This window comes from Solea solea, chromosome 13 (genome assembly GCF_958295425.1).
Source record: "Solea solea chromosome 13, fSolSol10.1, whole genome shotgun sequence".
NCBI lineage: Eukaryota > Metazoa > Chordata > Actinopteri > Pleuronectiformes > Soleidae > Solea > Solea solea.
Window position 1 is genome coordinate 13,102,105 of NC_081146.1, and position 72,089 is coordinate 13,174,193.

At 40.8% G+C, this 72,089-nt stretch overlaps 1 protein-coding gene across 1 annotated transcript; it reads right to left on the bottom strand.

Moving 5' to 3' along the window:
• Positions 1–24,863: 24,863 nt before the first annotated feature.
• irx1a (iroquois homeobox 1a) lies at positions 24,864–29,875 on the bottom strand. Its single transcript, XM_058648816.1, has 4 exons — positions 29,269–29,875; positions 26,697–27,780; positions 26,447–26,522; positions 24,864–25,455 (listed from the first exon to the last, which is right to left on the bottom strand). The coding sequence occupies exons 1-4, from the start codon at positions 29,509–29,511 to the stop codon at positions 25,380–25,382; spliced, it is 1,479 nt and encodes a 492-aa protein (XP_058504799.1). The 5' UTR covers positions 29,512–29,875; the 3' UTR covers positions 24,864–25,379.
• Between the last annotated feature and the right edge of the window lie 42,214 nt (positions 29,876–72,089).

A 72,089-nucleotide genomic window follows, 5' to 3' on the forward strand; every position in this document is an offset into this window, starting at 1 on the left:
TGGTATTTTCATTGTGTCTACAAATATTAGTGGAGTGATTTTCTTTTCTTTTTTCTATGGTTATTTTTCTGTCTATGACCATAGAGCTGATGTGACGATGCTAAATTGCCCCAGTTTTGTCTGATCAGTCTACATAATATTCTCCTCGAAGCTTTGGAGATTGTCCAGACGCATTTTTAGCTTATTAAAATCTGACGTTATCATGTTTTTCTTTCTGTATTGGCGTCGTCCTTGGAATTTAACAGAGATGTAAAGTCACTTGAGCTTGGAGTTCAGGGTAAATGTCTTTGGATGTTGTCCTTGGCTCTTTGTCTACATACTGCACTAGTCTCCTGATCAACTTGGGGTTGCATTTTCTCTCTTGGCCATATCCTAGGAGGTTGGCAACTGTCCCATGGACTTATATATAATATTTGCCACTGTAGTCACAGGAACATGAAGCTCTTACAGCCTCATCTGTTGACAAGGTTGTCTCTATATTTCTTTCTGAGCTCCTAGTCTAATTTAGAATATCTTCCTCAAGTAAACAGTAATTCATTCATTTCCCCACTTTTTATTGTTTGCTGTATAACATGCTCAACGAATGCTAATGACGTGTACATGAGACAATTGCTTTGCATTTTAAAAACTTTTTCTTTTCACAAAGACTGACACATTGCTTCTGTGTGCTGCACATGTTTTCCACGTCTGCATGTACTAACCCTGACCAGGATGGACCTCTGCTAACACTTAATACACCCTATCTCCAAATGTGAAAGAAAATGGAAAAAAAGGGGGGAAACAAAACTGTATTCCAAATTGCATGATTTCTCTGTGCATGATGTCCCATCCCATCATGGAGTTTTGTGCGAATTGGCTCACTATTAAATTTAAATTTCCATAAGTTGTTTGTATTGTGACTGTCACTAATATGCTGTTGGATTTGTAAGGGTTTATAGGAGATGGATGCAGCTGCCTTTCTATTTTACATTTATTAGTTTTCATAGAGCAGTTGACACTTGCAAAATGCCAAGCCTCTGGACACCGACATTATTCTCGTCAAAGCTTCTGAAGAATGCAGCTATCGTAGATCAAAAAGGAAGTGGGGACATGCAAATAGCAAAATGAAAGGTATGTGATATTTGGAGTGGAATCAGTCTTTGCTCCGGAAATAAGTGAAGATCTAAAATTTGAAATCCAACACAAGACGAATTCTTGAACCCAGAAGGGCCAAACATGTGTTCACAATGTGTTGGACACTATTGGACACCGACCTGTCACACCACTGCTGCCTTCATGACCAAAATGACTTTTTTTCCCCTCAAAAAAGCACTGTTTAGATGCAGTGCAGGCTTTTTAAAGTGTGACAAATATATTTGTATAAATATTTACCTGTCTTATGGCAACCCCCGAACAACTTAATCTGACACTCGTATGCCGTCACTGATATTTGACATTTGATAATTAGTTATTTCCTAGGTCGCGCGATGTGAATGTGGTTATGCTAAAATCTAAAAAGAGAGGCGCACGTCATTTGCACGACTCTAACCAAATAAGAATCTGTAGTTCCATTCGCAGCTGTGAAACTTGAGTAAAACATGAACGTTTTAATATGTGCACCTAAAAATAATCTGTAGCTCCATAACACCCAGGAAATGTGACGCTGGCCAACCCTCGTACTGAACAAACTATGTGTCTTAGCCACCGCTCTGTTTGTAAAACACTGTTGATGGCAGTGTACAGCATCAAGAGCTTGAAACTGAAAATTGGTTGTGCTTTAGAGAGATTTAGTTTAGCTTTCACGAGGAGGGTTCAAATGCCATGTTGCTCACTATTAATCCCAAAAAAAAACAGATTTACTAGTTGTAAGATATTTGCAAAGTGCGGCCAGTTAAGAAGGGAATGTGTTAACGGCAAGGGGCAACGGTGTCACAGAGTCGTCGCCTGAGAGCCTGAAGTGAAACTTCGGTCACAGCAGAGTGCAGTGTGTTAAAGTGAGGAGCCAAGAATGTGTGTGATAAATCTCAGTCAACCCAGTGCTAAGTGTCAAATTGTGTTTATGGTGTGCAGATTGCATACAGCTTGTTTTCTCCAAGGCTTGGGCCAGGACAGGCTGCTTTGGCTGTCAGACATACTGACAGCCGAGGCGAGCTTGACTCTAGCTAGCATTGTTAAACAGATTTAGTTGTTTTGAATGGCTATCTAGCTGGCTGAATGACTAACTGGATGCCTAACTGAGTATCTGCTTTAGCGTCTGATTATTGGTTGGCTTGATGCCTCAGTGCCTGGTTGGTAGAATGATTGGTTGGCTGGCTGGCTGTCTGAGTGAGGCTGTGTGATATATGATGTGGTTCAGTGTGGTTGCGATTAACAGATTGGCAGAATAGTTGCATCCATTAATAACTCCACCCTACAGGGCTGGAGCAGTCCCAAACTACATGCTGTTACTGCACTCGCATCACATTTTTTGGAAAATTAATAAACCTAGTTATGTAGATTGTGATTTCTGAAATGTGTTCACTCTTCCATTTGCAAGTAAATACAATATTGAGTACTGCTGTGAAACAAAAATGCATCAGAGTTGTCATCATCACTATGCCTGGCTGTCATGGTGGTGGTGGGGGGGGGGGGGGTTCACTGTTCCCTGCACTGCACATAGATCTTCTTTAAATCTCACCCACTCATTGCTGCAGGGATTGAAGAATTTAAGTTAATAAACTGGCTCATAAGGCAAGATTAAAGATGCCGTGTAATTTGATTAACTGACTGAAAACGAGGGAGGCCACAGATGGGAAAATAAGCTTTTCCAGGGCCTCATTAAAGGGAACAATCCTGTAAAACCTCATGGGTGAAATTCTACTATGAAGAAGCTCCTTCAAAAAAATAAATAAATAAATAAATAAAATGTTTTACTTTTGCAAAAGTGGCTGCAGATGAACATTTTGTAATAATTTACATGCTCGATGAAATAAAAAAAAAAAAGAAAATGTTTCCACTTGCTCGGTGGTCGTTTAGAAGGAAAACATTCTGTACCTGATCCCTCAGTATCGTGTTATTTTAATAACAAAGTTATATTAGCTTCATGGTTCAAACGTGATAAATTCACTTCTTTGTACAAAGTGCAGAAAACAAAACAAATACGTAGTGTTAATGTAGAAGTGTGACTAATTCTTTAGTAAGCACCAACTCTGTTTTGTTTTCATACTCAGGACACGGTCGGAGAGTCTCTCTACATTTAGAGCCCAGAAAATATACTGTCAGGGTCACATGCAAACTAGATTCCCTTGTTTTACTTTACAGGTCTTAAATACTGGACACTGTGTGAAAATAAAGCCAAGTGACTGTAAAAAACTGTTTGCTTTTTCGGGCATAGTGAGGATGCATTTGAAGAGCTATAAATAAATGTAGAAATCTGGATGAAATGTGGTATTCCCCCTAACAGGCACCATGTGTGTATACAAGCTTGTATTTCAAATATTACTCATTCTGCACACTTATCTGCACAGGTAAAACATTTTTTTTTGTCATTAGGAGATGTTCATCTGAGACGTTTATTTTCTGGGGGGGGGAGAAAAAAAAGAGAAGAAAAAAAAAACCACATGCCAAGTTCCTTCTAATTCTTTTCAAATACTGTCACATTTTCAGTGCTGTCTGACTTCATTCCCTCATCCACATGTGCAGGGAGATCAAGATTAGCTGTCTGCAGAATGAAAACCCAGGAAGTTCACCTGCTTGCCCTTGATATTAGGCTGAAAATATGAAATCCATTTCCAGATTTAGACATCTCTCGCCACCAAAAATTTTTTCTATTCTGTCTGGAGCCACAGCCTGCCTGTCTGCTGCGTTGTTCCTTTATGGCTCAAACTAGATGTCTCAGTTATTGGGATGAAGAAATCCCTGTCAGTGGACATTCTAGGGAGAAGCAACCCCCCTTTTCTCACTCTCAGCGAGGTGAGGTTAATTTATATTTCTCTAACCCGTTCCTTTCTCCTTAGAAATGGATTCAGTTGAAGTGTTGGAGCCGGATCGTTATCAGCGTGCTATCATTCCACCGGGGACAGCCCAGCCATCATCACAAATGGCCGTTTTTCAGCAGAATAAAACATATGAATTAAACTTCATAAGCTTATCTGGTCTTTGATATGTAGAAAGCCCAAGGTTTATTTCCACATTAATCCCCACACCCGTCTATTGCTTTGGCTCTTTGATGCATGAAGGTGGGTTTAGAAACTGGAATCTGCCAGGTGTATATAACTCCATGTTTTACCCATCGCTTGAGCTTCGGGCCCTCTCTTCGTTCCTTCTCTCTTTCTCACTGTCTCTCTCACTCAGACACACGTACACACACACAGGTTTTTCCGAAGAATTTCCTTACAAAAGGCAGCCATATGCATTGAAATACTGCCGGCAAGCAGGGGTCATGTAGCCTGATACTGAATTTCCCTTGCCTTTGTGCAGTCTTAATTGTCTGTCATTTCTGTCTGCAGCCCCGTCTGTGCATGCTCCAAATAAAACCTATGGAAACATGAAAGGTGGAGCACTGCCCTCACTTTCATCAAGGGATCGCTTACTGGGCCTTGCCGAGGCTACCCCAGGCTTGTGTTACGTACCTCATAAAAGTAGCTCTTGTTTCACCGATGCACTGCCCCATCTGGGCACTGGGCTAATCTGTCAAGCCGAGCTCCCAGGCAAATTCTTCTGCAGCGTAATAGACACTGTAACAAACTCTGCTTCTTTTCTCCTGCGCTCATTTCTCCCCTCATTTCTGCAGAGGGCTCCCCTGATGCCCTCAGATGCTGCTGACAGTTGGAGCTGAGGCTAGATGCCACGGTGAATTTATATTGTGCTTCTGCATCTGTCATTGTTTTTCCGCGAGGTGTTGACCTCCATGCGTCCTCATCAGAATGTTGCCTCAGTTCTGCAACTCCAAGCAAAATAGATACCTACAACTTGGGTATTTGCACTGCAGAAACCCTTCTCCGTTTTGATAGTTGGTGCAAAACTTTGACAGGCAGGTGGAAACCTCGGGGGAATGGGGTTGCATAGGGATGGGAGATAGACAGAGGGCTCAGGGGAGTTGGGTTATTTATAAAGCTTAGGCAATAACGGCATACATTCAAGCATGGTAAATACTGTTCAAATTGTTACCTAACTAATGTCCATCATACTTTACATGCACATCATACAACATACTTTTGATCCCCGGAACCTTCATCTTCTTATTTTCAGTTTGCCCTCTGCTGCCAACATTCATAAAATGTCTTTTTTATACAAACATATATGAAAAGCGCTCCATGTAGTCACACGTTCACTTTGTAAGGGAACTTTGATGTATTTCTCAGAACATATTCAATGTATTGATTGCTTACTTACTCGGGTCAGCCGATGGTTGAGCAGAAGGGAATTGGGCTTGCAACTGGACGGTTTACAGTTCGAATCCTCGCCCGGTCAAGGGCTGGTGTACCCCTGAGCAAAGTACCCGATCCTCATTGTTAGTTGGACACTTTTAAAGTGACCCCAGCCATTAAGGACACATCCAGTGTGTACTCCTAGTGCCGGTGCAAAGCCAGGATAAATGGGAGAGTTGCATCAGGAAGAGCATCTGGCGTCAAAATCTCTGCCAAATCGAATATGCAGATCATCCACTGTGGTGACCCCTGGAGAAGGAGAAGCCACTGATACTGTATACCGCTATAGCAGCTATTTTGCAATGACTCATATTCCTCCTAATCTAGGATTAGGGCATCAAGGCAGGGATGAGTGTGGCAACAACAGACCGTGACAAACTTGTTTCTGGAAGTAAGTTGTACCAATTGGGCAGCAAATGAGTGGCTCTTAGTAGCAAGCAGTGATCACACCCTCTGTAAACCATACACACAACGGTTATGGTATTTTAAGCAGGGTTATTCTTAAAGGAGAGGGGTAGCTGATGTGTTCACTTCTCTTATCACTCTTTCTGTTGACTAACTGGAAAGTGTGACAGCTACGGCCTGCTGAGGCACCAAGTGGCCTCGCTGTGTTTTCTACTGTTGGGGACAGCCATGCAACTCAGCTATTCTTCTCTCCATTGCCTTCTTAGTTATGGACGTAATGCCCTTTTCTGCAACTGGAAAAACCTTGATATGTTTACGGGCACGACGATGAAGGAACTCCACAGTGCATTATACATGTGCAATATTTTCCCACATGAACGAAGAATCTTGTCCCACCACAGCTCAATATAAACTTGTAGCCACTTTGTGGTGTGACTGTCTTATTGTCCATCCCATAGCATGGGGTTGAGGTCAGGTTTGTTACTGATTAAAGCATGAAATCATGCTGTAGGACAGGTTTTTACCAAGTTTGATCGATGGTGGCCATCGTTTTAAATCACAAGTAAACCAGAGAAACAACATCCTCTTTGTCATTATGCTAATTCCGCGCTGTTTCGTTATTAATTTATTAATGTATAAGTGAATTCTCTTCTCAGCGAGGGCTCAGTGTTCAGTCAAAGGCCTCTGCCATGTGTAGTAAAGTAAACTAAGCTTTGACAATGTATATAAAGGGGCCTGTAATGTTCATTACGCTTAACAACACACTGGGTTGAGAGTTAAGCTCTCCTCACATTCCAGGCCAGTTATTAGTCAGCATTATAGTTTATTTGTCTAGAGGTAAGATAAACCAGAATGCTCTTGGCCCCCTGCCCCAGACCTGCAACACTGACTGGTTTGTTTGAACAAAAGGAAGTGCTCTCTTGTGAGAAATAGTCCAATAAGAGAAGATAATGCATGCACGGTCTCAAAACAAGATAAAGCCTCTGTCCAGCTGTGTCTGGGGAGACTTCTATCACCTTTTTAGCAGGGGAACTAAAGATGCAAACACAAGAGTGGCTTTTGTTTTGCCATGGAAATATTTGAAATGCAATTGAATACATTTCCTGAGTAAACCTATTCTAATTCGGATACAGCGTACTCGCGATCCTCAACTCCCTTGTTGGCAGTCGCTGGATCTACTATCCGAACAGTGTTTTCTTCGATTAAACAACATGTGTTTTTCACCCAAAAGCAAACCGCACGTGACGATCTCACCCATAACTTAGCTCTTTCCCTTGCCACATGTATTCTCTTAGCGAATCGGGGCGCGCAAGCACGGTCACATTATGTGCATGTATCCTCCCTTGATTACATCTGAAATTAAATGTATACTCTATGGTGTAACAGCATGTGAGTGTTTTGAAGACTTTTATAAAGTAACATAGATATTATCGTGCTTTCTTTTTTTTTTTAAAACTTCAGATAACTTGTCAGACAACTCACATCGTGGTTTCCACTTTCCAATTTGGTATGAAAATCCTTTGTATCAGACTTATGAGAACATGACTATGACCATTCCTAATTTACTCTTGTTAAGTGGATAGCTGACAGTCATTAGATGTGTGGAGATAATGTTCTGTTAAATGTTTTGCCATCTCGGTGGGTTGGCCTTTGTACACTGGTATGAATGACATTACCGGTGTCATGCACACCATTATGTATATGAGTAAAGGGAATTGTTATGGATCCTTATATATATTTGAATATCAATCCAAATTCTTCTCCGAGGCCTGATTACACGGAGAAACACAGGAACCCGCCACGAGCAGTTTTACACACAACCCCGCGATTATCATAGAAAATAAACAAGTTAAATGTAAGGTGTGACACAAATATACATAATACCACATGGCGCGTCAAGCAAACCAAACCACCCGTGATTCCACCCATGTGGAAACGGTGTCTCGATGTTTTTAATTAGGGAGAGGCTGTGATGTTCCTTCTGTGACTGCAAACGGCCTGCCCATCACGCTCACTTCCTGATGTGTCCTGAGAATGAACTTTGAGAAAAACATGGATTGAAAAAAAAAAAAAAAAAAAATTGCATCTTCTTCTCTTTAACCAAAACCAGCCCACAGTGGCAGCCTGTGAGCTTGCTGCTGCTGCTGCTGCACAGAACATTCCCATCACACTCATGTTCAATTGTCCCTTAATTGTCGTCTCCTCTCTCCCCAGAAAAAAAAAAAAAAGTTGCTGACATGAGAAATTAGGCAATCAGGATGGCATTAGTGCACAAGTGGAGGACCGAGGCATGGTTATACTATAACGTATAGGCCCCATTGGGGTGCAAATAAGCAGGGAAATACTCACATCTTCCTTTGAAGTGATGGCCGCTCCCAAATTAAACTCTTAGTCACACTGCTATCAAAAGGATATGGTTGTTAGCAGTGCCCTGCTCTGATCTGAGCACACTTCTGGATCTTATTACAATGTGGCTTTTGATTGATGCCCTTTAGGGTGGATCATTGTGCGTAAACATCCATATTCCTGTCCTTTTCATGAGTCTATCGCAGAGGGATTGTGAAATGATGGGTTATTATTCCAAATTTATCCCGGTTGGAGAAGAGAATTGAAAGTGTAATTTAGTCATGACAAAATCAAAGTGTGTGCTTGTTATATTTTGATGTAAATGTGTAGGCGAGGGCGCCGATAAGAGTTTTTTTTTTCTTAAGATCATAATCTGTTCATGAATTAGTGACTTTCAAGTGAAATTATTATTGAGTTAGCATTTCTACAGATATTTCTGCTACTGATATCATTTGTTAAAGGGGAGCTGAAGTAGCACTTATTTAATACTGAATTTACCTCCTGGAATTATAGAACATTACAAAATACAAAGGGAAAAAAACCAACATTATAGGAAGTAAGCTGTTTTCATATAAACTGGGTCAGGTTAAGTACTAAGAGGAGAAAAAAAGGGAGAAAAGTTCCCCCAAAACTGCTCGGGGGATTCAATTAGATTACCCCCAAAAAGATTGAATTAGTTTAGCCAACAGAAGGAAGAAATGCTAGAAACTAATGGCAAATAACAAGCTTGTGACAATTCATCAGAGAACTTCACAGAGGGGAGGGTTCAGTGGAATGCTTGAGAAGGGACCTTTCCCCTGCGCTGTGTTATTCTAACAAACAATGTCAATGAGATGGCATCCTACCTCTCACCAATTTGCATGGTTGTCAGTGGAGTGAAAGCCAGTTTTAAGGTACATCCTTTATGTGCCGGAGAAAGGATTAGGGCCAACCCCACAAAGGGGCTTTGATTTTCTTGCAAATATGTATAAGAAGTTTGGCTGAGAAAAGTGAGTTTTCAAAGCTGCAACTTTTCCAAAGCTCTCTCACTTTCTCTCTCGCCCTCTTTTTCTCCACTAAAGAAGGAACACAAGTGATGAAAGTTCTCCCTTTTGTACGAGTGTCGATATTAATTCAATAGTAGACGATGTTCGGATTTGACTGCTCATGTACACTTAAACTCGAAGAAAAAAAATAACAAACGGCAAAAACAAATTGTCTTAATTTGTACGAGCGTTGTGGTGAATCCTATCCTTCACTTTGAGGAAGCGTAGCCCTATTTCTTAGCTGTAATTCACCCTGTGATGCATTCCAGCCCACTCTTTTTTTTTTTTTTGTTTTGCTTTGTGTTACTTCAGCGTCTCTGACTGAAAGCTCCTCGCCACTTGGTTCAATGATCGACCTGTTGATCCCCCGTAAACACAAGGAGCATGCCATATGCACTTAGGGACGAGGTGAGAGTGCAGACCTCATTAGCATGTATAAACTCCCCCCGAGTCAAGAGGTCGCCTTTGACCCGAACACACAAACTCTCAAAACCTGGCCGACACAGACGTGGTCAAGGGATGTGCACTGTGCACTTCTGCTCGTGGCTGTGTCTTTTTGTTCATACTCCGCGCTGTAAAAGTAGAATGAAACGGTAATTATCCATAATGTCCAAATAATACTTGTGGAGCAAAAACGTATCCCAAACTGCCAGCTGCATGACAAAAAGTATACAGCCATTTCAAATTATATCACTGTACAGGTTAAATACATACAATTAAATGAATGGTAAGCAAAATATGGGCAAACAGACCGTGGGACTGCATTGCTGAATATATATGTATATGTGTATATATATATATATATATATATATATATACACATATAAGCTCTATATATAAACAGGATTTGTGTGACCACTTAAGGGTGCACTGACACTTGCTAACAGCAGACTTACAGAAATCCCCCACTGTCCAAGGGCTGCTTCACAACTTTAAGTCACTAATCGATTGATGGCAACATGCTATCAGGATTTCCAACTCTTCCAGTTAAATAAATAAATAAAAAAATAATAATAAAAAAATGCTTCATGCTTAAAAAAAGATCACCGGAGAGGCGATGTCCCTTCGGTGACAGTCCAGCACAATGTGTTCCAGTTCACTTTCATCATGTTGTACCAGCTGAACATGGTGTAGCTTTCAGCCCTGCCCTGTGGGAAACCAGCCTGCCTTTTCTCTCACTGTGTGACTGTGTGTGTGTGTGTGTGTGTGTGTGTGTGAGTGATGCTGTTGAGCTTAGTTGTCCCAAGCTCTCAGCGGCACAAACTCTCTGTCCTAGGGCCTCTAGCGCGGATTGGCCACCAAGACTCTGTGTGGTATGCTCGGATGAATGCTACACTGATTCCCTACCAGAATGCGACCAGTGCAACCCCCTAAGGATGTCTGTTGGACCTCGCTGTGCTGCCAAGAGAGGGGCACTTTCAACATTTCTTGTTGTATTTCGCCATCTTTCTTCCTGTCTTTTTAAAGTCAAACAAAGCAAGTATCAGCCTGAAAGCCATGTGATGTGGGCACACCACCCCCACACCCATTATTTGTCAGTGAGAAAATTCGGCTTCCTTCCCTCCATTTTCTTTCCCTTTTCTTTCCTTATTCGCGGGCAGAATTGCACAACAGATGCAGACATATACTGTATAGTGACAAAGATTTAAAAATAAAATGACGCCACTTGGCCTCACACGGAGTACGTCCTCTGTATCTCTTACCGCCCATCAGTTAATGAGCTTCGTGGCCTATACATGAGAACCTTCCGCTTGAAAAGAGCTTGTTAAAATGCTCCCCCTCATATGCTTGTTTATAGGTCAAACCGTGAAACATGATCGTATCCACTAATAATGGTAATTCTTCTGTTTATATCACATGACAGAGTCAGCATTGACACTACAGCTGACTGGAACAGTAGTCAAGCCGTAAATTGCTCCGCTGTAATTGTTAGATTACAGTAAACTGCCTGAGACACTTGATAATGTAATCATACTTCAATGAGGTCTTGCAAATTAATTTCTGTTTTTTTTTTTTTTTTTTCCTTTCCCATCTTTACCCCCTGAGTTCTTGTCGAAACAGCTGCCTGGCATATAATACGGTCCTCAGTGACTTGTGTCAACAGGTTTTTCGAAAATAACAATGTTCTCATTGTTTAGATAGGCCGCCGCTCCAGACGGCCCAAATCTTGAGTTGTTGATGTTCTTGAATACTTTATGATATGAATTCTCTCCCCCAAGGTGACTCAACGTGACCTAATAACAAGTGCCCTTCTCTTTTTTGTAAATATGAATGACAAAATTCAAACGTTCAACTTCATCCCGCTCTCTGTGCGTTTTTTTTGCTATAGCACAATAAATCAGAGCCCGAAATAATATAAATGGAAACAGGAATAATACACACAAGAGTATGTTCTGTTTCATGTGTAAACGGTGTAATCTAATTACATTTATTTATTTTTTTTAATGTAAGTATCAATCCTTGTCTACAAAATTATTTATACAAAACTACAGTATATTTGTGGTTTAAGTTTAGTCTTAAATAAAAAACTAAAACCACTGCCTGCATTACTAAATTACATATTTTGTTTACTTTTAGCATTTGTGTATTTCTACGGAGACCATAAGCAGCTGTGGTCATTCTGCCACTTCACCAGTTATTACGTACGGGCCAAATGTTATCAAGCCCAGGGGACTCAAATTTAAACAAATGCCAGGTTTCCATTCCAAGCAGCCTAAAAAAAAACAGGAGGATGTGAAAGTCAGAATTAAATATCTCCTTTCAGATGTCTGGTTTGTTTACATTGCGTTTCCTAGTGTATTCCTTTGGGGAAGCTTGGAAATGGTAATAATGTCAAGAAGTGCTATGTCTTTAGTGGCTCAGGCAAGAAAGAGCCTGCTCTCCAAATGTCCATGTAAAACCCAACAACTGTGCTGCGGGTGTTTGTACGCAAAGCCTAATCACTTCTGAAGCTGATACGTAGGTAAAATAAATGAGACTTCAAACAAAGTAAAATAGTACTTGAGGGATGAAAAAAAGACACAAATGGAGTGTGACACATGCAATGTTTCACCTGTGAGAAACACCAGAGATTTGCCGCCTGTTTAACGTAAACTCGCAGAGGTTGGATGGTTTGGTGTCAACTCTCGTAAGTTATTAGCTGATTCAGAGCAATGTGGAGTTCTTCTGAAACCTAAACTCAGTGCTACAATAACCTGACAGATATAAACACCTATGGCAGTGGATGAAAGTATAGAATGTGCTGGTTGCCAGGTTTCTACATGTTTTCCTTTTCTTTTAAAAATCTTTATTCCTTATTCTTTCCCGTTTATATTTTTATTCGAGTACATTTGTTTTTTTTTTGTTGTTGTTGAAAATCCAAGTTATGTATATATGTATGTATGTATATGTATATATATGTGTATATATGTATATATATATATGTGTGTATATGTATATGTATATATGTATATGTGTATATATATATATATATATATATATATATATATATATATATATATATATATATATATATATATATATATATATATATATATATATATATATGTGTATATGTATATATGTATAGATATATATGTATATGTATATGTATATTAAGGGACTCTGTTTCTAACCTTTATGGTATAGAATAATTGATAAAGTTAATATAAAGACATCTGCAACAAATGATCCCATGGGCTTGTATATCAATTTTTGTTCTCCCATTCAAATCGCATGGGCCTTTTTTTGAGCCGTAAATGTGGTTCAGTACTTAAACTGACCATTGTCCCCACGATAAGTGACTGGACTCAGCTTGAAGTGGTGTGGTGCGAAGCGACAAGCATGAAAAAGCCAACAATAGCACAGGTGCTGCACAGCGAAAGCAAGTGAGAGCTTTTTTTTTTCTCTCTCTCTCTTTTGTCAAAGCAAGTCGAGTTGCTGCCTTTATTAGCAGTGAAATCAGTCCTCAGAAATGTCTGCATGAGCCGAACATTATCTGTTGGTGATTATCTAGCACCACTGCTGAGGTAGTGTGATCCAGTGTGCAGAATTGGCCCCAGGAGTCCTCCCTTTCTTTAAGAACTAATGTTTACAATCATTTAAGGGCGTCCGTGGAACGCATACAGGAGACACCGGCGTATGTTTGTCCCCATTTGAGGATTGTGGTTAAGCTGAAGCTCATCTGGCAGCCTTATGGGCTGCTCATCCACTCTGAAGCTCCTGTTGTTCTTTCCTCTCATGTCCTCTCATGTCCTCTCCCACTATCACTTTGTCTTCTGCTCCATTCTTTTTTTTTTGGTTGTTTCCCCCCTGTCTTAATCATCATCTGATTACGCTGAGGATTGTTTTCTTTTTTGTCTTTTTCATATCGCCGTGTTTGTTTCTTTGTACAACTTGCCCCCTATGCTGTGTTCTCAACACATCCGCTCCCCTTTTTTGTGAAGCCACTCGTCAAATCAGTTGTCTCTAGTCGTACATGTCATCCGCTGGTATGTGCTGATGGCTGGGTTTTAGTGGGCCTTTCATGTGTGCATCATGTGTAGCACTGGCTGGAATGGGACGTAGCTGGAGTAAATCAATTTGTCATATGAGTTAAATCTGCTGAGTGCATAGGTTCATGAACAGGTTTTGTGGCTCATCTTCTGTCTCTCTCGCACATCATTGTTTCATTTGTTCCCAGCGGACCCAAAAATCCACTGCTGTAACACATTAAGCGAGAGCAGGAATATCAACATTGCTAATATCTCGCTTTTGAACTGGTCCTGTTGTGCATTTATACAAGTCCAGCTCAGTTCCTGAGCTACTTGTTTAATGACAGACAGACACAATGGTCTGAAGTCACTTATACATGTGAAATATTGTACATGAGGGAAGTCATATCATGTATTTCTCTCTGAATTGATACGTTTGGGTTAAAAAGAGAGCGGGAGAGAGAGAGAGTTACTGCTCATATCACTGCAGCGTATGCAAAAAACCGAGGAGAGTGCTATAAAGATGGTGATTGGAAATGTTTGTTGCTGAGACTCCGGCTTCCTGGAAATATATATCTGTCAGGCCCCCGCAAATTAGTGAAATTTATGTTCGTTTATGCATGTGAATGCAATGAAACAGGACAAGCAGTGTAATAAAGTGAAGGACACAGAAGTAGAAGCACTATGACAATGAAAGAATGCATTGGAAAGTGAGGGTGCTGTGGTTTGGATAGTGGGAAGGCATCTACATCTGTTTTCAACTTCACAGAACTCTGATTTAGTTTCAGCTCATGCAAAGATGTTTTTCAGTAACTTATCTTTTTTTTTCTTCTTCTTCTTCTTCTTTTTTGCAAGAGTCTCTCTTACTTAACCATAACAGAAACTTTGGGTTAGCGTTGGCCAAAATAATTTTTGTCACTTGTTTGCAACCCTAAACTTAGCTGTTCCTACTTTTGCGCTTCTAACAGAATTTCAAACAGGTGATGAACTGTTGGAGTTTCCTTTTAAGTTCATTCGTTTGCATCACGAGTCACAGATGCCGCAGTCAAACAAAAAAAGTATATGAAGTATATGAGTTTGCAGCTGAATAGCAATATCCTTACTGATCAATTGGCAACAATGGTGAACTATTACAAACAGTTAAGAAGCATCTTATATCGCATTCATTATTTAAGATTAAGAGAGTTTCAGAGCTTGGGCAGATCCAAAATCACTTCAGTGATGTTCAGGTCTATAGGGGGGGAAAAAAATAAATCTGTGCAACATTTTAAACTTTTTTGCCTGGATGAATATACATATAAAAGTGCTGTTTCACATTTAACTTAAGGACTGGAGGAATAATATCTTGTTTCTAAAGGTTGTCTGAAAAAGCTAATTATCGTGACACAGCACTGTTTGATCTCACAGCAGGGCTTAGCAAACGCTGCTAATACCAGCACCAGGTAAGACAGTGACACACACACACACACACACACACACACACAAACACACAAGAGAAAACACAGCTGAGGAGGAAATAGTGTCCTGGGGTTTTTAGTTGGACCAATGTGTTTATTTTCCTCCCATGGTGCACCAGGGGCAAAGCAGCTTAACAGAGGGCCGGGGTTCCTGTGGGGCGGTGTGTAATGTAGTGTATGTGTGTGTAATTGTTTGCAGCCATGTGTGCATATGTGGTTAGTAACATTATTACGTCTCTAATGTGTTGGCAAATTGTGAGCGCATTACTACGCACAGAGTTTTTTGGGGTGTTAGGTTATCAATGCCCAAATCCCGTTGTTTTCCCCGTTTTAGTAAAAGGTTGTATTTGGTTATGTCTACAATATGAGGCCTATAGACAATACAAATACATTTTAGAAAGGGACCAAGAGTAAACTTGGGACCCGAGTGTTGGATAAATGTTTTGGTTTCCCCCACTGTCTCTGCCTGCATCTGGATTATGAAGGGTAGATATACAGCTCTTCAGAGTGTGCCAATTAACAGCCACAGCAGCGGTCGGCTCACAGGAGGGCCCCTCATAAAGACTCACCCTATGGTGTAAGCCCTACCACTTCCAAGTGCTTTATCCGGGGCCGAGCCCATACACACAGCTGTTAAACTGGCAGGTTTTTAAGCAGCCCCAGCATCGCCAAAAGGGCCCAGGAGTTCATAAAGATTTTCTCAGCAAGTGCTTTCCCAAGGAAACAGAGAGTGTGAGAGATGAGAGGAAGGAGGCAGAGAGAGAGAGAGAGAGAGGGAGGGAGGGAGGGAGGGTGAGCACGGAAGCCAAGCAATCAAGGGGCAGACCTTGCTCAGAGACAAGATACAGCGAACACACTTTCTGCCTTCATCCCCCTCTATCCCCCTCTGTCCCTCTATCTATCCATCTCTTCTTCCTTTCTTAACTGCACTCATCTCTCCTTTTTTTTTTTTTTCCATGTGAAGAACCAGTGATTGGGATGGCGAGCAAGCCAATAACAAGCAGGGGGTATCCTGCTGAGTACTTGGAAGTTGGGTTAACTCCAATCGTCCAAGCCACTGCCACTCCTGCCTGTGCCACATACCAAGTGCTGGCATTTGAACAGCTTTGATACATATTTTAAAGGATGCAGTGCATCACAACTGTTCTAATCTTAGTTAAAAGGCAAGGCACCATATACCTTTTTTTTTTTTTTTTTTTTTTTTTTTTCCCTGGCACAGGGTCTGCAAATTACCGTGGAGGAAGGACACACAAGCTGTGCATGGATCAACAGGCTTATGCAATTTTAAACACAGGCAAACATGTATGTACTCATTAGTCAGAATATACAGATTAATCCAACATAGAGGTCTTATACTTTAGGCACATCATCTTAATGCAAACATGTTATGTTTGTTGGCACATTGTTGCTTGGGGAACGTCAGTGTTCCGACTGGGTATCAAAGTTCCTGTGTGTCACGTAATAACGGAAATGTGATATTAAAGTTCTGTATCTAAGGAGTTAATGCCATCAGCGTCAGTAAGCCAATAAGCCTGCAGCATGCTGTTGGACCAAGATCTAACGGTGCTTGTGATTGGCTGTCTTGACGTGTGCAGGAAGTTACTACCGGAGAGAAAACAGCCTTAAATATTTGTTTTACCGTGAATTGTAATGTGTATTTGTATTTAGAAATAGGTATTAAAGTCCAGATATCAATGTCAACGCTTTATCAAAAATGTATTGATACGCAGCCATAGTTGAGAATATTATTGCGTACGTACGTATTTCATCAATGGCCTGAAAAGACGACGTTCTCATTTATTTGACAATAATTGATAATAACTCGCCAGATAAGGACTCGCCAATAAGCCCGTTTTTGCCACAGAGCCACATGCTTCTAGTATGAGTATAATATGCAGGTTTCTGAGTGCATCCAGTGTGTGTGTATACCATAATGATTACATGCATTTGTGCGTGTGTATGTGTGCCCATGCAGCCTAGGGTCCAGTGCCATTGTTCCTGCCGACTGAAGCCGAGATAAAGTAGTAGACACTGAGCTAACCACATGTTAGAGTGTATTGGCCACAGATGTGCCCACACAGATCACAGAGAAAAACGTGATGGCATTTCCTCAAGATGTGGATGTGTATTTTTAAACTTTGATGTGAACATGATTTGCCATGAAAAATGCTTTGTTCATATGATTCACATGGTCTCAATAACAGTACTCATACATATTGTACGTCTATCCAGAAGTCCTTCTCTTTTGTGTCTCAGTAGTAGTGTGTTCATCTCGGGACATTTAGTCGAATGAGTTTTCTTCTAAAGAAAATTATGTATGTGGTCGAACATTACTTTGGCGGCAGGGATAACATGTCAGTGGCTGCGACAGTTGGTATCACAGCTACAACAACACAATGAGATACTTTTCGTTTTGAGGTCAGGCCTTGTGGCTCAGACTCCTCTTAAACTAACACGACGTTGGCCTCGCTCTCGGGGTCCCCCCGCAGTTGGGGAACGGTATTGTTTGTTACAACTGTCGTAAAATATATGCCGTGGTAACATTCTAATTTACAACCATGTCTTCAGACCTGGTACAATATGACTACATTATTTTCTTTTTTACAAGATATTAGAAATGAAAACTAACCTCCGGGAAAAAAACAAAAGAATGGCGGTGTTCTAGTTTGCGTAGGTTTCACTTTCAGCCCGGCTTATATAACCTCTGGCTCGTTGTATATGCACATCGTTTGAATTACTTGATTTATGGATGGATGAGAGGACGAGATGAGTTCAATAACACGGCCTATTATAACAGTAACAGGACCAGGAGCGAACAACCAATATTCTCCCTCGTCCAGCGTCTTCGTATATCTCTCGACTTAACCCTCTTAAGTTTTTGTGCTGCCTCTGCCACGATATTCACTCAATGAATAGTCCTACCTGTGTAACTTTGTCGCTTTGTTTGCGTCCTTGTTCGAGTTAGAATGTTGTAGTTCCTTTTGTGGCATGGCGATGCGGACCTGTTCAGGCTTTGACTCGAGGTGCCCACTCGCCCTTGTTCAAAGTTCATGTACCATCAAAATAATCTTGAAGACAATACTTGAAGGATGAAATCCTCTCTCGTTTCCCCTTAAGCCGCGCAGTTCAACAACATTATGTGATAAAAAAAAGAAAAAGTGATCAAACAAGTATTAACATTCGAAGTCTGTCATGCACATGCTGCATCTTAACACTCGAGATGGATATTTTTGTTGGCAATCAACCAACGCTTGTTTGTTTATCTGGAAATAGTTTGATTATTCTCTGGTGGCCATGTAACTTTTTTTTTTTCTTTTTTTTTCCAGAACTTTGAGTACTAGATAATAGATAGATACAATACGAGGAAGTTGAATTATATGTCATCTGCATTTCTGATGTTGTGCATCACTACAGATGATTTTGTGGAAAATAAAGGGCGTGGGGGGGGGGGGGTTTGGGGGTAGAGAGAGAGAGAGAAAATAAACCAGAATAGAATATCATCTTTTCATACACCATTTGTATGACATGTATTACAGCAACCCGGTGGCTATTATGGCGGATCGCTTCACAGTTAATATTTGACATAAATAGCGTCTGTTGAAACTCGACATCCTGTGCCTGTCCTGTCCCGGCTGACATGACATGAGCTACTATGCAAGGGAATGGCAGGTATGAAGAAAGACCCTCCAGTTCAGGTAAATGAGAAAGGTATCACTGCTAGGTATCTGAGCTGTTGACTGGGCAGCTATGCTGAGTTCAGGTTTGCGTGAAGTGATAGTTCCCAACACATTGTGTTCTCGTGCTGCTCTTCTTCTTCTGTTTCAGCTTTGGCAGGTGACCCAGCGTTGGATGTACTGGCTGTTACACTTTAGGTGACAGTTTTTGACATTGTAATTGTCTGCTTTGGGCAAGGGGGTGGAGGCTGTAATGGAGCTCATGTTACCTTTCAGTAGAAATTATTGATAACTGGCTGTGAGAGGTGGTGTTGGTATCGCTAACCTGGTTTGAGCAAGTCTTGATTGATGATGGTAATTTGGGTTTACATGACATCCTGGACCTATACAGACCAAATTATCTGTTTGGCTGTCACGGATATTAAGAGAGAGAGGCTTTTCAATAAAACCCCTCGTGCTTAAAATGTAACCGATAATGCAAATGTAATCAGACCTGTTTTTGTAACCAAATTCGTGGCAGTTTGGTCATTAGTCATCACGTGGCACGGAGCGACAAAATCAAAACAATATATGGAAGGCATTATGTGCCAAGAGTGAAGACTGTATAGAACTATGCCAGGTAAAACCATTAAAAGTTTGAAAAATTTTAATTTTCACACACACATATGCATGTGTGTGTGTGTGTGTGTGTGTGTGTGTGTAGAGAGAGAGAGATTTCACATTAGCAGAGACAAAGATGGGGAGTTGCATTTGATATCACCTGCACTGCACATGTGCTGTGCGAGTTCAGAGAGAAGTAGAGAAGCATCCTCTACTAAATGGAAATTCCTGTGCTGCAGCCACAGCTGCAGTATGACACTTCAGATGGCCGTGCTTCCTTTGTACAGCCCCCTGGAATTAGCCCAAACCACAATGGCATCACATCAGAAAAGCAGACAGGAAAATCAGACTTTATTATCTGTCACTGAGGAAATATTTGTGCAGGGAGGAAAAGGGGGCACGAGGCCCTTGGCATTTTTTTTTTTTTTTTTTTTTTTACCTTGTCATCCTGCATTTTATTTCTGAAAACACACACGCTTGTCTTTAAATATGTCAGCTAACCCACCGTTACGATACCTGTGCGTAGGGATCGGCTTGGCACACTGCTGAAATGTAAACACTGGTACACTTATCATTTCCCTTACCTTTACTTTCAGTTAGGCAGGGCATGTTCCAATGGTAATTTGTATTTGTTTATTTATTTTTGTGTGTGTGTGTGTGCAGCATTGCAATGTCAAACTGAACCCATACACTGAAGAAAACATTTATCTCAACTGGTACTTGGGAAAACAAACAAACAAACAAACAGACAAACATACATACAAACAAAACAAAAACAAACAAATAAAAAAATACGCTAATGAAGAGAAGAACGGAATAAAACTTTCCGTCAAATTGTGTTTGCGGGGAGGGGATTCACTTCAAAGAGATCCCAGCACCAGTGATGTCTGTCTGATTTACGTTTTCAAGGAACATGCCAAATGTAAAAACCCCAATTTTGAGGAGTGAATAATTACAGAGAGGGAATGAATGACTATAAATACCCCCATCATTACCCGTCCCTCCTGAAGAACACGATCCATACTGAAGGATAATTAAGGCAAAATATTTCTGATCCTCCAACAGACTGTATCAGGAATGTGTGCACAAATACTAGTCCTTGTGTGTGTGTGTGTGGGAGAGAGAGAGAATGAGAGAGAGACGGGGGGGTGGAAGGAGGAAATTCTCCCCTAAATATTGTGTTCTGGTGAAGCTGCTGTGTTTGGGTACATCACAAAACTCAGGACAGACTAGATTTAATTGGTAGTGAAATCATTAATGGAACAGAAGCAAAAGTTGAGTGTGTGTGTGTGTGTGTTGGACCCTGTCAGTGCCCTTTAAACAACTACAGACACGAGGAAACAACTTTGATCAACAAACATGTAGCAAACAAGAAGATTATAATGAACCTCCATGTTCAACCGGGGTCTCTCAAAATAGACCATTTCAACTCGGATAAATCCGATTTGAGGATAATATTTCGAGATTAGGCCAGCTAATTAGTGCCACGCGATTGGCATGCTACTTTGACTCGGCTCCAAATAAGCATATTGTCCTCGTAGCAGAGGAGTGAGAGAGCTGTTCTGTGTTTTCCACTCCGAGTCAGAAAGAATATTCAACTGAGAAAAACTCCACTGCTCTCCCTGCCTCGCTTTGTTATCTCTCCCTCTCTTTCTTGCCCGATCAAAACACAAGAATGTCGCTTTGAGTGGCCAAATGAAAGAGAACCAGACAAGAGCAAGAAACCATGTTTATTTCTAGTATATCTGTGAGCCAGGCCAGGTTTTTGTGTCAGTAGGGGTCTGCATGGGTTGTCGAGTTGTCGTGTGTTGTTGTTGAACCGGCAGCGAGTCAGTCAGCCAACCAGTTGTCAGGCAAGTACCAGTTCCTTGTTGCTATTTGTGTTTGTGTGTAGCCATGCCGAGAGCCTCTCTCCCTATGTTTCCCCCCCTTTCCAACCAGATTCGCCAGCCTCTTCCCGAAGCAAGAATCATGTCTTACAGCAGCAGCCTATTGCTGCTGGAATGAAAAGTCAGCGACCAAGGCGTCCGTCCCTTTCACTGCCATTGTGTCGCTGAAATAAGAAGCAGGAGCAAAGTAGTCGGCTAAACAGCAGAGTTTGATGGTGGCCCTGCTGTGGCTGATGCAGCCTGGCTCCGGTGACTTGTTTTTTTTGCTTGCTGTTGTGAGTTTCCCCCAGCTGGGGCCAGGGCCGGGGCCCGCGATGGCTTTTTGTGTCAGTGTACGACCAATGCTGTTCTCATGAAACTAGATAAATGGATTAGAAGGGTGCGTGTATGGGTGGGCATCTTTGAGAAAAGACAACGGAGATGTTGAGGGGAAGCAGGGGAGGAGGAGGAGGAGGAGGAGGAGGAGGGTGAAGAAATGGGAAGAGGCAAAGACATTTGTGTTGTTGGACTACAAGGGGTCGAGTCGGTTGTAAGAATAGCCTGCTTCTGCCAAAAAAGACAAGACAGTGATAAACTTTCCTCCACATGCACTCACCTCTCTCCCCCTCACTCTCCCCTTTTCACACACACACACACATGTGCACACAGACTGTCACAGTGCACAATTCCCCATTAAAATGAATGGACTGCCACAGTGTGACACATCTCAGTTGCAGGGGGAGATGGTACTTGCTCACCAACAAAAGACTGTGGTATTATGGGGGGGCCACAGCCTGTGACAGAATGCTAAATTGTTTTAGGGTCAACAACTTATTGTCTTTGCATGAGCCACAATTTACATATCTCCCGAGGAGTTTTCAGCATGATGAAAAAAAAAAAGCACAACCTCTTATGGCTTTTCAGTGGATGTGTGGACATTTCATTTTTTTTTCTTTAAAGCAATAAAAGTAAACTTCTAGTCCAGTTTATATATATATATATATATATATATATATATATATATATCATTTATTTTGTTGTGCTACAATGCATGGTAATTATTTCCAATTGAAATTATCTTATCACTGTTAGTAATTACCACTAAGCATTGTTTCTAACAGGATGCAGTGTTTTTTTTTTAAAAAAAATCTGATAATATTGCGCTTCTACCTCTTTAATCCCAATAAGAATGGGTGTTTAGCTCTGTATTTACATTTAATTCATTTATCTACTTCTTCTTTTTTTTTTTCTATTTCTCCCCCCTTTTGATTTCATGGTCTTTATTTCCTTTCCTCCCCTGCTCTGTGGCCCAGGGCATGCGGGGAAGAAATGGCTGGAAGTGACAGCCTAATTATCAGCTCCAACTCCGCTCATTACCCATTAGACAATCCACTGTACATCCACTTACTAAATGAATAATTTTGTATATATTATGGGAACACAATATTATGGCCTGCAGCAAACGCCTTGGCGCTAACCTCACGCTGTTCCAGTACAAAAGAAATAAATGGGACAGAGGGAGGTTATTTAATTTTAGCCCAAATGGCAGCTCATGAGAGGATGTCATGTGCAAATGGAGCTCGGAGGGAGAAAGAGGAATATGAAATTTACACACCTGCCTTTTTTTCTTTCTTTCTTTTTTTTTTATAAGCCGCAGTATTATAATCATTATTGCCAAAGCACGTGTTGTAGGATAAGTGAAATTGACCAAAAAAAATATCAGCCGGAGCCTCACGTTGTTTAATATTATTCTTGTTGACCCACCGGTGTCTTAATGACTAGGGCTGGAGCGCGTCTTATCAAAACACACACCGCAATAGTCTGCACCAGAACGAAGGAAAAAAAAGTGACAGTTATGTTAATACAGGAACAGTCATATTAAATGTCCTTCTTGCACAATTAGAGTGAAATCATGTGATTTTTTTTTCCCCTCTCTCTCTCTCTCTCTCGCTGTCCTCGCTCTGTTTGCTCTGTCCACATTTGCATCAAATGACGTCCCTGCGCCTTTATGTGGTGGGCAAAGTGTTAATGTAACTATAAAAGCGGAATGACCCCGCTCCGGTCAACAAAACCGTAAATGACCTTTGTTAATTTTTCAACACAGTCCTGCACTGCGTGACTGTTTAGCGCAGGCCCCACTTAAGTGACGCGGATTTATGTGCCTCACACACACGCACGTGATCGAGTCACTCAAGTATTAAAAAAAAAAAAAAAGTTTGCCCCTTTTGCACATGACTGCAACACTTTGCAACTGTTTGCAATGACTTAATTTTGAAGTTATGCTGCTTTTTTTTTAAATTCCATTTTCCACGTCTGTTCAACAAATCTGTTGCCCATTGCGATTTGAAAATAAAGAATGATTTAGGCCCTTAACGAAAATCATATTTTGCTTTATGAGGTGAACTTGGTGTCACACTATTCTATTCTACTTGTGTTTATTTATATTCCTCTATAACTTGTGATATAGCACAGTTAAGTGCAACGGGTTTAAATCAAACTGTACAACATAAACTGCACTGTGTGTGTGTGTGTGTGTGTGTGTGTGATTGTACTGTTAAAGCACACAAGCGTGTTCATGTGATTTATAGCTCAGTGGAAGGTGAGAGCTATACTTCAAGATTAAGTGATCTATTTATGTCCTATAGAGGTCGCTGTTATATTACAAAACACACGGGCAGGAGTCATTCTACAGGTTTAAGCAACTTAAATCATTCACCCAGCAGCGCACTTCGCTTCCATACAATGCGTCCTACTTCACTCTAAATATGTATCATTTTAATAAACGTGTTTTGTTATAAAAGTTCAAAACGAGTAATGAGAAAATAACGTGTTCAAATGGGTTCAGGCCTTGGATGAATGTACACAATCACAGTCACATTTAATGTGAGATCATCAAAATTATTATTTTTTTTCCTCAAAATGTTCCTTAAAATGTCCAGATTTGTACATTAAAGGGGAAAACAACTACAATCATCACATCGTGTCCTGTGTGTGTGCACTTTCTTTTATTTAAACCCTATTAGGCAGTTGTGCTGAATCAATATTTAGTTTTGGTCACTGATTGAGGAGCAAAGACGTTGCTTTTAATGATCACTATCAGCCTTGGAACAGACAGCACCCCCCAAAAAAAGAAAGAAAGAAAAAAAAAAACAACACTGACCCGCAGGCTCCACGGAGCCGACAATGTCAGCCTCCTCCTCCCCTTTTCCAAAAGAAAATATTAATAATTTATCTTCGAATCGACTTCTCTCTCTGACAGATTAGATTTTAACCATTTGATTTTGTTTGGACTGGGCGTTACCATATTATTACTTAATGACCTTCCCAGCTGCTCCTGTCCATTTTCTGTCACCAGCAACCATCTGGACACTTATTAGCACCTCAATGCTTCCACGCCGCTTTTTCCCCCCAAACTTGAATAAAATTAAGGCTGGCTGCAGACTGCCAACACATATAGTTGCTTGTCCCATTTCCACCACGAGTGAAATAAAATGAAACTACAAAACCCTACGATTGTTTACACCATTATTATTATTATTATTATTATTATTATTATTATTGTTATTATCATTATTGCAACAAAAAAAAAATATATATATAATAATAGACGAAGGAAAATATATATATATAGACTGAAGATACTCAATGTGTTTCTCTATAATTTCATTTAGTTTATTAGGCAAAATATACGATCTGGACAAATTCCTTCAACGTTTTATATTTACAAATTTAAATCACTTGGTATTTACATGAAAGAAAGGACACCAAAAAACACAAGATGGAGACAAATAATAATAATCATTATCATTATTATTATTATTATCATTATTATTATTATTATTATAATAAAGTAAAAAGCCTACCAAAATGTCCCAGCCTGTCTGGGCAAAGTGGAGAGAGTGTGAGAGATAGGGAGGGAGAGAGAGAGAGACAGAGAGAGAGAGTAACAATATAGGCGCGATTATAGGCTACACAACAATAGAGGAAGTAATCCATCCATCCACAGGATATTACCAAATTACGCCATTTGTTCTTTACCGACTGAATGCTACGCTGCATTATTATTCTCATTGTCCTTTTCGGGGGGGTGGGGGGGAGCGTAAAGTCTTTTCCTTTTTTTTTCTATTTTTCTTTTCCTTTCAAAGCACGAAAAAACAATGTCTTGATCAAGCCGAGGAGAGAGCAGTGAGGACCCGTTGCGTGGCGTCTTGTGGACTCCTGGTGCTGGAAGGCAGAGATGATCTGGATAAAGAATAATACAGGAAGGTGCATGAATATCCCCTCCGTGTTTGGACAGCGGGTTTCAATATGAGGCTCAAGTGTCTGGCTGAAAAGCTGAGCAGTTCTGATTCGAAACAGACTTCTCCCTCAATTACAATAATAATAATAATAATAATAATAATAATAATAACAGCGACACAAATAATAATTTATACAATGTATTGTCGAATTTATGTTTAAAATATTTTAGTTGGTTTGAGGGAAAAAAAAATCTGTAATTTCTAATCCCTTTTAAATATCTATGATTGATTATTATATTGTTTTAATAATAATAATAATTATTATTATTATTATTATTATTATGTCAAAGACTGTTGCATTTAAACAGTGAGTAATACTTGAAACAGGAGTATTTTTTCTCCCTCTCTCTTCTGTAAGAGCGCTCCCCTGGGCTCCGGGTCTCCCATGGGTCTTTAGGGAAAGCACACAGCCCCAGACTGAGCCCGTTTTACTCGGTGACTTGATAAGTAGCCACACTCTCCCCAGAGGGGAGGAATTAAAGGGAGTGTGGGATGGGAGTCAAGACCCCTGTCACCCGCAAAGCAAACTGTGTTTTATTTGTTTGTTTATTTTCAGCATCATTTAGTTTTTGTATGTAGAAGAAAAAAAACAAAGAAAAGAAAAAAATTACACTGCGTGACATAAAGTTTAAATGTACACACTGTAATTCGACAAGCAACTAGCTTAAGGTTTGCATCCCCCATAATAATGTTTATTTTGTATCCTTATAATTACAGGACGTTACAATTTGCTGGGCCTTCTCCTGACAAGCATGCTCAATTTTTAATTACTTATTCATTGTGGAATGAATAATTATGGTCTAAATCGCAGCAGCCTCTTTTGAGGCAATGCAAATCAGCACATATTTATTGTGGATTTATAAATACATTAATAAAGCGAGTGCAGTCATTTTCTCCCCCGACAATCAACAGAGACATAGCAGTTGTCTCACCTGTCGTGGATGGGTCGAAAGGAGGACTTCAGGGTCTGTGATGGAGGCGAAACAGACCTTGCACCGTTTTCATGGTCTGGAAGGAAAACGAGCAAAAAAAAACACAAATGAGCACAGGACAAACGATATTCAATTATACTATATATATATATATATATATATATATAGTATAATTATAGTAGTATAATGTCGTGTATATATATATATATATAAATAGGAACAGACAAGTTCCTTGTTTGTAACAACCTACCTATATGTTTGGGACTGTGGCTCTCTGCATGGGCCTTGCTGTCATTGCTGAGTGCTGCTGCAGCTGCTACCGGAGACACCACTACTGACGTCGGCTGTTGCTGCTGCTGCTGCAAGTGGTGGTGCTGATGGTGCTGGTTCACCCCGAGAAACGACCTCACATTGAGCAGGGAGTTCTGGCCTAGAAAAGCCCCGTTCGTCCAGTTGTGGAACTTCCCAATCTGACAAGTGTACAGTCCGTGACTGGGCAGGAAGGCCGGGTGGGTTTGGAGCTGGTGGTGTGGGGCTGATGGATGCGTGGTGGCTGCTGGGCCACCGGGGGACGTGGGTTTCTGAGAGGAACTATCAGGAGTCGTCGCGGTCTCTGCTAAAGACCATATCTTAGGCTTGTTGTTCGACGGGAGAGGAAAAGTCCCGGATCTGTCCGGGGAAAAAACTCTTGTTGTGTTGTTGTTGTTGCCGTCAGAGTTCTCCTTACTCCCTGGGTGAACTGGAACTGTGCTCTTTGATTTATCAAAGGCCTCGTGGGCCTGCAGGGCGAAGGCCCGTCTTTTCTCCAAACTGTCCAAGTCTACACCTGCACCCACACCGCCTCTGTGTTCCCTGCCCCCCTCTGTCGATTTATCGTCATCGTCCTCGTTGCTTTGATCCCCGTCGTTGTCGTCGATTTTGTCTATGTCTATGCTCTCCAAATCAATCTCCTCCTCGTCTTCATTCTTCTCCGCTTCGTCTCCGCTGCCGAACAAGTTGCCGTCCTCCCCGTCCTCTTTGCTCCTGCTCCCCCAGGTCACCTTGTTCTCCTTCTTGAGCCTCCTCCTGGCGTTGGCGAACCAGGTGGAAACCTGCGTCAGGGTCATTTTGGTGATGATGGCCAGCATGATCTTCTCGCCCTTGGTTGGGTACGGGTTCTTCCTGTGCTCGTTGAGCCAGGCTTTCAGGGTGCTGGTGCTCTCCCGGGTGGCGTTCTTGGGCCTGGCCGGGTCCCCGTACTGAAACTGACCATATGGATAGAAGGCCGGGGAGGTGTGTGCTGCAAAGCTGGCAGGGTGGACGCCGGGACTGTCCTTCAGATCATACTGGGATCCCTTTGAAAAAAGAAATGACATTGTCCGATTACAATTAAGCAATTTTTATTATTACTAGTATCCATGTGAGTGTAAAAAAATAAAAGTAAGAATTACTCTCTTAGTTTAGCTCAAAAGGAGTTTGGTGAATTTGCTGCAGTTACATTTGTCAACACATGAATGAAAAATAAACAACCCTAAAGTGACAGTTGCACCTGAGCTTTCCACAAATACGCGTCTCAACTTACAAAGTGTCACGCGAAGGCCTGAAACAACCACGCGTCTGCAGCACACACACACACACACACACACACACACACACACACAGAGAGGCTGATACTTTTAATTAGTAAACATTATTCACTCGTGTCAGTCTACGAAGGAGACAAACAGTGAACAGGACAAGAGAGAGAGCCGCGTTCCATTCGTGTGAACGCGCAAACATACGCAAAATAGCCAAAAACTTTCTGCGTGCGTCTTCCAAACTTCCAAACACTCGAGTTTTTTTTTTTTTTGTGTGTGTCAGAGCAGCAGGAAGGCCAAAGTAAAGTTCCCCCTGCATCACGCATCATTAGTTAATCAGACATGTTGTTTTCACTCGCTTTTGACGCCTCAACACTCACACCCAGAGATAAAGTCAAGCAACGAACGTGCAGGGTTTGTTTTGGACGAGGTTTGCTTTTGGGGTTTGAAGCTGTGGCGCAGAAAAGCCTCCCTCTGAGGGCCCGATGCACACATTAGCCACTACATTAACACACTGCGACTTAATCATCATCATCACCAGGATTATTTTAGGTCAATAAATGCTCTTCATGGAGCAGCAGCAGCAGCAGACACCCACGAGTCATTTACTGAGTGGATGACGGAATATGAGCCTAACCTCACTCACAGCTGAAGCTTTAGTTCCACACATGAGATTATTTATAACAATCTGGGGGAAATTATACAGCCAGTACACCGGACTGAGTATAAACTTTATTTTTATTTTTTAATGGTGCGTGCTGAAACGCAAATGCATGATACGTTCATTTCTTCTTCTCTGAAATAAATCTAACCTTACAATCGATCACACTTTAAATGATATATTATGTGTTTGCTGTGTATTATTATACAGCCTGTTTGCTCTATTATCATTTTATCCAGGCCTGCATTTTCGTTTTGTTTTGGTTCGTGCTCTCTGGACAAACTTTTCACTTTGCAATCTCGGCTAAACACGCCACTAAACTGCAAGGAATCGAACACAAATAAATTCAATTAAATTAGATACTGGGCATTTAAAATAAGCTGCCATATTATATAAATAATAATAATAAAAAATAATAAAAAACATTACTGTGTAGCCTATTGTTTTCGTTTAAAATCGGCCAATGTGCCCATGGCTATTATTTGTTTTTCTAAAGGAACGCCAAGCATAAACATGTCTGTGCACGTCCTTCAACACACACACACACACTCTCTCACACACACACACACACACACACATATATAAATATGAATATAAAGCCTTACCATTTGTGAGAAAAGAGCCAAATCCGCGCTTGTGTAAGGTAAGAAAGCGCTGTAGTTGTGTGCGTACGGGTTGGCGTACATGCCCAACACTGACGTGACCGCCGCCGCGGTGGCGGAAGGACTTCCCCCGATTTCGGTGCTCCCTCCACGGGACGAAGGTGAAAGCACTCCCGGTCTGTCGCTCCCGTACACCGCCTGGGAGGCACTTAAGTACTGCGGGTAGCCGAGCTGCGGGAAAGACATCTCCTCCACCAAAATGTCGCACAGCTGTATGGTCCGACAAACTGTGCTTACAAAAAAAAACAAAGGTGTGAGTTGAGAGGGGAAAAAAAGAAAAAAAAAGAAACCCAACAGGAGTGAAGGGAGAGTGTTCAAGCCAAAGTCGCAGCTACTACAGACATACAGAGGTGTACGCAGTCAAAACAACCCGCTCTTAAATCTCGGCTTCCTCTCTTTTCTCGCGCAAAGTCCGCTGGATGTGATCAGATCAACAATTGCGCTCCGACTGACGCGCCTGGCCCTGAGGTCTCCAGGCTGATCCCTCAGATACAATTTGAAGTTGATGCTTTGATTGGCATCCACTACTTGAGCCTGCAAGCTCCTCCTCGTTCAGAGCAATGTGGATAATGTGAATATAGAGTGAGCACATTGGCTGCATGGGGCCTCTCTCTCTCTCTCTCTCTCCCTCTCCCTCTCCCCCCCTTCTCCCTGTCTCTCTCTCTCTCTCTCTCTACCCGTGTTTGGACTTATTGTATGTTAAATGTTCAAGCATTAGAGTCCATTCACCGAAGGCTTTGATTGTTGTATGACAACCTGTCTACACGATTTTACAGCTGTCCGACACAGGGGGAAGTAAACCCGTCAGAAGAAGGAACTTACTTTGAATAGATTTAAATAGCAGGGTAATTAAAGAGTAGGGAATGAATGGCTGTTCCGCACAGGATTTATTATTTGTTATCAACGCTGATGCTGGATTTATTTGATTCAGGTGCCCAATTTACTTTAAAAAAAAGTGTTGTCTCCAAGTGGTACTATTCTTCATAATAATGTATTGTTTTCACTTAAAGAACAAGTGAACGCAACACATTTTTTAATTGTTTTGATATTATCTAAACTTTAAATAAAAAAAATATATAATAATAATAACAATAATAAAATGAATACATTAAATCTTATATTCCGACTATATAACTGCCATAGGCTGTAACTTTAAATTGTTAATTTAATGACGCTTTCTCTCAGTAGTCAGAACAGATTAGGGAAACTGTGTAAATCTCAATGTACAATTTTTAATAATTGTGGACTTTTTTATTGACTTCTATTTGGTTTTGATTTGATTTCTCATAAAGGTTTTATCAGCCAACTTCTTCCTCCCCGTTTTGCTCCATCTGCGCGCGCGCCCTCTGTGTGTGTGTGTGTGAGAGAGAGAGAGAGAGAGAGAGAGAGAAAGAGAGAGAGAGAGAGAAAGCAAGCGTTGTCCTTTGAAACAACAGCGCCACTTCACGTTTCCATGTTTTGAGACCGGAAAAAGCCACAGACAAGTCCAACACCGATTAGGTCCCTGAACGCGCCACAAAGTGTTATCCATGTGCACTCCAAGCTTCTAATTTAGAAGTAAATGACGTGGCAGCACTCAACGCACATAAACTCAGGGAAACAAAAGTGAGTGTGAAGAATATTTTCTCCACCATAAATTGGAAATCTCTCACAGAATGCTCACCTCTGAAATCCAAAGCTAAATTATTGTTTTAAAATTGTTTTATTTTTCTTATGCATTACATTTTTTAAATAATTCTGTAAGAGTTGAATTTCAATAACAAAAAAAACAAACAAACAATGGCATCGCCTTCTCTGAAGCTCAGAGGAAAACGATGTGTACCCTCCTCTAACGTCCACTTCGGACCCAGCCGTGTGTCTCACCAGAGGAGGGGTGTCCATGTTTTAACATTTCTATTTCCATTTGATTTGATTCTTATATCGCCCACCTCCCGTGTCATTGTGGGGGGGCTGAGTGGGGTGTGTTTTTTTTTTTTTTTTTTTTTTTTGGGTATTCTGTAGATCTAGATTTAATGCCTTAACGACTGGAGCCCAAGAAGTCAGTAGATTTTGATCTGCACCAGATGGCTCCGAGTGGATATTGCCGAGCACCGAGGATCTGTTAAAAATATCTGTGGGGCACTGATGGTAATCTGGCTAACACATCATAAAGGAGGGGAGGAATGGCAATTGTGATAACCCGGTGGAAATGTGCGCAGGGGGCGACACATGACGGCTGCGTGGAGGGTGAGGGGCGTTCAGGACACTGGTAATATAATAAAGGCACCCCAAAGTTAAAAAGAAGAAGAAGCAACAACTGAATGTATTCAATAACAATACTAACAAATAATAGCAATACATACATAAATAAGTAACAATACAACATTCCTAACAATCTTTCTTTTTCGAAGAACCAGTTGACTCCTGGTAAACAATGACAAGTGTTGAGGGCAGTAAACCATTACTGTTAACTGATTTATTGGGTCTTGTTAAACTCTCATTACCACTACAAGCTCCTTAGCTTCCACCCAGAGAGAGAGAGAGAGGGAGGGAGAGAGAGAGGGAGAAGGGGCAAGTGAGAGAGAGAGAGAGAGGGAGGGAGAGAGAGAGGGGGGGGGAGAGAGAGAGCGAGCATGGAAAACTTTGTTCCGGATCCTCTCGTTCCATTTTTTTTAACTCGTCCACGTTCCCTTAAGTATTACGCCTCGAAACAGATGTGCTTTCGAAATTTGTGACGGTCCGTGACGCGCACACGTGTTCTTGCACACACGTGCACATATGCATACTGTATGTTATCTATATGTATTTTTTTTTATGTATGTTTATGTATTTTGTCCCCACGATGCCACAATCACTCATAGCTTCATCCTGTAAACCTTCAGGGGCCTCTTCTCTGCTTTAAGAGTCAAATCAGGTGCTATTTAAATTGAATTTAACAGCAACAATTACACAAGTCCTTTTAAAATTCCATATTTACATATTTTTCTTGTGTTTTCTAGTAGCTTTTTGCAAACAAATAAGAAAAGCAAAGCTAATAATACATATCTCTAATAATGTACACACACCCTGTGGAATAGTTATCCTAATTATAAATAAAAGTAGTAGAATTTAATACATTTTTCACACACACATAATTATTATATTTAGGACACTAACTTCCATTCATTTGGACAGCCTAAACAATGCGTTTGTCCTAACTTAAACCATAACCAGTTAATGTCTAACCATAACCTTAACCTCACCACGGTTAAAATCTTAGCCCTAAACCCAATTAGTTTCTTAGAAATGAGATTCTGCCTCATTAGGACCAGGTTTTTGTCTCAAACAGAGTGTTTGCTCAGTAGAATTTAAAAACATTTATTTATATTGTCAGTAAAGTCAGTCCCCATGCTTTGGAAACTTTGTCTTAAAATTGTAATTATATTTTTTTTCTCAAAAAAGAATCATGCACGACTGTCTTAGGTTAAACATGCAACCAGATATTAATGTTCTCTTAAATACAAATGTAAAATTAATTGTGTCCCTAATTCATGGGTAAAATGTCAACCAACAATTGTTTTTTTAATAAACACATTTAGACATATTTATGTTTTTTTTTTTAAACCTTTCAAAACTTTGGTGTTGATGACAGTGAGTCCTGCAACGTGTTGTTGACTTGTTTGAATTCTTTATGTGTTTGTGAACTTTGGTATTTAGGATATGAGCCAACACATAGAGCAAAAATCAAAAAGAGTAAACCTGCATTAAAAAGCAAAAACAACAGCTAAAGAAAACAAACATCAGTTGTGTTGACAATTGGCTACCGCCGCAGAGGTCAAGGGTGTCTCTGTGAACTAATAACTGTGGTGAAAGATACTCCTTTCCTGCCTCTGGGAGTGCCGAAGTTGAGGAAAGGTTAAGAATCCGCAGAATGTCCCTTTTGTGCTTTTCTGACAGATTATCAAATTAAGTGTTGAAACCAAAACTCAATTTCTCCCCGGAGAGAAGAGATTAGATGAATATCAGTGATATCAATAGACCATCATAACTGTTAGGCCCAGGCTTCTTCCTCTTAACGTTACACACAGACGTTCACACACTCACTCACGCTTCGCTCCGATGTACTCGCCAATCTGCGTCAGAGCGACTTAGCTATTTAGCTGCGAGAGAACCACTGGTGTTACTGTGAGACATTTGATACACGGCACCACACCTATAGGTGAGGAAACTAGGTATTTCCTGGATAATAAAAGAGGTCTATTCTGGGTCTTAGAAGGTCAAGACGCTATATGCACTTGACAGCGATACACTTGGAGGGCTGGTGTTCCTCACTTCTGACAGGACACAGGCTTCTGGACTTAAAAGACAATTTTAAAGGGGGCTTTACATCAGGGCAGTTTAAAGAACACTGCACATGTGTGGCCCCACAACAAAGTCATGTCATGTTTCAAATTCTTTGATGCACGCGTCAAAATTGCTGGTCTAATCCTAAACTTTGCAGATTTTAACCATTACATAATGTCTTATTTTAATTGATTCCACTGTATTTTGGATGCTATTGCGGTTGCTATGCTGAAGTTAATAAATTCAAGTTGTATTTGAGACAAAAGCGAACTGTTAAGAGAAACTTTATAGTCAGAAGTCTGCTACTAGTTTAATGTGATGTTATAAATGATTGCCATGACCATTTCTTCAGATAAACATCACATTTAAATATTTTTATTCCCTCATTTCACACAACTACTCACTTTTTTTTTTTTGGTAATAAACATACAGCATACATAAAAAGTACAGCTTCCCCCTTTAAACAAATACCTGTATGTATAAGGTTAGTCTTCAAGGAACAAGGTTAAATGTTTTAAGTAAATACAGTTCACATTATGCTACGAGGCAGTTGTTTTTGTTAAAGCTCAGTTGCAGAAATGTTTGGCATACACTTCATTATAATATTAAAGCTGATTGCACAATATAATATTGATATGAACATGCCATTATCCAATTCATATTGATCCCCTATAGCAGGGTTCTCAAACTCAAATCACCTGAGGGCCACTGAGTGTCTAGTTTGGACCAGTAGGGGGCCGATCAAGTGGAAGTCCCACTTTTTGAGAAAAAAATTCACATCATTTACATAATTTCAAAATAAAAGCGTTTTTGATGCCAAATGAATCAATGAATACACATAAATAACTAATTATAACTTGATATTAAGTGGTGGCGCGCATGAAATCGATTGGTGGGCCGCATGTGGCCTGCGGGCCGCACGTTTGACACCACTGCCTTATAGCTTAGCTTATCTTATTTTACAGAAAAAAAGACAATTCCATTTGTGGCACAAAGGAACGTGTATCCTTAACAATGATAATTAAAGTGTGGACATTCTCCAGAGGGGGGCTGTGTGTGTGTGTGTGTGTGAATGCAAATGTCTGCAGAAGTCACTCTGGACATTCTCTGGAGATTATCTGTAGATTCTGCTGCCAACTCCCTCGTATAATCTCCAGGTAATGTCCAAGCGAACTCGCGTGAGAATGCAGCAGAAGAAACTCCGCAGCAACTGAATGGGCGAGTGTCCTGCCCTCTGCATGCTCAAACCAGACACAACAACTGGCCTGGATCGTCAGGAGATTCTGTTTTGGCCGTGTCTCACCCATAAAGTCTCCAGCTCTGTTCGTCACATGTAAACTGTGAACTCTCCGGCTCTGGCTACTGGTGTCTAGCTATACTGCTGTGGTTTTATGATGGACACCAAACAATAATACACCTGGAATGTTCTATGTCGTAATCTGGTAGGCATTACATGTGTTTATTAATTTTTGTTAATGAGGGACTGAGTTGAATGAGTTGTGAGTTGTGGTGCACACTCACACCGAGTGTGTGCAACAACACTGCTACCGCCACCGCGGTTGCTGAAGGCGCAAATTATTATAAAAACAAGCTCCAACACAAGCAGAGAAGGTGTTACCTCATCATGATCAAGTTTTATCATGATTAAGTAGCTCACCCAAAGAGGTGCTGCTTTGCCGCTGCGGCATTGAAGTGTTGGAGAAACACAGTGCTTCATTATTGTTGACAAGTTCCTTTTAACTCATTCTAGCTTCTGACTGCATACCATACAAAAGAGAAGAGCCAAGGATCTGACTTTTCTCCTCCCTAAGGGCATACTCAGGGGTGGGTAATGAACGAGTAGGCCCAGATTTTGATGTGGTTAGGGGCCAAGGGGAGAGAAATGTGAGAAGGGGTGTTAATTGTTTTGGCTCTTTACTGGGGAAACATATCAACATTAGATCTAATGGAGGTTAAAGACTCCCATTGCCAAAGGGGCTGGAGCTAATGAATAGCTATAGCTAGCCAATGAGAGAGCGCAATAGAGAGAGAGTTTGTGTGTGTGTGTGTGTGTGTGAGAGAGAGATGCAACACTGGCCTTTAAATATTTTAAATGCACTAAATTGTTAGGTTTTTTTTTCATTAGGCTACTGATTTAAGATTTTTTTTAACAACATTTTTGACCTACATGAACAATACTCATGTAAGGGACTCTTTACTTAAAACGTTAAAAGTTTTGGAGAGTAAAGTATTTCCAGATCTCTCAATGTAAAGCACCGCCATAATTACAGTATATACTGCCTGTATTGAATAAGAATGCTTTTTAAGACCTGCTCTATATAGATTCACAGTTATTGTGCAAGTCGGCATGTATGACTCTATAAGCTCATTACAACTCTGGCAATTCACTAACTAATTCCATTACTTGGTCTTCAATTTCCTCATGAAATAATCAACTGATTTCTTGTGAGCCGGCAGGCTGCAAGCATAACGCTCCCCAGTTTATAGCCCGTGTGCGCACATCCGCTCGCTCGGTTCAGTTGCAGACACAAAGTGTAAATATGTGAGGAAGACTTTAGAACAATGAGGACACTGAAATCAAAGTCTTCTCCTTGTCCCACATATAATTTCATGCTAAATCAGAATAAGAGGGGCTCAAACACTGGTTTCGAAACAATACAGAAATATTCACAAGAGTTTCGTGTGTTTGTTTGCATCTTCAGAAATGGTGTTGGGGGGGTGGGGGTGGAGGGAGCTGGGGGGGGGGGGGGGGGGGGTGAGAGCATGCAAATCTGCTTTCAGATGATACAATTGTCATGTTTATTTATCAACAGTGTTAAGTGATTTTTAAGGAAGGGCCTTTGAGGGGAAAAAAAAAAGATTTTTGTACACTGAAGAATTCTTTTGAAATTGCACCCCTTGATAGTGGTTTAAAGGAGAGACTTGCAGTAAAAGAAATGATCAACAGACAGCATGACAAATGGAATTTTAATGAGGCTGTTTCTCTTTTTCATCTTTTATCATGTTGCGCTGCTTTTTCTGCTTTAGTGCATCTTTGTACCAAGTCTTGATAGTACTCAAAACCTGCTGGTTTTATGTTGCTGGACTTGCTACCCAGGATGCATTGGCCTCTCACAATGTTTAACACTGCGATCACCTTGATCAACGATCAGACTGACTTTGTTTCGGTTGCTTTGGTGCGTCACTCATTCGCTTACTTGCTTCCATACAGGAGTGTTTACATAGTTATCAACACATACATGAAAAGAAAAGACAAATAAAAAAAAATTGGAAGAAATCGGGCAGTTCAGATGTTAAGCTTTGCTATTTCACTTGCATTTTACAGCAGGGAGTTTATATTTGAATGTTGTTGTCGTCATATTGTAAAACATGCATACAAAAATAATAATTTTTTTTAAAATTACTCTCTCCACTACCAAGTCAAACCACTATTTCTCATATTTTTTCCTGACATCTGTGCGGCTACAAACTACTAATTTAATTTAGATTATTGGTGTCATCATGGCTTCTAGAGTAAGCTAACCAGTGGCCCTGGCCTCTAGCCTTGTGTGCTACGGGGTCACAGATGAAAACAGCAGTCTGTCAGATTCACTTATGTACTAATGCATTGTAGTCACAGTGATCTGGGGAGGGGACGGGGTGAGTCAGGGGACAAACGCCCCCAAAAGAAAACGGGGTTCCGAAATGGCTGCTGATATACTTGAGTAGCTCTTTGTGGACAACCATGACAAACCTGGAGACTAGCTGGAACAGTATATGTTTGCAATGGAGATTATACTGAATGTATTTGTTAAGATTTGCTGTAAACTACTGCTTCATGGATCACAACTTAACCCTGCTCCAAAACCCCCGAAATGTTGCTCGGTCATGTGATACACTAATTACCTCATTTGTGACATTATTGTCTTCTGTCAGTCAGTTTGAGCCTTCATCCGTTTGCCTCTGTGCTATACGCTCAGTACTCACAGATTTAGTATCTATGTTGCCAGTTTCCCAGTGAAGCCATTCTAATTATTTGTTTGTGTTTTCAGACCAAAGAACATACGGACGTTGTGATTGAAATATGGTCCATTTTAACCAGAAATCACTTCCAATCCTAGCTGCTGAGCTGTTAAAATTCTGCTGTAGAGACAAAATAGTCCCATCAGTGAGAGACAATTTCTATATTGTGATTTCTGTTGTGTTCACTTGCACATTGATCACATAAAGAGAAAGTTATTCCACTCATCATCCACGCAGCGTCAGTTTCTGCGCATTCAGCTGAACGGGGAAAGACCCACCTCACTTCACAAGATTCATTCAGTTGACCAGTGGTGTAACTTCTTCACACCTTCTGTGAAGGACACTTACAGCCACATTTCCGCCATAGTTCATCAGGAACTATAGGAGCTTGGAACGTTCGACCAGGGACCAAATAAAAGTTGTGAGTAAATGTTTTACTGCACAAAAGGTCCCTGGTCAGTGGTAGTGTTCTCTGAACGTTCAGGAACCTTAATGGTGGAGCTTGCAGTAGTGAACGTACCTACTGCTGTTGTTTTGATGTTTGACAGAACAGAACTTGATAAAAACTCTCAAAACATTTGTGGCCCTCCTGTATTTCAACATTAGAGCTGTGTGAGCTAGCAGAGCTCCACACGTACACACAATCACTGAAGTTTATTTTCTAAAAACAGTAGCTTCCTGGGGTCCGGAGATTTACTCTGGCACCTAACTGCTAAAGAAAATGAGTGTGTCTTTGGCTGATTTTTTTATTTTTATTTTTAAATCAAATTGTATTTTGACATAATTTTTAATTACAGAGATTTAAAATGCCTTGGAATTCTGATCATATTGGGAATCTAATTCCCTGTACTGTAAATGGACCATTTATTATATTTTTCCACGTCTCTGATGTGAATGTTAAGCAGGTTAATGTTTTTTTTTTTAGTTTTTTTTTGTTTTTTTTAAATATCACACTTGCAAAATATATCTGTTTGGGAGATGCACTCACTCTGGAATGGTTCGCCTCCTATACCCTAAAGTGCGGTGATGGTGTTACTCAAGGTGAATGGCAGGTTGCACCATGGCTTTTTACATCACGTCCATGTTGAGGCGTCATTGATCCCATCTGAAAAAGAAACCAATCTGGACAATGAAGTTCAATAAGAAGTGACTCCAATCTCAAAAGGGGCCAGCTGAACTGGCGCAGTGTAATGCTTTAGCATTAGTGGCACTCAGCTGTTTCTGCCAAACACTGGCCCACACCATGAAATCTCTTGTTAAGAGGAGAGAAATAGTGTTCCCTTGTAATTGAACCATTTTATTCCCCTTCCTCCTCCTTCTCCTTCCCCCTTTTTCCACCTTCTTTCCCGTCTGTCTCATCTTGCTCATCACCATTTGTTTTCCGTTCGGCTCGTCTTCACACACACACGCGTGCACACACACACACACATACGCACGCACTCCTTTTGTATGAGCAGCAGTACCCATCAAAATCTGGATCGATCCCCCAGTGTCATTGTGTGAGGAGGTTATTTATGTGGGCATCCAATCTGCACCTGCCATTGTGTTTGAGCAGGAGGGGAACATGGCCAGAGTTTGTTAACAGCAAAAGGGGAAACATCAAAGCCAAGCGAGAGAGAGAAGGGGGAGAGGGAGCGGAGGGGATGAGCAGCCCCACGAGTATCCAGCTCACTGCCTCGCCTCTCGTGAAATGAGCACTTTCACAGTCAGTTAGTCTTTAAGTAATAGATATATTGAGTTCATCCCTTGTAACGTTAGACAACAAATTCATTATTATTTTTTCCCTTTTCCTCTCGCCCTTTCTCCTTCTCCCTCCTCCATGTCATCCCCTCGGTGTCGCTTTTCCCTCCACTCCCCCATCAACAGCGGATTATGAAGGTTAAATAAACTCTGTGAAAATGAATGAATATTGCCACCAAACCAACTCCCCGCCTACTCCAGCAGCAATCAAACCAGCACCTCCACCCTCGGTGCCTGGAAGAAAAAAAATAAAGAAAAACATCCAGGCCTGGCTATCTGGTGGCAGAATGAATGATCCTATTTATGTTAATGCATACATGAACGTTACACAGGTTTTTCCCCTGATAAGGCGATAGGTTAATGAAATGCTCATTTCATTTTACCAGTTGTTTTCTCTGTGAAGTTCCGATAAGTAGCAAACCAATGAAGCTTGTAATTACAATCTTACAGAAACCCGGCCAATCTGTGTATAAATCTCACCATCCAATTACAAGATGTAATAATTTTGCAGTCAAGCTGGTAATGAGGTCTAATACTCATGCATGTGATAATCCCCCCTGGATGCTGACTCTATCAGATGTTAGCTTTGTAATTATATGAGCTTGAGAAAAAAAAAAATCATTATTTCATGTTCAAGTAGAAAATGAGGTTGGTGGGAAGTTAATTTTCTCTATGCTCTGTGAAGCGTAGACAAGAATTTAATGATTTAATTACAGTTGTTAGCCCTTTTTTGCGAGAGGCTTAAATTGAGCTAAGCATTTTTCATAGCCCCTGACATCAAGAGTCGGGGAACATCAAAGATTTTGACAGTGCACAAAGTGATGAGCAGGCCCAGTGGCTCTGGCATTTATTTATTTTTTTACTTTTCTTGATGGCCACAAGATCCTTTCCTTGCCCCTTTCATTTATTTTCCTTTCCTTTCCTTTCCTCCTTTCCTAACCACTGGCCAGGAACAGCAGACCTGCTGGATAAAGGCAACATCAACACATATTAACTGCTCTGGCTTTCACCACCGGCAGTTAATCCACTGTATATGAATTTGTCATATCAGATTACTATGACAGTCATGGTGCAGCACAGAATGGAAAGCATCCTCCTCCATCCTCAAAAGGACAATATAGTTTTACTCCCCACCTTGTTTGAATTTCAAACAGCCCATGAGTGGTGTCTGTCGTCTTCTGATTTCCATACAGCCTTAATATGAGAGCGAGAAACTGTAAATGTGGTCCTCTGAGTAATCCCTAGAAAGAGGAATGGCTGCTTTAAGTACTTGAAAAAGTGCTGTGTGTGTGTGTGCACTCATGTGTGTATATGTGTCTTTATTTGCATGAGAGAATAGTGAAGTTACAAAGGACTCGTGAAAATACCTGGTGAACTTTGACCCAAGAAAGTGCAACAGACATGTAAAAAAGTATGTTTTAGTAAACTTTAGTAAAAAATGCCACAAAAAAAAAAGCATTAGAAACTTTCTTTGTTAGAAACGTATTTTTTGATTTAAGCAAACATTTATTAATACCATATGTTATGTCTCAAAAGTCAAATTTGCAGGGTTAAAGAAAATAAAACAAATTCAACTAATAAAAAAATGGGTATTAATGCATTTAACAGTTCTTTATTTCTTTATTTGAAAAAAGCACTGTCGATATGTTCAAATAAAAGTAAAAAAAACGAACCATAAAACATCCAAAAATGTATGCTCAAAATTGATCATTTAAAATGTGGTATTTTCTTTTTTTTCAAAATATATGTATATTATACCTCAAAAATGACTGAACTAATAATGAGAATTTGATCAGTTAACTGACCAATAGTCTCAACCGTACCTTTGATTCTCATGGTACATATTTGCTTCCAAAATGCCCTGACCACAATATATTATATATATGTTATAACAATCAAAAGACTAGTATTCCTCATCTTGCACTCCCTTCATCTCTCTCTCTCTCCCCCTCTCTATCTTTCTCCCTTGTCCAGAAGTGTACACCTCCTCTGTGACCTTTTTAATCCCCCCTAGCCCTCCTCGTCCTTTTGGCCATGTCCTGTTAAACAACGTGTTGTGGTGTTGTGACCCCCAATTGTGGGCAGCTTCACGGCAGGTTTTGCAGGCCTTTTTTCTGCTCTGCTGTCCAGTCTGCCTCCATCTGCCACTGCCTCGCCGCAGTCCCACTGGGGAAGAGGGGGCTAATTCTGCAGTCAATTAGCAGAAGGGCCGCTTTTGTTCTCTTGCTGGCTCCCATGGGCCCTATCTGCTTCACTGCTCGCTTACTCTTGCTCCGTTTCAATGCTTCTCACTTTTGGTCTAATTTATTTGTTCTCTATCTCTCTTTGGCCGTGTAATTATTTTTTTCCCCTCATTTCATCCCATCTCTCCCTGTCTCTCTCTCTCTCTCTCTCCCTGCTCTCTTTCTCTGCGTCTTCATTCCATCATATCCTCCACACGTCTCTCTCTCCACTTTCGGTGTCTGGTATGGATTCTTTGAGGTATTAAGTGTCTGCTTGGCATATTTCTCCACACAGCCCACCCTCGCTGAGTGACCTCGGTGACATTGTTGGCCAAACGGTGTCTCTGGCAATCATGAGCCATAAAAGAGATGGAATTCTAGGTAAATATTCCCCGACAGATTTTGATGCATCGTATCGTAAACACTTGTCATTAGTCTAAATGGCAACCATTAAACGACAGGCTGCGTATTAAGTTAATGGGTGTACAGATTTATGTTATGTGTTCTTCCAAAATAGTGCTTATACTGTAAATAAGTATACATTGTGTCCAGTTAAAGCAGGAATTAGCTTCTTTTCCGAATGACATCAAACTACTTCCTCTTGGCGTCATCTGTATACGTTCACTATAGTGGGAGCGTTATCATCATGGAGTTCACCCAGTATAGGTTTAGCTCCAATTGCCCCACCACATTATCCACTATGTCCCATCATATAAGTATTTTATATCTTATTAGATAGCAGTATGTGACTCAATCCTGCACCTATACTCACCTCCTCCTCCAAACAGTTAAATATTAAAAGTATGGCAATGTTATTCCAAGGCTATTCCCTCTCTACTTTCACTGACTGACTTTAAGGAATGATGCACTGCCACCAAGTGCATCCCAGTGCCACTGATGCAGATGACACAGCCTTTATTTTCAATCTTCATTAATAGTCTATGATCTCACTGTGATGTGCGCCAATAGAATGTTTGCAGGCTGTTTACATAAATTGACCAGGATGCCAAAAGGCACGCTGCGATTTTTCAAAAACTATTTTAGCCCCCAGTAGACATGATAAAAATGGTATTTGTTAATTAGATGGTATCGGGACTCTGTTTACTTCTTTCATATTCATTTATTATGTTTTCTTTGCCCAGCCGTGAAAAGGCATTTGACTTACACAAATACATTATTCTATTTGTGTGTCATATCCCATGGGGCGGTTAATTATTTGTTTATTTCTTGAGTGGGGAAACATTTTAGAGGAAATGCATCGCAAGTGTAACACCCGAGGATGATGTCTTCCTTTTTTTTTTTATTCGTCTTCTTCTTCTCTTCTTCTGTCTCTCATGTTTGCGTGTGCTCCAAGGAGATCAAACTATGGTACAGTTGACTACATTCATTAAATGCAAAGATGATAAACCAGACTTATAACAGTAGAGAGCATTCAGTTTATCCTTTTGGGTCGGTCTACAGTTTAATCATTTGTTGATAACAAGATCTCAAAGTTTTTGTTTTTTTTTGAACAGCCTTCACATTGAAATTCATGATTCTGAAAATAACACGGAGCAAGAGAAATGCAAAGATTAAGCAGTCTATCTCAAGTAATGAACTCCCTGCATGAAAACTGAGATCAGTCCTTAGCTGTCAGGACCATTTTGGTTGAGGTGATTGCCATTTTGCGCTGACGGACAAACAGTGATTTGAAGATGTATTGACTCAATGTCTTGACAGAACACGGACTACATTATTCTTTATGTATAATATGCAAATTGACCAGTTAGCTATAGAAAGACGTGACCTATTGCTGGTGTCAAAAAAGTCATTTTCACTCCTTTGACTAAGCTGAAAGAATAAACTTGCCACCGTCGTGTGATTTTTCTAAACGCAAACCCTCTCAGTACATGAACACAGAGACACTTGTCATTTAGGTTTTTGTACACTGACAATGTCGTGGTATTAGGCAGCAATTTCTGGCCTGCAAGGGACTCTGTTAACACAGTGCTTGTTCTCTCATTCTACGAGGGTGGGACAAAACTATGTGGAAAAAGAATCTTCAATTTAGTGAGCACAACCTGAGTCATTATTAGATATGACAGTTGAACCGGATGAAATTGTATTCCCAATTTGAAAACCAAATTATTATCAGGCCGACATGATTTTCTTGTGCTCGGACCATTCTAATTCTGGGTCAAAACATCGGTAAATGTATTTAAAAGCCATAATAGCATATTACCATGCAGTCCTCCTTCACCCTCCCCGTGCACGGAACCTGTTAATCTGGAACTTCGATTTGCATGTAAATGTGGTCAACTTTCATATCATCAAAATACATGAGGCCTATAGCATCAGCAGGCCAGTGAGCCATGTTGTGTGTTTGTGTGTATATACATAAAAATAAGACCTGCAAGCTTGCATATGAATGTATGCACTTGTGCTCATATATGCATATGCAATTACAGATGTGTGTGTGTGTGTGTTTGTGCCCCATTGGGTGTGTGTGTGTGTGTGTGTTGGATGGGGGAGAGTTGGTGTTGAAATAATGCAGTTTTGATGTGCAATTACAGGCATATATTATGGAATTCACAGAGGTCAGAGTGGCCTGGCAGAGAGGGTAACAACTAGATATCAAGAGATAAAAAGCGAAAACATATCAATATTGCAATTGCAAGTGTGTGTATGTGGGTTCTTGTATGTTTGTCAGTAAGCGAGTAAAGGCCACTGTGGTAGGAGATGGAATCCTGGAGAAGCTGCCGCTTTTTCTTTTGCCTAAACTGGTTATGTGTTCATCTATATCTATATATGTATATCTATATATGTATATATGTATATATGTATACACACTACCACTACCACACTACCTCATTCAAATAAATGGAAAGGTGTGTCCAAACTTTTGACTGGTAGTGTGTGTGTGTATATATATATATATATATATATATATACATACATACATGTATGTATATTTGTGTGTGTGTGTGTGTGTGTGTATAAACTATTGATTTTATCTTGTTCTCTTGACACTATTAGTCACAGCCTCCTGGCTTTTTCTCCCACTGCATTCATTCTAGAAAGGAAGCCACCCGAGCAAATTTTGGAACACTCTTTCTATTTACAGCATCCCATTAAGCCCTCGCTGCATCCCCACATTGCACTGCATTTTAAGATGCTTTTAATTAACGGGGAAGGTTGGCTACATGTCAGTATTTGAAACCTGGGCCCTTATATTATATCCATTTGCCTCTGCCCACGGCCAGCCAAAGCACTGCCTATCCTCCAGGTGATGGATGGATGGATGAATAAATGGATGGATGGAAAAGGGGAAGGGGTTAAGAGGAGAAGTTTCATTGTCAGGAATAGGCAGAGTAAAAGAGGGGATCAAGAGATAGTGAACGTTATGACAAGACAGTGTGAGAAGAAAAAAGAAAAGTAGATGGTAAAAGTGGCTGAGGAGGTGGGAGCAAAGGGAGAGATGGGAGCGCAGTCCAGGAAGCTTTAATTGGTCCCTCTATCCATGAATTCATCACTATTTCATATGATGTTTAACCTTTGTGAAGCTAAGTCACCTCAGGCCTTTACAGCTGTTTGATACAGCAAAGAACATAATTCATTTCATAGTATCTTTGTTTTATTCCCTGGCCCCTCTCAACAGCAGTGTTCACCATATAAATAATAATACTTTTAACAAGGCAAATTATGTGTAAGGTACTTACCTGGGGAAAAAAAAGACATTGTCCAAATAAAAACAAACGAAAAATAGTGATAAACGATTGCATAGCCCCTTAAATTAAGTTATATTTAAAATCTAGCCATCACTTGTAATAATACTGCATCAGTCTCAACAGTTTTGATTGCATCTATAGGGATGTCATCTTTTTTCCTTAGTATTGTATCTCAATGGACAGGTGACAGGGTGGAGAGGTAGAAAGACAGTTCCAGGAAAGCTAGTGAGTCAAGGGCAGAGAAAAGCATTGAGAGAGTGTGCATATAAGGAGGGAAACCTACTTCCATCATTATCCTATAAAATATAATTTGATTGGCTGCTCAGTGGCAGGAGCCCCTGGTGGTTGCAGCTCTGTCGTCAGGCTAAGGAGAGAAACACACAGATTTTCACTTTTTCTGTCAAAACCAGCTTTGCCCAAATGGTATCATTTTAAATGCCATGACAGTGGAGGGTGGAAGGGAGTGTTATGGGCCTAAGGGTATACATAGACCCCATATGCTAGTGACACTGATACAAGTGTAATTCTAGACTATTAGAGTGACACAGGAGATCTTCCCAACCCCAGCCACACACACACGCACACGCACACGCGCACAGCTGAAAGGGGTGGAGGAGAAGTGCTATGTGTAACAGGCTGTCATGCCATGAAAATTTAAGAAATTCTTTAACCTGGCCTTGCCTGAGCCCCCCCCCCCCTTTGAATATTTTATAATGCCAAAATGATTTATTAACTTAAGACAGGTACAGCTCAGCAGGGCAAGGTAGAGCCACAGGGACAACAGCTGGGTAAGACCCATAGGGTGCCACACCTATCAAAAGACAGAGTAAGAGGGATGAGTTTTGCCTTCTTTGGTGGTGGATTTTTCAATAATATTTGCTTTTTACCTGATGGTAGTGGGAGGATTGCCTGCATAGAGTCTTGACAGGATCTCAGCAGAACATATTTAAGTCACATTAAAAGTCCATGTCAATTTAAGAGTATGCTGTATTCAGAATGTTTTCACCATGTTAAATTGCTGTCAGGCAGCCTTTTTCAGACCGGGGACTGAAGTTATAGCTCTTGTAAAATCTCACTTTCACCCGCTGCAGACTCTTTTACAAACACAGATATTCTAGCTTGCTGGTTTGTTTGTTTTACATTCGTCAATCCTAATGAACTCTTGTTAATGCCGATATTTTGTGTATCAAAAACTAATGTCAAATCTATTAATGCATGAACTGAAAGGCTTGAACGTTGGGATAGGGCGAGATGATTTATTTGACATCAGGGATCAACTCTGAGATGACTGACAAGGGAATTCCCGCTCTAACTGACAGTAGGGGAGAGAACGTGTTAACTTGGCTTCGTCTTTTGGACTCTATAGGTGTTAATGGTGGTGTTGAGATGAGCCAACTGTGTTTCCTACACCAGAGAGGCTGGCTTGCTTTTGCAAGGAGACAAAGTGGTGATACACATAGCACAAATATCTACATCAACATACTTTACATTCAACTAACAATTGCGCACACACACAGGCGTCAATTAAAAAATAAACCAAACATTACTGTGCCTGTTCTAAACCACACACAGCATTACACTCTTTAATTAATTAAACTCGCACATCTTGTCATTAAATTATCACGCAGCTTGGAAGTATTCATAGACAAAAAGGCTCCTTTGACTATAGCAGATTGAGATAAAGGGTTGAAATAATGAGATATCATCTGCATCACTTAAGTCCATCAGGCCTGATTTCCCTAAAAATAAAATAGTGTACACATGCAGCTAATCTCCTCCTTTAATTTATTAATTTCCCATCCAGAGATTTAGCACCACACTAATCAGGCATACTCGCGCACCTATTCAAGCATGAATCCGAGCCCCCTCCTTTCACACACAGAGATTAAAAAGGTGTTATGAGCCATGGACTGCTGAACAAAGAGGAACTGACTGTAAGTAGATAAAGAGTAAACTCATAAGAAGATACAGCTCTTAGGATAATGAGGCTGCTGGGACTTTATTCAATGAGCGTTCTCTACCTTTACCTCACTGCTGAATTTGTTACATCGGGAGAGCAAAGCTTAGACGGAATTGTCGACTGATGTGCACCCCCCTGGAAATGGAACTGCATGTTGTTACAATACAGGCCACAACAAGTGTTCTTCCTTCACTTACTTACTTGTTTCTTCGCATCTCTCTGGACAATTACAGAAAATGCAGCCCATACTCTGTGTCAGTTCAGGGGTGCTAGAAAAGCATGCCCTCTGATATCTATCTTTTCTGAAATGCAATCATTTCGGTCTAAGCAAATGCTGATCAACATTTATTGGCCTTAAGATCAATACACTGTGGAAGTACACAAAGAAAGTTGCAATGAAGCCCCAACTTTGTCTCCTGCAAAGTAAACAGAGAGCCCCACAGACACATCTACATAGATGTCCATACTGGTTCTCTGTCTGAACTTGGGCCGAGTATGTGCAGGAACCTGGCAAGTTCAACCTGGAAATTGTGATTTATTTTGGTATGTTCCAAGAAAAACTCTCATTGTGAAAATAATGGTGTTACATACATACAACATTGTTTGTCTAATAAGAGGAATAGTCAAACGGACCACTGTTGGAAAACCACTGTCAACATTTCCATTTCAACACAGTGTGGATGCAGTATGACACCATCAAATATGCAGATATTTTAGTGTATTGATATGATCTTGTAGCCCGTGTGTACAATAATGTACTTTCTCTTTGTAAATTGTCATTTATTTTCATTGTGGGAAAAAAAAGATCAGCCTCTGACTGGAGCTGGTTGAGCAGCTGAACTTGACATATTGCTAACTGACAATTAAAGCTCTTGGCTCCAAATGTAGAGAAAAACACTGCTTCAAATAGACAAATTCTCATACTTGGTTAAATGCTTACAAACTCCGCTCTTAGTCGCCCATTGTATTAATGACCAATTATTTGCACCAGTTGCAGCATAATAGTTTTAAGGAGAGAGGCATTTGCCTGTCTCAAGTGCTCTAATTGGCGAAACTTGTCGCTCTCAGAGATTTGCTCTGTCTTTGTTAAACTGTCAGATTTAAAGACATAGAGAGTCGGACGGAGTAAGATGGAGAGTGTGCAACAACCCTTTACTGGAATGAGATGTCTGCAGTCTATCGAAAACACGTTGTTGTTTTTTTTCCATGGTCTCCCCATAGGCCTCTTTGCTGATACTGTACTTCTCAGAACAGTCAACGAGTCAAGTTGACGGTTGAATGAATAATTTGTCATTAATTAATAAAGTCACAACACTCCCAAAACATAGTTAATGAGAACAAAAGTGAAATGTGAAAAATGAACATGGTGTTGTGTAATTTATTGGAAAACACATCACATCTTCTTCTCTTGATATGCACTTGTGATACATCTCACTTCATACATCAAATGACTGTGTTGTCTTATTTTAAAAGTATGCATGGTGCAGCATTTTTTTCTTTAAAGATTAGATGACTTCGTTCTAAGTTGAAACAGATGTTAAACATTTGAGCTTATCATACCGGGCCCCCTCCATAAAGAAATGGTGTGTATCTAACACTTGGAGCATTTTTGTTCCAGTAGGACAAATAATGCTGTATGCATTGAGAAGAGAAGAGAAGAAAAGGGAAGAGGAGAGAAGACTGGACATGCCATTAGAAAACTGCACAGACCACCAAAGGCCCAGAGAGCACAGCTAATATGACACACCAAAGCCTAATCTTCTTAGTGGGGTAGGATAAAATGAGGATCCATTACGGAATCAACCTCCAACCCAACCCTCTCTCCCCCATATTACCACCACCACTACTACTCCCTCTCTTCTTCCTCCAATCGCCTCCACCCCCCCCAATCTCCCTTTAGAGCCAATGCTAGCATCGATAGCCAGCAGTGAGACAATTGGCTGACTTTGGGCCCTAATCAGGTATTAGCCACTAAAGCTGTAAGGGAAGGCTGCTAATCTCCATACTCGCTTCATGTGTATAGGCAAGGGCCCAGCAGCTTGTTTTCCTCTGGCCCAGGCCGAGATCAAAGATGCCAGCTAGTAATCAGATTAAAGTAGAGAGGAGAGGGTGTGAGGGAACAGGGTGCAAAGGTCCCTGATCTTTCAAACCTTCATCCACCTTTTAAAAGCATTTGGCATAATCATGGAGGCAAATAGGCGACTTCAACCCCCCCAGCAAAAAATGCATCTTACCACAAATGAAAAAACAACATAAAAGTGCTGAAAAAGAAAAACAAGGATGTTGTAATGTGTGAAAATAACAGGTCATTCATCAGATGGCTCAATTTGAACTTGTCCACTGTTTATTGATTGTATCATATTTAGTTACTAATAGATTAGCAAAGGCTACAAGCATGCGAGCGGCTACCACTTCTTCACCAGTCCTCCACATAATCATTTCACCAGCACTAGCTTCGAGTGCTTTCCTTTGCAAAGACTGTGCAGATGAACCAGTCTGTGTCACTGCTGGTGTGAGCTGCACTTTAGAGGAGACAGGTCATCAAAGCACATGGCTCGCTTCCCAAAAGCTTCACAGGTTCTGGTGCTAAAGCAGTTTTCAGTGCAGGTCATTTGTAGCCTCAAATAAACAAACGCTTTCACTTCCATGCCAAGTATTGTTTTATTCATTGACATCTACGGGGCACCGATTCACCTCGCTTTGACAGTTTTTAAGGCCACTACTTTACACTCTTGCTCTCACTTACTCAGGCATAAATAGAGATAGATATGCTCCTGTGAAGTGCATGGCTATTGTTATTGACTGGATTACGTTGAGTTCACACTTTTCCATGATGGATTCTGGGGTGGAGGTGCTCCTTTAATTGTGAAAGCAGCTGCTTGAGTGGAGCAGAAAGTGTCAGGGGAGTTCTGCCATGTCGCCTCTTGAGTATGGCCAAGGGCCATACACACACTCACACGCACAGAGCATATTAGTTATATGTATATTACTATCAGTTTTAATCTATTTTAAGTAATTATAAAAAAAGGTGACATTGGCAGTGTCATATGTATTAGTATGTTTTTCCAACATTGGCCCTGAGCTTAAGATTCTCGTTTCTATGTACATTGCTTCTTTCTGGACATTGTTATTTACAGTACCTTAAAACTAATAGCCTAGCATAGCACAAAATATTACTGCATGATCATTAAAAAAAAAAAGAAAAAAAAAAAAAAAAGCTTAAGCTCACCAATATGCACACAATCCCTGCAGTCTCCATGGAGGACAGCCTGTCCTTAGCGAAGCAGACAAATGTTAATTCCCTCCAGTGAGCACAGGTCTGACCTCCAGACTTCTTGAGGAGAGCACACATACATACACATGCACGCACACACACACACACACACAGCCCTCTCAGAAGGTCACAGAGCAGATGACACCAGCCTGTTCCCTGTTTCACTTCGATTGGCCCATCTTTTCTCCTTCATTACCGCACACAGCTGTGAATAAGAGTCGGTGTGTGTATGCATCTGTGTGTGTGTGTGTGTGTGTGTCCCCAGTCTCTGAAATGGCTAAGTGCTGTTGGTGCAGTTTTTATCTGCGAGGCCACTGCAGAGACTCAGGGGAACAGACCAGGGCTATCTCTCTCTGCCGGCCCTGAAAATTGATATTGAACATGGAGGAGGAGTAGGGAGGAAATCTCACATGCTGGTAGCAATTAGCTAAAAAGGGATTTGCAACACTGTGATTCATCACACCCGAGATCGAAGTCATTTAAAGACTGTTTGGCTCTCCTTTCGCCACTCCTTACTCGTCCACCTCCTCTCAGGCGGTGCCTCCTTGAGCCTACTTACACGACAGTGTGAGATTTCCGATTCAACGTTTACTTCTCCCGGGCACTGTGCGGATGCACAAACATGCTCTTTGATTTGACGCACCATGTGTACATACCTAACACCGCGGCGCTAAACCGATGCGAGGCAACTGTTGGTTTGCTTTGAGAGTTGGCAACGCAGCGCGACACACTGTCAGCGGCATTAGGAGGGAAACGCATACGCTGAGAGGAGAAGAAGCGGTACAGGTTGAACACACTTTCTAACACCGACTTGAGGCTTTTTAATTAATGGCACTCGGAGCCTATTGAGCTTTGTTTACTCTCTGTCCTTCACAAATACTTTGACCAAACTGCCAACTTCAGGAAATGAGGTTGAAGTAGTAAAGCACACTCTTGCCACTACAGTGTCAAAGTTCATGTTACAGTGAGAAAGAAGAGCCACATTCACCTCTCCTTGCTATCTTAAACGCAGAATGTTTGGAGTGATAGAGAATGTCTATTTTGCCTATTTAAGCACTGCTTAATGAAACTCACACACCCTTGACTGACAGAATGAGTGTAGACTTATATATATATTATATATATATATATGTATAAAAATACAAAATGTTATTGTATTACTTCACTACAAACATGCAAGGTCTCCCAATGCTGTGATTTTAGAGACGAGGTCTTCAGTTTGTGCACCTAGAGTCCTGGGATTAGTCCCGTAACTGTGCGTCATACATGTTTTCATGATAATACCATGACAAAACAATGTAAATGATGTAACTGTGACCAGTATAAATGGATGCAGACTGTAGAACATTTGTTGTAATAGAAATAACAGAACCAGACAGGGGGATGTGTGCAGTGCTAATGTGAGAAGATCAATTTCCAAATGTGACTTTGGGGGTGAAATCGTCTCCTACAGTGGCCATTCGAAGTCCTCCAGCACCACCACACGCTCTGATGTGAAAACTATTTCTGCATGTCTACTCTGTCCATGTTAAGAGGAAGTTGAGGTGGATTGATATGTTAACAAAGGTCACCCGTTAAAGGATGTTTCTTTCTTTTTCTTTGAACCTAACAAACCAGGTTTAATCAGGCTAAACCTAACCGATCCATGACCCCCTCCTTAAAAATAATGGCAAAAGTACGTTACACTTGTAATAACCTGTAACCATGACAGCAAAGGTCAATTGTTGGTACCTGTTGGTACATTCTTGTGGATATATAGGGACAGGTTTACTTGTTGCCACCTGCCAACATGGCAGCTCGGTTGAGACTCACTTTTCTTCTCGTTGACACAAATCCCTCTGTGTTAGTTGGCATGTTGAAAAGACAGAGAGGCGCGGGGAAGTATTCCTGGACCAGATGTTGGGTATGTGATTTCCACAGGCTATACAGCGCCACATCCACACACTTTGAAAAAGTTTACAGGGAAAACTTTACTATCTTGTTTCACCAGCCTGTCTACGGGAGGACAGCATGAAGGCAACTGTCAAACAGAGATTTGTGACAGATTGGAGACAACCAATGCACATACAGTAAACGATAGCAGAAGAAATCTCCATCATATGAGTTGATAATGAGTAATTCTTGGTTTTAGTGTGATAATACAAACCAATTTACACCGGTATGTTGTTTTTTTTTTTGTCATGGTAATAAGTTGGCCTTTTAGTCACGTCCTTCCTTCGATGTCCCTTAGAGTCTATAGTGATGGTCAGGTTGAAGAGGGTTGCTTCTATCATAACAGAAGTATCACTTACTGACTTCCCTTTGCAGACACATATTCCTCATAAAGCTCATAGATCCAGTAGGGAGGCATTGCACCAGCCAGTAAACCTCTACAGTTTAAAACTCAGGCTGGAGCCATTAACAGAGCTGGAGAAGACGGATGAGTTAATGTGCCATGCATGCAAGCCTACACAATGGCTTTAGCCTCATGACAGATTGCCTGACCGTATCCCATTTTGTGTTAAACTCATTTTTGCTGTTCAATTTCACAAGTGTATTTTTGTCGGGCTGCGCTGCATTGTCCTCAACTGTGGATGGGGTGTTGGTGTGCGCTCTGAAACTCACTATCCCGCCCTCTGGTAATGATGCCCCTCTCTAGTCTATTGTATTGTTTTCTGCATAATCAGGATGGTAGTCAAGGGTTTGGGTGACACAGCCATCTGTCAAGTTCATTTGCTGCGCAAAATACAGAGAAATAATGGCTGTTCCTGCGGGAGCCTATCCGTTATCAAATAGGAGAGGTGCCCCTTGTTTATGGCGCCGCTCCACCTTATGACAGAATGGGATTGTGTTAGTATGCTTACATGGATACAAGTACACACAGATGAATGTGAATTACATATACTTCTCCAGCGTAAGCCTATGGAGACACTCAGGACATATACACTATGTGCCTGGCATGTACTCAAATGTACTGTTCTGCATGCTTAGCCTGATCAGCTCATCTCACTCGAGTGTAGCTCTGTAGGCATCCCGTGTTATCAAATCTATAATTCACTTAGCACTGTGAGCTGTTGTCCATCTGGAGCTCTGCGCCAGCTGTTTGTCTGACAACTCAAAGTGTGTGTGATTGGAGAGTGGCATGTGTTTGTTGGCATCCAGTGCAAAGACACATATAATAGTCATTTGCAGCTTTGTGTTTGTGCATGTGTCTACCAGTGTCTACCAGGGTGTACAGTATAATTTTACCTCACTGTCCTGGTACCATGCCTTTATACGCACCGGTGCCACAAACACATAAACAAGCACACACACAGCTAAATATAAAATACATGAGGTAAAACATTATATAAAATTGTACCATATAGCAGTAAAGCATAACTGAACTAAAGTTGATATTTTATCCTCATTTTGTAGGACACACTTCTCAAAACTGCTGAACTTAAATCAAGTAGTTTCATATTATAAAGTATTACATGCAATGTCCACGACGCATATGTTAATTAGAGTCAGAGTTGTAATTTGACCTTAATTGTCGATGCATTCAAATCCTTAAGAAAGTTAATTATGATTCACCGAAAAGGAAACTACAAGTTTTCAGCGAAATTTAAATAGCCTAAATGCATTTAATTAGCCGGCTCAAAGGTATTCAACAAATTATGCATATCGGACACCTCCGTGGAGAGGAATTTAAGCTTTCAACAGCATAATTACATGTTGGAAGAAAAATGCCAAAAACGTTTCGCAGGTTGATTTAGATGTTGAGGGTAGAGATGTGTTGCTGGTTTGCTGTGAACAACACACACGTGTATACAAATGTGAAAAAACACTTTCAGACTAAAACTACATTTCACATTGTAAGGCAGACAGAAAGATTAAAGCACAGTTGTAGGTTTCAGATCACATCGATGTTCACTTCAAATAAGCAAGCAACCCCAGAGGAGCGAAATTTGAAAGAACCACAAAAACTGCACAGTAGGAACACTGATCAGAGGGCAGGTTCTTGTCAGCACCTCAGCCTGTTTGCTTTCTTTGGCAAAGTATTGATTCAGCTTTGCTCTGAAGCAACCAGGCCCATTGGCATTTCGGTGGTCATCAAACACAAGCACGCCGAGTGTACGTGCTTGGCAAGGGCAGAGGTTTCAGAGAGCTGTCGGGTAAAATGTCATCTTTACGTCTCACACGGGAAACTTCTTGTTGACAGTGGTAGATAATCTCTGTAAAATCACTTTTACATGATGTCTTGTTACAGCTCTGTTTGTCCACGCAGCCTACAGGGATTCTTGCATTTTCTATCTTGTATATTTACATTTGTGAGTAAGAAAAAATCATATTAGTTGACATTTAGCATTGTTAATAATTCCATATTATATATGTACATACTGTATATTCAAAACATATTTATTACATATATAAATGTAAAACTTAATACTACTACATATTTAATATCTGTACAGTTATTTGACTGAAGCGTCAAATGCAAATGTTTTCTGTCATGTTCACAGACTGCTGGTGTGAACTGTGTGAAACATTCAATGCATTTCACTTTGCTGAATGAAGTCATTTGAACATTTGTAATCTTAACCTTCCCCGTGTTCCATAGCTAACTCAATTTCTGATGTGTGTGTGTGTGAATGTGTGTCCCTCGTTTTTTCTTTCTGCTTCCCACCTAACCCATTATTCCATCGCTTGTGTGTAAAGGATATTCTCAAATCATTCAAAGGCAACTATCTGTGTTTGACACTGGGGAGCATAATCGTCATCACAAGCAGCCGCTAATGGCTCTCTCTGGATCCAGCAAAAATGCTCCACAGCTCAGCCTAGTGCATCATAGAGCAGCAGGGCCAAATGCTGTGGGCACTACAGTGCTGCAGCCAGGGCCAAATTTTACCCTAATGAATTTAGACCTTGCCAGGTTATTGCAAAAGGCAGCCGCGGCCATCCAATACCCTCCTAGATGATCTGAAGCGACTCCCGTGGTCACCGTTCCTGCCAGGGAGCCCAGTGCCATGTGGAAATGAGGGTAGGGGGACGGGGGTTGCGGGGGGGGGAGTTACGGCGTGGCTGTTTTTGTCTTTGGCAACAGTCTGCTCAGCTCAAGCGTTCATTCCTGCACACGCATGGGGACCCGGCTACATGCACGCATCCACACTGTATCTCATGCACACAAACAAAAGGGGGGCAACTTCATGTGCACTAGCTCTCATCCACGTACAAACCCGATTCAAACATTAACACACAAGCTGTAATGAAGCCTGGAGAAAACGACACGATATCCTGTTGTTTCCGGAGTTCAAATTTGGAGAGAATGCATGATTTTTCCTCAGTGATGCACAATGAACATATTGATTTTCTTTCCCTCTAAATTGCTTGGAAGCTTTTGCATGTTGTGCACGGAGCTCGAGTCCAGTCCACACTGAAGTGCGCCGCCTTTATGGGTATTGGGAGCGATATGAGAGGCTGGTAGATGGGCTAGAAATGTGTTTGTTAGCGCTAATTTCTGCAAGCATTTTCCTTGTTAAAAGCCGATTTTAAGCAGATGCATATTTAGAAACCAGATTTGTGTAATGAAGGCAAACACTGAATGATTCAAATGCCCAGGCCCTATATGGGGAAAAAGTACATGACTTTATTGAAACACAAACAACTGCCACCGGAACAGTATTAGGATCCTTCTAATTTATTGGAACTCTTCTCTAATTTACATCTGTCCACCTTTCTTTTATTCCTCTTCCCCCCGCACCTGTATTTTCCTTCATCCCTCTGTAACAACTCTCCACCATCTCCTGCACACACATACACCCCATTCTTTTCCCCGTGTCCAATATGCTCAAGGCCCTCCAGCTGTGTTACAGGTAGCGAAAGTCTCCTTCAATTAGACATAATCATCACTCACGGTCAATGACTGCGCTAAAGGCTAACTTCCAGTCTATGAGGGGGCCTTCGCATCTAATGCACTGATTCAGCTTGTCTCGGCCAACTTCTCTGTCTGCTGAAACCAAAGCAATTTATTCGTCGCCCAAGGCCCTTTTGGCAACAGCCAGTTGAGCAAGCTAACAGAGAGACAGATAGAGAGACATGGGGGGGGGGGGGGGGGGGGAGAGAGAGAGAGAGAGAGAGCATGAAGAAAAGGGGTGAAGCTGTAAGGAGGACTCTCTCGTTTTCTCTCTCTGAGATACAATTTAATCAGAGACATCTGTGTGCAGGCAGGCAGCTTTTCCTTGGAGGAGACTTAGATGGAGTCTTAGTTAGGAGGCTGTGTTTGAAGTGCAGGGGAATTATCACTTTCTTCCAATAACCGCTCCAGCGATGGAGAGAGAAACAGAGAGCATATAAAAAAAAAAGAAACAACAAAAAAAATCTAGTTAATCGGTTTCATCCCAGAGTGCTGGAGTTTGCTCCAGACACACGAGAACCAAATCCAATCATAAGACAGGAAAAGGCACACAGCTGACCAATCAAATTACCACCTCGCGGGCCAAACCGACAAGGCCAGAGTAAATGGAATACTGAGTTTGGAGCACATAATCTGTGTGCCTCTTAATGTGCTGGCTCATCAGCAACGGTTAAAATGAGGCACAATGTCATCCGACATGATTACAACTTAACAACAGGCTGCGTTATAAGAAAGAATAATAAATTAAAGTGTTAAGTATAATACACGACTATCCGATGACTAATAGCAGGCATCTGTGTCATTTTTAATGTCCCATTTTATTTCCTGAATAACTCATCACTCAAGCCTCCGATCTTAATTTGCTATGAATCGCAACTAAGAAATAATGCATGACGTCTACTCTTAGTCTCTTTCCTTTGGCCGACATCCGCGTGCAGAGTGGCCAACCCGTGAAGAGACGTAATCTGGGTGAAGTCTGAGAGGGAAGTGATAACGGCACAAGGGTGGGGCGAGAAGGTTAAAAAGAAAGATAGTTCTTGTCATCATACGCTTTGCCAAAGGGCAAGAGATGTGTGGAAGCTCAGTGCATGTGTCTGTCCGACGAGCCATGTGTGCAAATCATCCACACGTGTGTGTGTGTGTGTGTGTGTGTGTGTGTGTGTTGGTGCATGCTGTCATCCCTCCTTGGTATCTTAAAATAGTTAAGTGATGGAAGCTCGACAGAGATAGAAACCCTGAGCAGTTCGGAGTCACAGTTCAACAAGGCTGAGTGTCGCCAGACAGTGCCGTCATCACTGTCGCATCAAAGGAATGGACTTCTTCTTTGACAAATCTCGCATGATAAACCCCATGAGAACTAGAGGAATTAAACGTACGGCCATATAAGGCTTTGGTGACTTTTTTTAAGTCACCAATGTTGAGAACACAATGTATTTCCTTAAAAGATCTAAATAAAAAATAAAAGCAACGAGTCAAATACCTTCCGACATATACGAACCTGTTAATAAGCTGAAAGGCCCATTTAAAATGTAGAGTCTGATCCTGTGAAAGTGAAGGCTGCTTCGGGGCGCAGATGAGTTACAAAGTGAGTGGTAAATCAATCAGGCAGATTGTTACATTCACTTGAATCATAATAGACACATGCCAAACAATGATGAGGTTCTCTGTTTCTCTCTCTCCCCCCCACACACACACACAAACACACACAAACACACAGCTTGTGATTACAGCTTGAGAAAGTAGTAATTTTGTCCAAGATTACAATCTATCAGGCAGCCTGGGGCCAGACTCTGAGAAGTGTCGGTCTAAATGACACTTTAATAAGATGCCGTCAAACACACAAAAGGTACAGGCACACATGCAGGTACATGCTCATGTATGCTTACTAGTAGCTATGTTACACACACACACGGACACACACAAACAATCACAGCCAGGCATGCACATTTAAACGGCACACACCAAATTTGCAGAAAGAAGGCATGCATTAATGCACATGTGCACACAAACACACACACACACGCTGAAAAGATGGCATCTAGACTGATTACTTTTATCACTCTCAGTGTGTCAGCAATGCATCATTTCAGGTGCTATGCTGTTCTTGCGCTCTCTCCCCCGCTCGACAGTGGATAAAATGCAAATGAAGTTGTTGTGAATCTGACCTCATGCGGCAAAATGAGAACTGTTTCATTGTTTTCCTCGGATTTTCTCAGGCACTCGCCCTACACTGGAGTTACTCTCAACTGCAAGGCGGCCTCATTTCTCATGTCCGACGGCGGACTTGATTAAATGAGTAGTTGTTGCTTGAGCCACTTAACCTCTTTTTCTTATCAAAGAGCAAAGGTCGTCTGCACAAGTACTTCCAGCTAGTTAAATTTAGCCGACCAATTGATGCTGGCTGCGGTCTGAGAAACGGGAATAAAGTCGCTCCTCAACAAGTGTGAAGACATGTGGTCTAATTCTTAAAAAGTAATATAATATAGTAAAACGCACACATCGACATCCAGTAATTCCAACCTCAGGAAACAGAAGAAAATCCATCCACCAAGCAATTATGGTGAAAGACAATTTATCAAGCTCAGACTTCAAAAGTGTTCCTTCGCCTACACCAGCACATGTTTTACATATTTTACCTTGCCTAACAACCAGTTGTTAGATTTGTAATGTTAATGTGTCATTTCAATTCAATCACTTTTTACACATAGCATAGTTGACGGTGCCAAAGGGGGCATGTGGTTCAAAATAAGTGCGGTGTTTGTTGTGTTGTGCAGTGAATAGCACATCATATCTCTAAGCAGGAAAGAACCCTGAGCAGAGAAGTACAAGAATATGTTTTGAATGCAACAACACAAGAACTTTCTATCACTTTCTCTATGCTTCAATAAGACTGCGGCGAGTAAAATCAATTCAGCCTCAAGAAGTTCAAATATTTCCCCCGCAGGGATCGACGGACCAAAACAGGTCCAACGAAAACTTGCTAATGACTAAAAGAATACTCACACTAAGGAAACTATCAGGTTAGTGATATGATGTAAGAAATGTTTTCATTTCTTCCATGCAGCTGACATCTGCGCTACTATCCACTCAGTGAGCAATCAAAGCTAAACTTGAACCCACAATTTAATCACGGTGAAGTGATTCGATTTGGTATAAAGGCCTGTCTCGTGTGGTCTGAGTCAGCCCACAGCTTCAAACAGTCAGAAACCCAAAATCCAAACTTCTGTTTGACACTACGGGTGAGTAATGAGCTCTTGCAATCAGACTAGTCTTTTTTTTTTTTTCTTTTTTTTCACGTCAGCAGGGAGGCACAGGGATAATAGACTCGCCTTGTTTCAGATGGAACACCGAGGCTCAGCTGCCAGTAAAGGCAAGCATTTGTTTTGTCCTGCAGTGTGAACTCCTTGGCCAAAAAAAAAAGAGCTGTTTCCTCAAAGGAGACAAGAACCATGACAGCAAAGTTTTTCTTTTTTTTTTCTCGGTTTCATTTGTCTCACTTTTGGATCAAGGCAACACGGTGCTTACATGCAGGGACTACATGTGTTATATGAGGTCGAGTTGAACAGAACAGGGCCATTAAAAGTGCAGATGAAATAAATAGCGTACATTTTAATGCGAGCGCTACACAGTGAAGCAACAGATGCTGTAAAGTGTACGGCGGCATTTTGTTTTCATTAGCTTGAGCAGTGAGCAAATAAACTTGGGCGTGTTCGCGGTGAATCTTAATAAAAAAAAAAAGTGTTTAAATCACCTATGGAGCACATGCACACTCACACAGATGCAGTTAATAGCCCTAAAATACAGATATATAGAAACACACACCTCCTCCTCCACCACCACATATTCTTTTTTTTCTCCAATCTTTTCTTTTGCTGTCAGGAGGATACAGAGAGGCCCGGACTCGCTCGCTTTATCTTTTTCTCTCGCTCCTTTCTTCTGTCTCACCACCACTCAGATATTCATGGCCACATCTGGGACAGTTTAATGAGTTAATGCCAGTTAATTACTCACTGCGGTGCGGCTGACCGACCAAAACTCTGCAGCTCTCATGCTCCCTCTCTCCCTCTCTCTCTTCTTCACCACTGATTAATGGCAAAAAGAGAATAACAGGGAGAGAAAGAGGAGCAATCAGTATACTGCCATCATCAACATTATTGGTGACTGGCTGCGTTAAAGCATGGGAGAGAGAGAAAAGGCTTCGGAATGTGCACGTGCACATGTGCTAATGTGTGTTTTGGACTGCCCAGACAGGAGACTGTTTTACCACTAATTGAATAGAGATTATTCCATTATCAAGCAGTTTGTTTGGGCGAGGAACGCTGTTACTTATCAGCTGTGGAAACCGCACAGACATGGCAGCAGTCCAGTGCAAGAAAGATACACACCGATATAGAGATGTGTAGGTCTGTGGTTTTGACACAAGCCAGTCTTGATTATGAGATCACTCCCTGACCACAACTAAGTTCACAATTATTCACACCCAAACACCCACAGATGATGATGGTATCAAATGTCAGAGATCAGTGATCACCATCTTAATTGCATTAAATAATAAGACTTGATATAAAAGCACACGGTGCAGACTGTTTATTCAACTCTATTGTCTTGTCATCCCAGAGGGGGGAAGAAATAGAATTTTGGATGGAATTTGCCACTCCGATTAACAGACGCTTTGGTATCTCGCAGTGACTCCACTCCCTGCACGCACAAATGAAACTGGATTAAGATTTATGATAAGAAAACAAAAGGATAGAGCAAAGAAGAGCTGGATAAAACACTGTTTTCCTCTTCTTCTTTTTTTTTCCCCTTGTCTTGCAATTTGTCTTTGGGTTCCAGACCCAGTAATTTATCACCTTTGGTTTTACAGCCATCGATTTCACCCCTAGTGACCTTTTGCTCCCAGCAGTAGCCTTTTAGTCGGTGTTAGTGTGAGTGTGTGTGTGTGTGTGCGTGCGTGCAAAGAGTGTGTTTATAAATATCAGTACGAGTATTGGAGAGTGTGTGCAAATGTGTGTGTTGTCGTGTGAACAATCTAGGACACAGACCTTTTCTTTTTTTCTTACTTCAGATAGAAAGGTCAGGTGTAGTGTAAAAAAGTATGGTCTACACAACAATATACTCAGAGGCTGTGGGTACGTGTGTGAGTGACTGAGAGGAGGGAGATTACACGGACTGATGCATGCACTTCACGTAAATATTTATCACCACAACAACAATAAGCATTTATCTTAAGCTGTTCTTTATGTCACGCATAAATAAGCAGGTGATGTTTTCATGCTGATCCTGTACAGTGGTTTATTTTAAGGAACCTCGAATAAAATTAATTATTATTATTATTATTATTGTTGTTATTATCATCATTATAATTTTTATATATTTATTATTATTATTATTATTATTATTTTTTTTTATTGTTATTACTATTTATTATTATTATTATTATTATTATTATTGTTATTGTTGTTAGTATCATTATTATTATTATTATTATTATAGTTTTTATTATCATTATTATTATTATTACTACATTTCTGTGATTATGGAGTCTGTGTGTCATGTGTCGGTGGGTCTGTGTTTTTGTAGCCGCCGAGTGTACGGTCTGACTCATATTTGTTTGTTGGGGTGGTTGCTCCACTCAATTTACTTGGCACTGGTGGGTGTATGGTTATAACTTTAAGTTGACACTCTCCTTTTACCTCCGAGGAGAAGTTGTTGGGAAGAGAAAGAAACTAGGAACGCAGTGGGAAGGTGAGACGGAGTGCAGGTGGAAAAGGGAAATGGACGGAGGAAAACAGATGCAAAATAAATCATGGAAGAAAAAAGAAAGAAAATTACAATTACAGAAATGTCCGATCCTTTGTCAATGACCACTTGGACGCTTGCACTTATCATCTTGCACAAAGGTTTCAGCTTTTTTTGGGTCAGGTATTTTTCTTCTTTCATCTGCGCATTTCTAAAAACAATGCAGCTTAAGGACAAATTGGTTTTGTGCACTGATATGACACGTCTTATTTGTGTCATTAACAGATTGCGTATATGCTAATTTGTGGGTGTGTATTTGTCATTCTAGGTTATTACTACTTTCTGAGAGAGTGGGGACACAATGCGAGATGCAACAATGGGTTAAAAACAAAACAAAGACTTAAAGAAAGGAGATAAATGACCCCCATAACCTCCTTTGTGTATCAGGAAAACAAAAGAATGTGAAAATAAAATGTACAATTACAAAGAGGGGCTGTAAATTCCACAAAACATTAACTTCAATGTCTAGTAATTATGAGAGCTGCAAGTGACAAAACAGGAAGTTTCACTTTCTCCTCACTCTTCACTGATCCGCTCGTCGGCAAATACTTTTGTTGAAAGAAGGTCAAACCAGTATTTCAAATTAAACAAGCTGTGTGACACTTGAGCAGCAGCCAAGCTAAGACCAAAAGCGGACTTTATTGGCAAGAACAGCACTGGTGTTAACTGCAGGCAACGTGGGAGAGGCTGAACTTCCAAGAATGTCTCAGCGCTGAGATTCTGAATGATTAATTTTTCTATTTTGTCATAACCTGAAATGTAAACATTTCAACACAGGTGGCTGCTATAAAGGGGAAAGGCAGTTTTGTTTTCCCTTCCCTTTATTGTCAGTTTAAGGGAAACAAGTCCCTAATCGCTTTGAGAGACATTTTAACACAAAAACAGTTGAATGTCATTATTTTTTTGTTAAAAAAACAGCACAGTACAGGTCGTGCAGTCGTGGAAAGCTACATAAAGCATCTTCAAAAATATGAAAGCTCAGCCAGTGAGCTGTGAGTTGTAGTGTAAATGGCCCAGAAATGACCTCTCTGATATTTATTAAAGATAAACAAGGGAGTGTCAGGATAAGACAGGAGTTAGTGCTCAGATCTGATACACTTGTTATTATGTTTTACATTAATGCCATAACTCAATGATAAACACAAGTCACATAATATGCATGCTTAAACAGTGACATGGAGAAGTGGCACTCTCGCTGCTCTTTGATGGTGCAACCCACTCTTTGATGTGTCACACTGCCTGTGTTGTGTTCAGGTGTGTAGAAGGAAAGCTTCCAGTAAAGACAAAGGCCAACCCCATGGAACCATTGCAAATTCAGAATTTTAAATGCACTATTCAAGCATAGATTGACATTTGCATTGGTATTTTAAATAAAGTCATTTTATTTATACACAAGAATGCATCAGTATTTACTGTACAATGATACTTTCCAATATACACTAAACCAGGGGTGTCAAACTCATTTGATCATTTAATCCTTTTACAAAAACATAATTATTATGGTCAACCTAAAATATCTTTGAAAAATAACAATATTGATTAGATTCTAATCATAATGTGGGCCGGATTGGACCTTCCGGTGGCCCGGTTCTGGCCCACGGGCCGTACGTTTGACACCCCAGCACTACAAGGCCATTACATATACTCATATTAGAATGCTGATATTATCTTTTTATTATTATCTATATTTGTTTTATTGTTTTGCCTTTACTGATATTTATATTTTCTGGAAATGTTTATCTTCACTGAGAAACAAAAACAATACAACCTTCCTCTAACTTGTGGTGCAAAAAGCAAGCTTCTCAAATGTCCTCCAAGCACTTTGTAACATGCACTCACACACAAACACTTTTGATCAATTTCAAACGGGTTCAGGACAAAGGAATGTGTTAGACATAAACAAAACCTGTTAAACGTGCACTTATGTCAGGTCATTTTTTTGTAGGATTAATTATATATATTAAAAAAAAAAAACTGCACTGCTACTGTTGGCTGTCGGAGGTCATGTGGAATCCCCACTGTGTCGAGGTTAAACAATGCAGTGTCAGATAGCGAGACAAGATAATTATAGCTGTGAGACGGCGTGAACTCAGGGCACACACACAGAGAACCCCTTATTAAGAGCTGTGAAATTAGGTGTCAAATAACCACAATGTGTGAATACTGTCTTATCTGTCAATGTTGCTGCTCCTCAAAATAATTAGTGAATTACATTTTGGGGAGACCAGCTAAGGACTGAAGACTGTGAGAACACTTTTGTTGAACGCTCTGCACTGTGTCACTGCCCCATCGCCCTTTAAGCATTATACAGTCCTCCGTGTCATCAGTCAACGTAAAGTATTTCTGACATCAACGTTGTCAAAAGTAATCCACAAATCAATCACTTAATTAATTATCTTGGTGAATAATTGATTGCATTTCACAACACACTTTTTTTTCTGATGTTTTTTTTTTGAAACATGGTGTTGGGGGAAAACCATGGGGGCACTAAAATATACTGTACATCGCTTTAATCAGACTTTTGATCTTCAGTACAATTCCGCGATAAGTCAATTAAAACTAGGCCTGCCAAAGATGAATTATGCAATAAGTTTATTAAAACATTTATCAGCTTGCCTTATTATAAATGGATGACTTCCAGTGGAAGACAGGCAGATGAGATGAACAAGTCATCAGATGGGCTTTTTCCTCCATCTCTCTTATTCAACTTGGTTGTTTACCATTATGCATGAGGATTGTTTTTGATTATGTAGTCCTATATAGCCTGCATTTTTTTTTTGTCCTATTAGATCGGCGGCATCCAGTTCACTTAGTGGAAGCGATGTGGTGGTTTCTGACATTGTGAAATGGCAGCTCGGGATCTGAAAAGTCATCCTGTCCTTCATCATCTGTTTTTATCTCCACATATTTTTCCTGTTTACTTATCAGTAACTGACAAATCCAGATTTGGCCCCAACAGACTGCGAGGCTTGGCACTGTCCTTGGGGCACGTAGGGTGTCAGGGAGCATGCAAATGCCTCGCAAATACCTTGAGGACTTGTCAGTGAAAAGTGCTCCCACCAAATCAATCTCATGAGACATGGATATATATATATATATTTAAACAATGGGACTATAGTCACTGCATATAGGTATAGGACTTAACTTGTATTTTTTTTTTTTGTCTCCTCTTAGGTGATGCTACGAGCCAAAAAGGAGTGATTTCACAAAAGGAAGTCGCGACAGATTCCTCCAGCAAACAACATCCAAGTCTTCAGTGCTCAAGGTACAACCGAAATCCGTGAGGTTAGAGGCTGCTGTGACTTAATTAAAAGGTTCAAGTGAAGGCAAAAAATTGGGAGAGAGCAGATGAAAACAAACATAGGGACAATTGTTTTGTGAGAGTTTCCCCGCTGCCTCTGTTTATGTGATTCTTCTGGGCATTTTGGAACCTGTTGACACAGATTACTCAGGTGGAGGCCTGAGGGGCTGGCTGAGGGCGCTAAGCCGGGCCAGTGTGCACATCTCAGCGCTTCTCTGGAATAGCTGCCAGCTCCGTCTGCTCAGCTGTGATAATGGAGCCTCCATTCCCCTCTCTGTGTTGTGGGGAAATGTTTCCATTAGCCTTTGACAAGAAAAATCCTCTCTGCAATTTAGTCCATCTTTTATGTCCATCTTGTTTCTTCCAGCATGCAGATTTTATGCCTGCCTCATCCATGCCTTCCTTTCTTTCTTGCTTGTTTGCTGCCTGCTACCTCCCTCAAGCGCTGCTGGGATGCTGGGCTGAGATAAAGAAAAGGCCCCGCTCTGAGCAGGTTCAAGTGTTTTGCTTTTTTTTTATGTCAATGACCTTTTTTTTGTGGGTTGTAAAGACAAGGGATAAAATGTTTTGACAGAGGCTCCTCCAATTTTGAATGCTGCTCTCGCTCGCCGGCTATTTGAAAGCATGCACTTTGATGGATGAGTTTAGCGTGACAGAATCCTAACACATTGCTGTTTGAATTGTATCCTTGCTCTCCAAATGTGCTCACGTCCATTGACACAAGCACATCTGGAAATTTCTGATGTGACCTTTATTTGCATTATAAGCTCATCAAATTTGAACAATAATTCACACATCCAGCTGAAACTAATGTGAGATATTTTGGCAAGCGCCTGAAATGAGTGTAATGCAAATCTCGTGTCTTTTTGTAGCACAAATTGGAACGGCAGCCAATAGACTAACAACTAGGCAATAATTCAGTCTGATGTGGAATACACTTATAGCACGCTGGGGAGAGACAGCAAGAGATGGAGAGAGAGAGATGAGATGAGGCCATACAAAGGCTAAAGCATCTAAGCTTGGCACAGGAATCTGGGGCCATTAACTAATATAAGACAAATTGTGGACCTCAGTGAATGGAGTTGCTTACAGTGGAGAGCTGTCTGACCCTCTGTCTGTCTTGAAAAAATAGCAGTATTTGATTGTTGAACTTTATGAAACACATGAGATTGAGATTATGTGGATGGTTTGGTAGCCGTGATGCTTGGAAATTGGTGACTTGGCGTCTAATAGAGCTTGGGAAGTTTTGGAATAGCAACTCTATGTTTTTGCAGAGAACCGTAAAGCTGATGCAAGGTACGAGCGGATAGTTTTGTCTTCATTCTTACAATGCCTGCATTGTCTGAGTCTCAGGCAAAAAAGAGGTTCACCATTTTATACCCGTCTTTCACTTTTTCCCCCCCCCAAAACAGTGCAATTGTGTCTTAAAATGCTGGTCATAATGACATTGCCTGGTGATTTGGGCCCGGTCATAATGAAAAACAGCTTCAAGCAGACTATGTTTCATCGCAGCAGATCTTAATCGTCATACACGACCGCGCTGCGTGCGAAAAAAGTATATGTTAGTCCAGAAATTACCGAAGCAGCAGTCGCTATGAAAACACGGTAGAGCAAGGGTGTGAGACATCTGATTCTCCCTCATGCCAGAACGTGTAAATGCTCAGCAGGACTGTGCAAACTATGCCGAGCGGTCCTGTATAAGTGGCAGACCTTTTTGCCACGTCACCAACAAGAATCTGAACTCCCATTTTGAAGCCTCAAAAATTGCGATTAGGCCGGGGCCATGTTGACATTTGCAAACTGGCAAATCAGAGGTGTCACTTAAAACCAGTCCCCTATTGGACAATAACTGTCAATCACACTGGTGTCCACATCTTTTGTCCTCTAAATCGTAACATAATTTACAAAATTGACATAATGTGCTACTGAAGAAGACCCAGAACTAGCAATTGAGACCATTAACGCCTCAGGACAAGGTTTAGGATAGTTTTCCCATAGACTTTCATTCAAACAGTTTAAAGAAAATTAGAAATTATGTTTTTAATATACGATCTATTGTCCTATATCATAATAAATGCAAACTGCTGATGAAATTAGGCCTACATATTCAGTTGTGGTCCTTGCCAGATCATTTTAAAGATCAATCCGATTTCTTGGTATGGTGGATGAAAGCTGTATATTTAGATGTACAGTACATGCATGCATGTGTGTGTGTGTGTGTCATGGAGACGTGTACTGCAGGGAGCTCTGGGTGATTGACAGACTTCTCTCCCCGTCCTGGAGGGCAAGGTTGCATGTACTCTTGCATCAGGTGACGGCAACAGTGAGACTGAATACCATATGAAATCCATTAACCCTTGTTATTATTTACCAATCATGTGAAACTGCAAACGATGGCCACATATCTAAATGCAGCCTGCTCGTCCTATGCACGTTATCTCTCCATATCGCTGACGATTGCGCGTCAAAGTGGTATTATTGTGGCTCAGAGCATGTGAAATAAAAAAAATATGGGAATGTAAGTGACAAACACACAAAGCTACCGATGATTTTTATTTTTTTTTGTGGTACATTTGAAACGCTTTCAACGTGTATGAGAACAAATGAGTAGTATGTGGGTTTGCCTTTGAGATGCATTCTCAAAACTCCGATTTCTGTAATGCGTTGATTTATAGCTTTACTACAAATGTGTGAATGTCTGCTGGGATTGTTGCAGGAAACGATTCCCTTAAAATCTGAAACCAACCATTTACTGGCCATTTGTCATTGCAAACCAGTGTGAGTATTGTTCAAAGTCACCGTGCCCTGGAACAGATGTGGTGCCTTTTCCGGTCTTGTGGATCTTGGCCAGTCACACTTAATATAGATCCATGCTCACAAACACTTCACAAGTGTTTGTGGGATAAGTGCAGGATTTCACCAAGTGTTAAAAGCTTAATCCATCCAAATGTGTGAAACTGAGAAATATTTTGTTCACACCAGAGGGAGAAAATTGTCTGGGGCTTAGTGTCAAGCACTTTGCCTTTCCAGAAGAGGTTGGGGTCAATAACACCACCCTTAATAATGATTTAACTTTCAGCTAACTGTTTATGAGAGGCACACATACTGCAGCGTGGGGTATTTGACATTACCACACGACGCCGTAAACAATGAACACCATTCAATCACTATATACATGATTGACAGTTATTAGTTACTTTGCTGCTAAAACTGAAACAAGGGCCTTGTGGTCATGGGGCACAAATTTTTATGGACACGATGTAGACTTTCTGCTGCATGCTTGTTTGATTTAGCGGCGTGAGCGTTATGATTGGCTGCACAGCAGAGCACAGACAAGGCAGACGGGATTTCAACAGTGGTTTTCTGGAGAGTTAATGAATTTGTCATTAGAAAAGACCAGATCTTGTTCCAGAATGTATAATGCATCAGTTTGATTCCAAAAAAAGACCCCCGCCTTGGCCTCTGTTCCTTATCAGCGAACATGTCCACATCAGTCTCCGAGATTTAGCCATGGCTAAATTTCTCCATATTTAGGCTGGCTGAATGATATGGACATCTACGTAGTTCCAATAGCTGCAGGCAGTGCCTCTTGAATAGCATTTTGTACATAAGCTTTAGCTTACTAGTCGAGGACACCAGGCCAATGCCTTATCCCTGTTAACAGAGACCCTTCTAAGACAGGATTAGTGGGGGAGATAGTCAGTGACAAGGGGGTGGGGGGTGGGTCCATCTACTGGGAAGAACTGCTGCAAACCCAAACATAATTGCATTTATTTAGATAAGGAGATCATAGCAAAAGCAAGTACTATGTTAGCCCAACAATGCAATGTGATGTTGAATTCATGGTAACTCACCATCTAGAGAGCTGCTGTCCGTAAACAAAACATTTGAGTTGTTATTGCACCATGTGTCCCCGCCCAAGCTCCACTGTTGTCTCCTCTAACCATATAAAATGATGCGTAATTATTCCCTTTCAGTGTATTTACCTGTTTCATACAAAACACTGATTCAGTCACATCATGCAAAATTGGATTAACTCTGGTGTTTGGCTGATATTATATGTATATTTATGTGTCGTGGGCAATAATGTGCAGGTCAGTGCGCCAGTTTTCCCAGTGTGACATAACAGGAACAGAAGACAGTGAGTGAGATACTGTAGCTGGAGAAAAAAAGGAAAAAAAAACAAAACAAAAACAAACCTGACTTTCAGGTGTGACCTTCCACTCGCCTCCTAGTTTCCCATTCCTTTATGGGTTAACCATCCTTAATGCTTTATGTATGCCTTGTGTGACACTCTTTGCATAAATGATACGAAATAATTGGGATTTATAAATTATTCATTATGTATTAATGCAGGTGAAATGGCTTTTTGGCTTGGACTGCTGTCTGTCGTTCAGAAAATAAAAGAGGAGGAGGCGGGGTATCATAGATACTTCACCGGGGGAAAAATAAATACCCCAACAGATATATGCAATCAAAATGCATGAGCCACACATGGTCAGTGCAGAAACCACAATGGCATTGGCATTCATATTATTTCTCTTCATAAACATCAGTCAGTAGATGCATTTTTACTTTTTAAGTTTAGATTTTAGAAGCTTAGATTTACTTCCAAACTTACCTTGTGCACATTTTGATGGGGTGGTTTGGATGCACTACATTTAAACACTGTACTAACAGTTGAACTGTGCCAGTTATACTTGTTTTACATGTGTTTTTTATATATATATATATATACTTTTGGTGCATACAGAAATATTGTCCTAATTTATGGATTAATTTACTTATGTAAATATATTTCAGTGATTATTGTTCAAGGTCCAGTGTGGAAGAAATTAGTGATGTTTAATGGTGAGATTGTAACAAAAGGAGAACTCTTCCAATTCTTCCCTTGCCCTACAGTGTATCAGGGAAACTTGGTATTTGAGCGGTAAGCTTGCACTTCAAACGGCGGAATACACATCATGAATGGTTTGTCTTTTTGGGCTGCTGCACAAACTTGCCAATGCAAGATGGTGTCCTCAGCAAAGCAAGGCCACTGACTAAAGTACATAATCTAAGGCTAAGGTATATATTATTTTTGTTTGCAAATAAACCCTCCTAAATGTTAAACACTGGATTTGTTGACGTTCTATGGTCCATAAGTAGCAAATATCTGCCATTACAGACTAACACAACAACAAATAAAGAGCGATAGGAAGCATTATACTTCAAAATACTTCAAGTAAAAGAGAAACAAGTGTCTAACTTTTTTATCCATCAATCCTCCGCTGATTGCACTTTCTCTACTTTCTAAAACAGCATTACCTGAATTGACATTTTCTCTGCCATCTCTGTCGCCGTCCTTTTAGGCAGGTCTTGAGTTCCCTTCTTCTTATCCTAAATGCCTTGCATGATACCGTAATTACAGGGCTCTTGTGACCTTACTTTAACACATACTGACCCAAACATTTGAAACCAGGAGCTTGGGAAGCTAGACATATTTAGAGTGATACAGGGGGACCCTGCTCCTTCCCTGGGTGAGTTTTAGTGAGACATAATATTTCTTTTGGCAGGGGTCACGGGTGACTTGACGTACATCATCACCAACTTATTAGATCTTGAGGCAATTAGCTGAAAACAAACAGACCAGACAGACTGGCTATTGAGTTGCTTGAACAGGGAGAAAATAGCCTATGGTGCTCAGTCATTTCAGAGCCGCATCAAAGAGGAGTCCGTGGCATCAACAGAAAGAAAGAAACACATTGTTGTGGTGTAACGCCTATACAGTACTGGGGGCTTAGCACATTATTTTTCCAATGATTCAGGTTACAGGCCCAACTTGCCCCAGTATAATAGGGTGGTGGAGGGAACTTTTCACCTGAACACTATATGCAATGTGCAGGATTAAAAATCCATTTGGGTCATTCGCTGACATGGGAAATCAAGCCTGTAGATTATAACGTGGGGCCAGTGTTCAGTCTGTCAATGGGGTCAAGGAGACATCTTGATGTGCAGTGCCATAATGACTGCAACAAGATTGGGCATAGAAATTTTAAACCGCCCTGCTTTTCTCACAGGGGGATATATCACTTCCTCACATAATTGTCTGCAATAATTACAAATGGTTTTTTGAGTTGACCCAGAACACGACACACTAAAGTCTGTTGAATGCCATTTTGTCAGCAGCGGACTTTAGGTCTTGAAAACGAAAGTTAGTTTGACTACACATACATTATTTTTTTTTTTTATCAATGTTTGATCTTTGTTAAGTATGAGACATCCCCACTACATATCAATTATTCCACAATTTAACACAACAGACAGACGTTTTAGAAACAAAAGGCACTTTCATCAGTCTCTCAGAGGTGGGGACAAGGGGAAGAAAAATGGGAGTCTTTTGGCTTTTCAGACTTATCAGTTTCATGTGAATGGCCACTGGAATGCCAAGATTTTAGTCTGGCTTTTTCCCACCAGATTTCTTTCTTTCTCTCCGTCTTTTTTTCTTTTTTTTTAATTTGTTCATCATTCCCTCCAACGGATCTGGTTGCTGGACATGATATGCCAAATTACCTGTGGTATCAGTTGTGCCACTGGCAA

Bases quoted from the DNA above. Each gene is read 5' to 3' on its own strand.
- irx1a (XM_058648816.1), bottom strand. From the start codon at position 29,511: ATGTCTTTCCCGCAGCTCGGCTACCCGCAGTACTTAAGTGCCTCCCAG. The intron at 27,781-29,268 runs GTAAGGCTTTAT...CTTTTTTCAAAG, and splicing joins TGGCTCTTTTCTCACAAATG to GGATCCCAGTATGATCTGAA. The intron at 26,523-26,696 runs GTAGGTTGTTAC...TTTTCCTTCCAG, and splicing joins CCACAGTCCCAAACATATAG to ACCATGAAAACGGTGCAAGG.